At 42.6% G+C, this 68297-nt stretch overlaps 1 long non-coding RNA gene and 1 pseudogene across 1 annotated transcript; both read left to right on the top strand.

Moving 5' to 3' along the window:
* The first annotated feature begins 24883 nt into the window (after positions 1-24883).
* LOC116042207 lies at positions 24884-25830 on the top strand (annotated as a pseudogene).
* A 15923-nt stretch (positions 25831-41753) lies between these two features.
* LOC116042194 lies at positions 41754-42697 on the top strand. The gene is made up of 2 exons (XR_004103145.1): positions 41754-41855; positions 42610-42697. It is a non-coding gene; the product is annotated as an uncharacterized LOC116042194 (long non-coding RNA).
* The last annotated feature ends 25600 nt before the right edge of the window (positions 42698-68297 follow it).

Genomic DNA, 68297 nt, shown 5'->3' with positions numbered 1-68297 from the left:
CATGTTCCTATTGTGCCTCACCACAGGTTTCTTCGTTTTGCCTTCCAGGGCCGTCATTATCAGTTCAGGTCCTCCCGTTTGGGCTCTCCCTCTCTCCACGGGTATTCACCAGGTGTGTTGCGACAGCCCTCTCACCCCTACAGTCGCAGGGCATGAAGATCCTGCCGCATCTAGACGCCTTCTTTCAAATGTGGCCTGGCTGGCTCTCACGGTAAACCTCAAAAAGAGGGGGCAGGATGTTACCCTACAGGCAGTTTCTTCACCTCATGGGCAAGTTGACAGCTGCCTCAGCTGTTGTTCCCTTGGGCTTACTGTCACTGCGCCCCCTGCAGAGATGGTTGAATGGTTTTCACTTGGAGCCAAGTGGCAAAGGCACAGGAAGATCACGGTGTCGCAGCAGTGCCTGCTGGCTCTGTCCCGATGGGGGGAGAGATCGTATGTCAGAAGGGGTGCCCTTTCAACGAGCGACTGTCACGACAGACGCCTGCCTCTCAGGATCGGGCACAGTGTGGCAAAACAGGACAGCTCAGGGCCTGTGGTCTGCTCACGAGACCCTCGAGCACATCAATGTGCTGGAGCTACGGGCTGTGCACCTGGCCAGGACTTGGTTCTCCCTGCTTCACAGACTCTGTTACAAGGCGCCCTGGGGCCTCCCCGGCAGGAAGGACCTCCTGTCTCAGCTGGGGGGTCGGATTTGGCATCTCGACCCCTGCCGCCTTCAGCTGTGGGTTTGGCTGCTGAAGGGTCCGACCCGCCATTGACAGATTGCATAGAGCCTGTCAGGAATACTATCCTGAATACCAGAGCACTATCTACCCATCTGCAGTACGTGAACAGGTGGAAACTTTTTTTCCGAGCTACATGCCTTGTCTGTGAGTAATTCCTGTTTGAGGTAGAACTTGGATGGCTCAGGTGTCACTGTGGCCTAATACGGCGTTCCTCCCTAAAGTGCTGGCATGCTCACACCTCAATCAGCCTATCCACCTGGCACGATTTGACCCCCTTTCGGAGAAGGGGGGGGACAATCAATCAATCAATCAAACTTTATTTATATAGCACTTTACAGCAAACAGCAGGTATCCAAAGTGCTTAACATCGAAACCAAGAATAAAAACACATATCATACAATATAAAGAAAGAACATGTGAAATCAGAAATAGTTACAGAGAAACAGAAGAATGAAATTGTCACACCACTGCTACGTATTAAAAGCCTGACTAAACAGATGCGTTTTAAGTTTGGACCTAAAAAGAGCTACATCTGTAATAGTGCGGATATCAGGGGGTAACTTGTTCCAGAGTCTCGGAGCAGCAACTGCAAAAGCCTGGTCACCCCACCGTTTATATCTAGACCTTGGCACTTCTAAAAGTCGCTGGTTTGAAGACCGCAATGACCGGTTGTGCTCCCGCAAAGTTAAAATTTCGGACAAATACTCCGGGGCCAGACCATTTAAGGCCTTGAAAGCAAACAATAAAATCTTAAAATCGATTCTAAAATGCACAGGGAGCCAATGAAGGGTGTAGAGAACAGGAGTGATATGTGCACGTCTAGATGTGTTTGTTAAAAAGCGAGCAGCTGCATTTTGCACAAGTTGAAGACTTGCGATGGAGGTCTGATTCAGACCAACGTAAAGAGCATTACAATAATCCAACCTAGAACTAATAAAGGCATGAATTGCCTTTTCTAGATCGTGCCTGTTGAGGAAAGGCTTAACTTTAGCCAGGAGACGAAGCTGGAAAAAGCTCATTCTAACAACATCACTGATCTGCTTGTCAAATTTCATGCTGCAATCAAAAGTAACCCCCAAATTTTTGACAGCTGACCTAGTGTAAGATGCTAGAGCTCCCAAACTCAAAGCTGGACCATTTTGCGTGCCTGAAGTACTGAAAATAATACACTCCGTTTTATCTTCATTCAAATAGAGAAAGTTTTCTGAAAGCCACAGCTTAATATCAGTGATGCAACTAAGCAGGGAGTTTAGTGCGACACTGTCATTTGCTTTAATAGGCAAATAGATTTGCAAATCATCTGCGTAACAATGAAATGACAGTTTATGCTTTCCTATAATAGCCCCTAAAGGCAGCATATATAAAGAGAACAGAATGGGGCCAAGAATTGAGCCCTGGGGAACCCCACAAGAGAGAGGAGCAGCTGACGAGAAGAGGTCACCAATCATGATAGAAAAGCTCCTATTAGCCAAATAGGAGCTAAACCATTCAAGTGCCGTGCCTCTGATGCCTACACAATGCTCAAGGCGAGAGAGGAGGACTGCATGGTCCACAGTGTCAAAAGCTGCTGTGAGGTCCAAGAGCACTAAAACAGTAGGATTCCCGGCATCTACAGACAAGGCAATGTCATTATGTACTCTCAACAGTGCAGACTCAGTACTGTGGCGTGATCTGAAACCAGATTAAAAATTTTCAAACACAGAGTTCTGCTGTAGAAAGGCTTGTAACTGTATGAAAACAACTTTTTCCAAAACCTTAGAAAGAAAAGGCAGATGAGAGACTGGTCTAAAATTTGACAACACTGTGGGGTCAAGATTAGGCTTCTTAAGTAGGGGCCTGACCACAGCATGTTTGAAGGCAGCTGGGACAGAACCTAAACTAAGACAAGAATTAAAAAAAAGTAAGAAGACTCGACCCAATGGTGCTATTAAAAACCTCCTTCACCATTCTGGCGGGAACAATGTCTAGGGGACCATTAGTGGGTTTCATTTGTTGTACAACCTCACTAAGTAACGTCAGTGAAAGTGGTTTAAATTCCTCAAACACAGCTAAGTGTGCAGGAGAAGCAGGTACAAACACTTTAAAATTAGCACTGGCATGTTTCCTGACAGATGCTACTTTGTTGATAAAATAACAGAGAAATTTCTCACATGTACTGATTGAAACATCTGTCGGAGCAGAGGTGCATGGATTTACAACAGAGTTAATAGTATTAAATAACACTCTACGTTCATGGCAGCTGCTAGCTATGACGGAAGAGAGATGGTGCATCTTTGCCACCTTCACAGCCTTCTGATATGCTGCTAGACTGTCCCTTAGTAAACCCAGTGATACATGTAAATTGTCCTTCCATCTTCGTTCAGCTTTTCTGCAGTGTTGCCTAAGGGCCCTTGTGGTATCATTTAGCCAGGGGTCCGCCTTAGGTTTAATAGATTTAATCCGATGAGGGGCAATAGAGTCTAGGATTTCAGTGCATGTGGAATTGAACACAGAGAGAATGTTATCTGGGGAAGAGGGAGATACCAGACCATTCTTTACATAAAACTGTGAGCCCACAAAAGCAGAAGCAAACTCTCCAGCTGAAGAGGAGGTGATGCAGCGGCGCCTAGAAGCTGGGGAGACAGGCTTAATAGCGGGTGGTGGAACACTGATCTCAAACCTGATGGGGAAGTGATCTGAGATACCAGTTTCTGTTATTTCTCCCAGAGAAACTGAAAACCCGTAGGAAATGATGAGATCCAAGGTGTGGCCTAGATGGTGTGTCGGCCCTTCCACACATTGATTAAGGCCAAAAGAGTTCAAAAGTGTTTTAAAATCATGAGCAAGTGGGTTTGAGGGACAACACACATGGATATTGAAATCCCCACAAACCAGAAGCTTGTCATATTTAGGAACCAAATCAGCTAAAAACTCAGAAAACTCACATATAAAATCCTTGTTGAGTTTTGGTGGGCGATAAACAACTGCACACAACACAGGAGAATCCAGGTCAGCCACAAACAGCTGAAGCTCGAAGCTATTATAAATGAGTGCAGGTAACAACCTGCATCTGTACTCATCTTTGAAGAGAGTGGCCAGCCCACCACCTCGACCTGACACTCTGGGCGAGTTGAGGAAAGAACAGCTGGGGGGGAGGAGCTCCGAGAAGGCGCTGTCATCACCTGGTTTCAGCCAGGTTTCCGTCAACAACAGAAAGTCCAGCACATTTGTCGTAAAAAAGTCATTCAATATAAAAGTCTTATTTGTGAGTGATCTAGTGTTGATCAGCGCCATGCGAATCGGGCGCCTTTCAGTCTGTTGGGAAGCACGACTGAGCGGGCGGAGATTCCCATGCACGCAGCCTCGCTTGGAGCGCTTCCTGTTCCAGCAGCGGGAAGACGGGCACTCGGAGTCCGGTACAGTCGGCCGGAGCCACCGGTAACTGTGGACCGGAGAAAGCCGCAGATTGCAACCGATGAACTCCGCGGGAAACCGGACACATGGATGGCCCAGATCGCAGGTGGATGATGATGCCAGGTACGCTCTGAGTCTGACACGTACTCCTCCTCTCTTGCCGCGTCTCCTGCGGCGATTGTTGCGGAGCGGCAGACAGGGCTGACGCCGTAGAAAGGCAGGAATGGACGCCAGGAAGGGCGGCGGCGGCGTACGTGACTGACCGTCAGAGCCGTAGATTGGAACTTTCTCCGCAGACTTACATATCGTTAAAAGAGTCAGGCGGTCATACACCTGCAGCAGTGATACATTTCGAGTGACAAGCAATAGAAACAGGCAAATCAACAATAATCCCAGCAGAGGTAAGCGGCGAGACACACACAGCGGCGCCATCTTCAAAACCATAGTTAGGAGGATTACAAAGAATGGGTGTAATGGTAGCCAAAAGTTTGGGGAAGACAAGTCGAGACTGTTGTGCCCAGTGCGGGCTCTTAGGGCTTATGTGGACACTACCGCCTGCATACGTCAGCCTGAGCAACTTTTCGTCTGTTATGGTGGTTGTATGAAAGGTTGTGCTCTCTCGAAGCAGCGCCTGTCCCACTGGATTGTGGAGGCCATTGCCTTTGCATAAAGAGCGAGTGGACAGTCTCTACCATCCGGAGTGAAATGCCACTCTACCAGGAGTGTCTCCACGTCGTGGGCGACTTGAGAGGTGTGCGCTTTGAGAAAATATGTGCCATGGCCTCAATGGCGTTGCCGAGCATGTTCTCACTATTACAGGGTGAATGTTGCCAGCCCCCATCAATTGGGCATGGTTCTCCAGCCGAGGTCCACTGCTGCATCCTTGTGAGGTGGGTACTCAGGCTTCCTTGTGTTGATATGAGTCATCCAGTGTTAAGTACTGCCTCTGGCCGTCAGTAAGGATGAAGGATGAAAGAACGAAAGTTACGAATGTAACTACGGTTCTATGAATCCTGGATAACCGCCAGAGTTCTTGGTCACTTGGAATCTTGCGTACCCGCGAGAACATTCTGTAGGAATGAGATCGGGGATGACACCGGTTAATTCCTTGGCCAGGGTCACCCCAAGGTCAAAGGTGACTTTGTTATAAATACTTGACCTGTGCAAGCGCGATACGGAATATATTCAGTGCTAAGCACTGCCTCTGCCGGTCATCCAAGATTCATAGAACCGTAGTTACATCTGTAACTTTCGTTTTAATCAATAGTCTGGCACAACAGTAGGAATGATTTCAGTATTACATTCATTAAGGTAAAATGACCAAAAGCTAGGCTTTATCATTAAATACTTGCATCCAATTGAATCACAAGTGCGCACTGAAAAGACAGTTTTGTATTTGGATAAAAGGACATAATTTTTATATACTGATATTGATACATTTTCCCTTTCGTCGTCGTAAGATTTGTTCAAAAGCAAAAAAGTTACTTTCTGCTTACATAACTTACATTAGAAGCTGAAAGTGCACATGCAGGGATCCATGAAAAGGATTAGAACACTGAAACAAATAAATGATAGTATTAATTTTCCACACAGAAAATGTCAGATATATTTATAAATACATTCTCAATTAATTCAGTCCATCATGAGTTGGTAATACTTATCAGCATTTGCCTGGATCTTCATCCATCTTTGCAGAGTCGTTTTCTCCAAATCACTTTCTCACCTGTCCACTTATGTGTCCCACTGATCAAAGCTGCCTCTGCAGCCACTGCTATATAGATATACATATGTAGTACTAGGCCACTACTATTAGTAGAGCACAGATATTTGTACTAATTATCATACACCTTATCCACTATATCAAGTAAATGACAGGACATGAGATCCATAAATTAGATTTTATTTTAAACTACAATTTTGTACTTCTCCTCCTTTCCTCTTCCATCTTAAACAAAGAAAAAAATTGCAAGATTGTTATTAGTGCTTCATCAAAAATAATTTTAAGAGAGCAGTTATGGTGAAATCATTAATGACACTTTAATTGTCTGTGTGGTGCAAATTTCAGCACCTGGCCAATGGCATCTTCCACCTCATCTGCCTTCACTTTATGCAATTTCTGGCATGCTCCATAATAGAGGTTAGAGTTGTCAAACAGCTCCAAGTGTTAACATTGTACATAGGGTTCGGCACCGAAAACCCAAACAATTCCCAACCCTAATTGTAATAAGTAATAAAGTCTTTATTGCAATAACAGCTTACCAATCATTGCTTCACACAGCTAAAAGGGCGCTTGCCCAGTCTCCCTTTAAAACAAAAATTTGACCAGAGGTCATTTTTGCCCACCCGGTGGAGCATTCAGATTTGCTCCGCCGAGTGAGCGCAGGTACATAGTCTGAAAGACATGAAGAGATCATTGTTAGCTGCGGTGGCCCTGTTGTCATTAGCCCAGTTGTGGGCACAATGATGAAGATGATATATAAACTTAGCACAAAAAGTAAGGAACTTTGTGTTTGGTAGATTATTTCTCTGTGGTAACAATGCTTTATGGCAATAAATCTTATACCGTTGGAAAACCTGTTTAGTTCCCTTTCAAATGGTGCCCCATGCAACCCACATACTCAGCAGTGCATACAAAGTGTCTTCGCTTAAAAAGCTTTGCAGTCATTTCCTAACAGAATCTCTTATAATGATGTTTCTAGTCAGAATCATATGAATTTAATCCTAAAAACGCTTCTTGTGGCCTGAAAACATTGTTTCCTTCACTTAAAAAGCTTTGCAGTAATTTCCTACCACAATCTCTTATAAGGATGTTTTATTGTCAGAAGCATGTGAATTGAGCCCTAAAGAGCTTAATGTGGCCTAAAAACGTTGTTCCCATCACTAAAAACAGCTTTGCAGTCATTTCCTACCAGAATCTCTTATAAGGATGTTTTATTGTCAGAATCATATGAATTTAGCCCCAAACCGCTTCTTGTGGCCTGAAAACATTGTTTCCTTCAATTAAAAAGCTTTGCAGTCATCTCCTACCAGAATCTCTTATAAAGGTGTTTCTGTGTCAGAATCATATGAATTTAGCCCCAAAAGAGCTTATTGTGGCCTGAAAACATTGTTTCCTTCACTTAAAAAGCTTTGCCGTCATTTCCTACCAGAATCTCTTATAACAATGTTTTGTCAGAATCATGTAAATTGAACCCTAAAGAGCTTAATGTGGCCTAAAAACGTTGTTGCCATCACTAAAAACAGCGTTGCAGTCATTTCCTACCAGAATCTCTTATAAGGATGTTTTATCGTCAGAATCATATGAATTGAGCCCCAAACAGCTTCTCGTATTGGTAAACTTGGTTTACATCATTAAACAGCTTTGCAGCCATTTTCTAAAGGAATCTCTTATAAAGATGTTTCTATGTCAGAATCATATGAATTTAGCCCCAAACAGCTTATTGTGGCCTGAAAACATTGTTTCCTTCACTTAGAAAGCTTTGCCGTCATTTCCTACCAGAATCTCTTATAAAGAAGTTTATATGTCAAAATCATGTGAATTGAGCCCCAAACAGCTTCTCGTATTGGTAAACCTGGTATACATCATTAAACAGCTTTGCAGTCATTTCCTACCAGAATCTCTCATAATGGTGTTTCTATGTCAGAATCATATGAATTTAACCCCAAACAGCTTCTTGTGGCCTGAGAACACTGTTTCCTTCACTTAAAAAGCTTCCTTCACTTAAAACGCTTTGCAGTAATTTCCTACCAGAATCTCTTATAATGATGTTTTATTGTCAGAAGCATGTGAATTTAGCCCCAAACAGCTTATTGTGGCTTGAAAACATTGTTTACTTCACTTAAAAAGCTTTGCAGTCATTTCCTACCAGAATCTCTTATAAAGATGTTTCTATGTCAGAATCATATGCATTTAGCCCCAACCAGCTTCTTGTGGCCTGAAAACATTGTTTCCTTCACTTAAAAAGCTTTTCCTACCAGAATCTCTTATAACAATGTTTGTCAGAATCATGTAAATTGAGCCCTAAAGAGCTTAATGTGGCATGAAAACATTTTTTCCTTCACTTAAAAAGCTTTGCAACGTGCACTCAAGTTACAACTTCTGGCTGCCACACCCACACCGTCTGAGGAAAAGTTTTTCTTTTAATAACTTTACATCTTGGTGTTGAGAAGATACAGACCAAGTTTGAAGTCCATTGGATGAAATCTCTAGGAGGAGTTCGTTAAAGTATAGCACCTTGACTTTTAGGCCTACTTCCTGTTGCCACTAGGGGGCGCTATGACTTTAACCCTCAGAACCCGACCTCGTCGTCGGCGATGAACAACGGCACCTCTGATTAATATTTAGATAATTTGATATATAAGATAAGATAAATAGAATAGCGCTTTTTGCTGCTAAAAGCTAACGAGTTAGCCATCACGGGGGTGTCTTTGGTGTCTTTGTAGCCTTTACAGAAGGTTTTCTGTCTAGCCTGGAAGTTGTGCCTCTTTTCGGAGTTGTTCAGCAATAAATCCAAACGCGTAGATCCAAGATTTATCCACTTGATGTCCATAATTTATCAATTTTCCGTCATTTTTGCCGCTAGCTCGATGCTAGCTGCCATTTTGAATATCCCATGATGCTTTGCAAGATTGGGTTGACGTCTTTCAACCAATGGGAAGGCAAAGAGTATATCGAGTGGAATGATAGATCGCTCCAGCGAATCCAAGCGAGAACAAAGGCTATACAGTGTAAAGATGGATCACTCCAGTCTATTACCGCTCTACAAAGAAGAATGTTTTGAGATTTGGCATAAATTTGGGCCTTTTTTGAAGAAATGTAAATAGTTTGTCATTTTACATGAGTTATAATGTTCATTATGTTAACAACTTATATACATATATTATAACAACTTCCAGTTGGGTTTAGGGTATGGCTCAATGACGTTTTTTGTACAGCTTGACATGTTACATATGTGTACCAAGTTTCGTGAGTCTACGTTAAACACACTGCAGGAGTTCAATTTTTTTAACTTTGTAGGGGGCGCACCAATTAATAAGGAACTATCTGCTGAGTTCAAAGATACCTCACACAAAGGTCTACCATAACGGTTAAAACGTTATGAAAGGGGCGTGGCTTAAGCATAGGGGGCGGGCCAAACCATCACCAATCAAAAACAAACTCTCTGCTGAGTTCAACGATACCTCACACAAGACACAGTTCATTAGCTGTGAAAAGGGGCGTGGCTAAATTATAGGGGGCGGGTCAAACCATCACCAATTAAAAAGTAACTGCTGAGTTCACTGATATCTCAAGGGTTTACATAAAACGGGTCATTAGTTATAAAAGGGGGCGCGGCTTAAGCATAGGGGGCGGGCCAAACCATCACCAATGAAGAAGCAACTCTCTGCTGAGTTCAATGACACCTCACACAAGACTCTACCTTAAACGGTTCAAATGTTATGAAAGGGGGCGTGGCTTAAGCATAGGGGGCGGAGCAAACCATCACCAATGAAGAAGGAACTCTCTCCGGAGTTCATTGATACCTCACACAAGACTCTATCTTAGATGGGTCAGCATTCATGAAAGGGGCGTGGCTTAAACATAGGGGGCGGGCCAAATCATCACCAATGAAGAAGGAAGTCTCTGCTGAGTTTAATGATATCTCACACAAGGGTCAACCTTAAACGGTTCAAATGTTATGAAAGAGGGCGTGGCTTAAGCATAGGGGGCGAAGCAAACCACCACCAATGAAGAAGGAACTCTCTGCTGAGTTCAATGACACCTCACTCAAGACTCTACCTTAAACGGTGCGTGGCCTGAGTAAGTGGGCGTGGGTATATTATAGGGTGCGGCTCAGTATCACATGTAGACCACACATTCTAAGTTTCATTTAAATAGGATGATGTTTGTCATATAAGGCAGATGTCCTGTTGCCAGTGGGAGGCGCTATGACCAAAAGTCAATATTGGCCTGTATATGTCCTCAGGCCTGACTGTTGTTGATTGTGTGAAATTTCAAGCAGATATGACAATGTACACTGTAGTTACAGCCACTTTCTCGTTCATCACTAAACACTCAAAATGGCCGCCATGCCACGCCCACACCGTTTGACGAAAAGTTTTTCTTTTAATAACTTTTCATCTTTAAGGTGTTGGGATGGTACAGACAAAGTTTGAAGTCCACCGGATGAAATCTCTAAGAGGAGTTCGTTAAAGTATAGCACCTTGACTTTTAGGCCTACTTCCTGTTGCCACTAGGGGGCGCTATGACTTTAATTAAATATTGGCCTTTATTTGTCCTCAGGGTTGGACTCTTATGAATCCTGAAAAGTTTCGAGCCAGTTGGACAATGTACACTCAAGTTACAGCCACTTCCTGTTTTGATGGCGAAACGCACAAAATGGCCGCCCCGCCACGGCCACGCCCTATGACGAAAAGTTTTTCTTTTAACAACTTTTCATCTTTAACATCTTCAGATGGCAAAGACCGAATTTGAAGTTGATCGGATGAAATCTCTAGGAGGAGTTCGTTAAAGTACGACATGTGGAAATGGCCAAAATCGCACTAAGCGACAGCGGCGAAGGCCCTTTTGAAACTGAAGGAATTATTAGGGCCCGAGCGCCGACAGCGGCGAAGGCCCTTTTGAAACTGAAGGAATTATTATTATTAGGGCCCGAGCGCCGACAGCGGCAAAGGCCCTTTTGAAACTGAAGGAATTATTAGGGCCCAAGCGCCGACAGCGGCGAAGGCCCTTTTGAAACTTAAGGAATATATTCCCAATTGTCCCTGATTTTGCATTGCAAGGTATTGCCATTGGCCAAAACGTACCCCAATGGAAATGTGGTTGGCGTTTTGGGACATTTGCCATACACGCGTTGATTTTTTTGGGCACATTTTGGCCATTTGGGTTGCCGATTTGGGCACACTTCTGCAATTTGGGAACGCATGTACCGACCACCATTTGGGCCGTAGGAGGCGCTGTTTTTGCATCTGACGATTTGGAACGATATTGACAATTGGGTATACGTGGTAAGGGGGTGCAGGAGTGATGGCCAGTAGGGGGCAGATGTCCTTGGGACAATTGGGTACACTTTTGACACTTGGGTATAAAATTGGTATAAAATTGGTGGGAATAACTGAGTGGGGGTTGCATTGGCCTGGGGGGGGGGGTCTTGGGGGTCTTGGGGGGGTGGTGGGAGAGGGGGGTGCATAGGACAGTCGGGAACACTTTTGCCAATCGGGAACACTTTTGTCATTTGAAGGGGGGGGTGCATAGGATGATTGGGAACACTTATGCCATTTGGGAAGGACAATTGATAGCACTAAAACCCCCCTATGAAAAACAGGCCAAGTGTCCCGGGCTTTCAAAAGTGTTGTCTGACCCCTTCTGGGGGAGCCAGTAGGGACCCTTCCCACGGGTCCAGGACCACCAAAATTTGGTCATTTATTCTCCACAGCGCCCTCGGTAACATTGAACAGGTTCCAGGCCGTTATTTTACTGTTAAGTGTGGGAAACAGCATATTAGCATCGAAAATTGCTTCGTGACCTTTGACAATGGCTTCTTTGACCTTTACGTTTTACATTGTGGGACACTTGGGAACACTTCTTCCATTTGGGAAGGACACTTGGGAACACTTCTTCCATTTGGGAAGGACAATTGGGAACACTCAACCACCCTATTAAAAACAGGCCAAATGTCCTGGGTCGGGTGTTGAATCCTTTTTTTTTTTGTGCCCCTGGTATACTAACTTACTTCCAGGGAGAGGAAGGGAGGCCAGACCGGGGCTTAGCCTGCAATCAGGCCTCGCGGTCGGACACCCTGCCCAGCTCGCACACCCCCTGATGGATGTGTGGACTCTGGCATTTTTAGGTAGGACATTTGGGAACACTTCTTCCATTTGGGAAGGACATTTGGGGGGAGCCAACCCCCTATTAAAAACAGGCCAAATGTCCTGGATCGGTGGGGCTTTCAATACTTTGTTAAATTTTTTTTGACTTTTTTTCGTGCCCCTGGTATACTAACTGACTTCCAGTCAGGGGAAGGAAGGCCAGACCGGGGCTTAGCCTGCAATCAGGCCTCGCGGTCGGACACCCTGCCCGGCTCGCACACCCTCTGATGGATGTGTGGACTCTGGCATTTTTAGGTAGGACATTTGGGAACACTTTTGCCATTTGGGAAGGACATTTGGGAACACTCAAGCAGCCTATTAAAAACAGGCCAAATTTCCTGGGTCGGGCGTTGAACCCTTTTTTTTTTGTGCCCCTGGTATACTAACTGACTTCCAGGGACAGGAGGGGAGGCCAGACCGGAGCTGAGCCCACTCGCAGGCTTCACAGTCGGCCAGCGCTTAGCATGGCTGCTCAGGAGGATAGGACATTTGGGAACACTTCCATTTGGGCAGGACACAAATTTACATAAACCGGTAATTTCAGCACATGTGCTGAAGTTGGCCGACCTTCCTGTGCAGCCATGCTAAGTGCTAGCATGTCCAAACCAACTTCATTTTACTCCATAAAGTGCTGGCAACAACATACTCAAAAACCAGGGCTGTAGCAGAAAGTTGAAAAATTGCCATTTTTCTGGTTCAGGTCTGAGGCCAAAAATGCATCCAAAAGTCCTCCAGTTGGGAAATGACATTTGGGAACACTTTTGCCATTTGGGAAGGACACTTGGGAACAGTCAGCCCCCCTATCAAAAACAGGCCAAATGTCCCATTTTTGAAATAAGGGCAGTACAGTGTTAGGGAAGACCAACCCAGGACATTTGGCATGTTTTTAATAGGGTGGGTGAGTGTTCCCAATTGTCCTTCCCAAATGGCAAAAGTGTTCCCAAATGGCCGACCTTCCTGTGCAGCCATGCTAACTGCTAGCATGTCCAAACCAACTTCATTTTACTCCATAAAGAGCTGGCAACAACATACTCAAAAACCAGGGCTGTAGCAGAAAGTTGAAAAATTGCCATTTTTTTGTTTCAGGTTTGAGGCCAAAAAATGCATCCAAAAGTCCTCCAGTTGGGAAATGACATTTGGGAACACATTTGCCATTTGGGAAGGACACTTGGGAACAGTCAGTCCCCCTATCAAAAACAGGCCAAATGCCCATTTTTGAAATAAGGGAAGTACTGTGTTAGGGAAGACCAACCCGGGACATTTGGCATGTTTTTAATAGGGTGGGTGAGTGTTCCCAATTGTCCTTCCCAAATGGCAAAAGTGTTCCCAAATGGCCGACCTTCCTGTACAGCCATGTTAAGTGCTAGAATGTCCAAACCAACTTCATTTTATTCCATAAAGAGCTGGCGACAACATACTCAAAAACCAGGGCTGTAGCACAAAGTTGAAAAATTGCCATTTTTCTGGTTCAGGTCTGAGGCCAAAAATGCAACAAAAGTCCTCCAGTTGGGAAATGACATTTGGGAACACTTTTGCCATTTGGGAAGGACACTTGGGAACAGTCAGTCCCCCTATCAAAAACAGGCCAAATGTCCCATTTTTGAAATAAGGGAAGTACAGTGTTAGGGAAGACCAACCCAGGACATTTGGCATGTTTTTAATAGGGGAAGTGAGTGTTCCCAAATGTCCTTCCCAAATGGAAGAAGTGTTCCCAAATGGCTGACCTTCCTGTGCAGCCATGCTAACTGCTAGCATGTCCAAACCAACACAGTTTTACTCTATAAAGAGCTGGCAACAACATACTCAAAAACCAGGGCTCTAGAAGAAAGAAAAAAAATTGCCATTTTTCAGTTTCAGGTTGGAAGCCAAAAATGCATCCAAAAGTTCTCCAGTTGGGAAATGACATTTGGGAAGGACACTTGGGAACAGCCAGTCCCCCTATTAAAAACAGGCCAAATGTCCCATTTTAAATATGGGAAGAGCACTGAAAGGGAAGCCCAACCAACGCAGGACATTTGGCCTGTTTTTAATAGGGGTCTTCTGTGTTCCCAATTGTCCTTCCCAAATGGCAAAAGTGTTCCCAATTGTCCTTCCCAAATGACAAAATTGTTCCCAATTGTCCTTCCCAAATGGCAAAATTGTTCCCAATTGTCCTTCCCAAATGGCAAAAGTGTTCCCAATTGTCCTTCCCAAGTTGCAAAAGTGTTCCCAAATGTCCAACGACAGTTTGTCTAAAAATTGACTTAGTATCTACAAATAATGACTTAGTTTTTCTAAATAATGACTTAGTTTCTCTAAATAATGACTTAGTAACCCTAAATAATGACTTAATTACTCTGAATAAAGTGTTGAAAGCCAAAAGCAGCACATTTGGCCTGTTTTTAATAGGGTGGTTCCCAAATGGCAAAATTGTTCCCAATTATCCTTCCCAAATGGCAAAAGTGGTCCCAATTGTCCTTCCCAAAAGGCAAAAGTGTTCCCAATTGTCCTTCCCAAATGGTAAAAGTGTTCCCAATTGTCCTTCCCAAGTTGCAAAAGTGTTCCCAAATGTCCAACGACAGTTTGTCTAAAAATTGACTTAGTATCTACAAATAATGACTTAGTTTTTCCAAATAATGACTTAGTTTCTCTAAATAATGACTTAGTAACCCTAAATAATGACTTAGTTACTCTGAATAAAGTGTTGAAAGCCCAAAGCAGCACATTTGGCCTGTTTTTAATAGGGTGGTTCCCAAATGGCAAAATTGTTCCCAATTGTCCTTCCCAAATGGCAAAAGTGTTCCCAAATGGCAAAAGTGTTCCCAATTGTCCTTCCCAAATGGCAAGATTGTTCCCAATTGTCCTTCCCAAGTTGCAAAAGTGTTCCCAAATGTCCAACGACAGTTTGTTTAAAAGTTGACTTAGTATCTACAAAAAATGACTTAGTATCTACAAAAAATGACTTAGTTTCTCTAAATAATGACTTAGTTTCTGTAAATAATGAGTTAGTTACCCTAAATAATGACTTAGTTTCTCTAAATAAAGTGTTGAAAGCCCAAAGCAGGACATTTGGCCTGTTTTTAATAGGGTGGTTGAGTGATTGCAATTGCCATTCCGAAATGGCAAAAGTGTTCCCAATTGTCCTTCCCAAATGGCAAAATTGTTCCCTTTTGTCCTTCCCAAGTTGTAAAAATGTCCCCAAATGTCCTAAATTCCTATCAGTTTCCCTAATTAATTAATTGATTCCCTTACGTTTACCAATTAACGACAGTTTGTCTAAAAATTGACTTAGTATCTACAAATAATGACTTCTTCTTAGACTTTCTCTAAATAATGAGTTAGTTACCCTAAATAATGACTTAGTTTCTCTAAATAAAGTGTTGAAAGCAGGACATTTGGCCTGTTTTTAATAGGGTAGTTGAGTGTTTGCAATTGCCATTCCCAAATGGCAAAAGTGTTCCCAAATGGCAAAAGTGTTCTTCCATTTGTCCTTCCCAAATGGCAAAAGTGTTCCCAATTGTCCTTCCCAAATGGCATAATTGTTCCCAGTTGTCCTTCCCAAATGGAAGATTTGTTCCCAAGTGTCCCAAATTAGAAATACCCAAAGGTCAGAGGACATTTGGGAACACTTTTGCCATGTTTTGGCAAAAGTGGCATGTTTTTAATAGGGGGTTGACTGTTCCTAAGTGTCCTTCCCAAATGGATAAAGTGTTCCCAGTTGTCCTTCCCAAATGGAAGATTTGTTCCCAAGTGTCACAAATTAGAAATACCCAAAGGTCAGAGGACATTTGGGAACACTTTTGCCATTTGGGGGGGACACTTGGGAAAAGTCAAGTCCACTGTTGAAAACAGGCCAAGCGTCCCACGTCCCGTACGGCCTAGCTTCCTCAGCAGACGCGCCGAGTGCCGCCGCGTCCGAACCGACGCGGTTCTACGCGTGTTCTCGAGCGGCGGAAAGACCTCCTGATGCTTCGCCGGCAGTCCAGGGGGCAGGGGTGAAGTCTCCGGGAAAGGAGACCTCGGCACCCCTGCCCTGTGGCTCCCTCCCTGGTGGGCGGCACGATTTTGGGAACGCTTTTACCGTTTGGGACGTTTTTCGCCTCCCTCGGGGCTCTGCGGACATTTGGCACGCGACTCAATGGGGCGATGGTCCTGGCGTTTGTCTTTCCCGAATGGCTGAAAGTGTTCCCGATCGTCCTTCCCGAATGTCATAAGTGTTCCCGTTTGTCCTTCAGCACTTCTAAAAGTGTTCCCGTTTGTCCCGAAAGTATTCCCGTTCGTCCGAGGGACAATTGGGAACATTTCGGGACATTTCGGATGAGCCCGTGTTCCCTTTTGTCCAAAGTGTTCCCGATTGTCCCGCGGGGAGATAAAAAGAGCGCCACCTCGTGGCCGAAGTCGGAACAGGTCCCGAAACGGGAGAAACGGGAACGTTTTGAAAAAAACGATAGGTCTGGTGCCGCCCGGCCGGAGGCGGGCCGAGGGCCGCGGACCCGGTCCTGGATCGAGGGCAATCCCTCTGGCGGCCTGCGGCGGAGGCAGAAACCTTCTGGCCACCGGCGACGAAGGCGGAATCCCTCTGGCCACCGGCGACGAAGGCAGAATCCCTCTGGCGGCCTGCGACGGAGGCAGAAACCTTCTGGCCACCGGCGATGAAGGCAGAATCTTTCAGGTGGCCGTACTGGACGTCGAGGGCACTCAGGCGGCCAGGCAGGACGTCGAGGGCAGCGCCCCTCCGGGGGCCTTGCAGGTCGGCCGAGGCGGAGCCCCTTGGGAGGCTGCGCAGGTGAAGGGGCAGCTGGGCCGGAGTCAGGCGGCGGGTCAGCTGGACTGGAGTCTGGCGGCGGGTCAGCTGGACTGGAGTCTGGCGGCGGGTCAGCTGGACTGGAGTCTGGCGGCGGGTCAGCTGGACTGGAGTCTGGCGGCGAGTCAGCTGGACTGGAGTCTGGTGGCCAGGCAACCGGGGCAGAGGTTGACTGGGGTGCCAACAGGGCACGAGGGGCAGGAGTGGGCCTGACCGCCGACAGGGCACGAGGGGCAGGAGTGGGCCTGACCGCCGACAGGACACAAGGGGCAGGAGTGGGCCTGACCGCCGACAGGACACGAGGGGCAGGAGTGGGCCTGACCGCCGACAGGACACGAGGGGCAGGAGTGGGTCTGACCGCCGACAGGACACGAGCGGCAGGAGTGGGCCTGACCACCACGGGCAAAGTCTCAGGGGGGCAGAACGAAGGCAAAGTCCTAGGGGTGGTCTCAAGGGCGGTCTCAGGGAAGGTCACAGGGGTGCCGGGGACCGGCAAAGTCTCAGGGGCGGTCTCAGAGGCGGCTATAGCCAGTTCAGAGGGGCTGGACACCAGCCAGGATTCAGGGGGCTGGCTAGCCAGCCGGGGATCCCGGATAAAAGACCGCCTTGGGACACTAGGGAACTCGGGGACTCTAGGAAGGCTGCTAGCCATCCTAAATTCAGGGGGGCTGCTAGCTAGTCTGGGATCCGGGAGAGTGCTAGCTAGCCTGGACTCAGGGGGGTTGCTAACTAGCCTGGGCTCAGGAAGGCTACTAGCTAGCCGGGGTTCAGAGAGGCTGCTAGCCAGCCGGGGCTCAGGAAGGCTGCTAGCTAGCTGGGGCTCAGGAAGGCTACTAGCTAGCCGGGGATCAGGGAAGTTGCTAGCTAGCCAGGAATCAGGAAAGTTGCTAGCTAGCCCAGAGTCAGGAGAGATGCTAGCTAGCAGGGAATGAGGGGAGTTGCTAGCTAGCCGGGGTTCAGGGAAGTTGCTAGCTAGCCAGGAATCAGGAAAGTTGCTAGCTAGCCCAGAGTCAGGAGAGCTGCACGTCAGCCCAGGGTCAGGAGAGCTGCACGTCAGCCCAGGGTCAGGAGAGCTGCACGTCAGCCCAGGGTCAGGAGAGCTGCACGTCAGCCCAGGGTCAGGAGAGCTGCACGTCAGCCCAGGGTCAGGAGAGCTGCACGTCAGCCCAGGGTCAGGAGAGCTGCACGTCAACCCAGGGTCAGGAGAGCTGCACGTCAACCCGGGAACAGAAGGGTTGCACGTCAGCTTGGGAACAGAAGGGTTGCACGTCAGCTCGGGAACAGAAGGGTTGCACGTCAGCTCGGGAACACCGGTCAGCTCAGGCTCAGATACACAGGTCAGCTTAAGCTCAGATACACCGGTTTGCTCAGGCTCAGGTACACAGGTCAGCTCAGGCTCAGGAACACAGGTTAGCTCAGGCTCAGGTACACAGGTTAGCTCAGGCTCGACAAGAGGTTGATGCAGGGCATGGCGCTGGGAGCCATGTCTTCCCCTCCCCCGTCTTCGGCCTCCACGAGTCCCAGAAAACACAGCCAGGCGGGTTCCTTTATAGGACTGTTGGCGGGCGGGGGCGCACGCTGGCCGGGCTGCATCCGAGGAGCTGCTAGTCCGCCCGGGATCAGGAGAGCTGCACGTCCGCCCGGGATCAGGACAAAACACAGGCATGGAGACGGGGAAGCGAAACTCCTGGGCTGTGGCCTGCCAACGCACCTCCATAAGGTGCCTGGCGAAGGCAGGGTCCTCCTCGTGCATGGAGCGGAGAAACTCCGTCAAAAGTTCTCCATCCGAATCCAGTGGATGGAAAACTGGCTTGAATTCTGCTGGGTCCATATTTGGTCGGATCATTCTGTCACGTGCAGAGAGAGACTGGTGGACCCAAATGCAGAGAGCAGGCAAGGAGTAATGAGCACGAGGATTTATTAAACACAAAAAGCAGAAAAAAACCAAAGGCGGTCCAAAAATGGAGCAGGCAGAGAAAACTGAACAGGCTAAGACGTGCTGACAGAAACAAAACCAGACACAAAACACGCAACATAAAACAATGATCCGACACCAGACAAAGAACAGCACAGGAACTAAATACACCAGGTAATGAACACTAACAACGGACAGGTGATACAAACAGGTGGAACACATCAGGGCGGGGCAGAACAATCAAACAGGCGGGAAAACAGAAAACAGGAAGTAAATTAGACAAGACAAGACAGACAAGACAGACTACAAAATAAAACAGGAAACCAAATACCAAAACCCTGACAAGGCCTCCATCCGTACTAATAAAATAATCTCCAACTATTTTCCTATATGTAGGGGGACAAGACAGGACTGTCCATTGAGCCCACTTCTGTTTGACCTCGCCATTGAACCACTAGCGCTTGCACTTAGGAGTGCCGAGGAGCTCATGGGTGTTGTTAGGGGTCAAACTCACAAACTCTCTCTATATGGGGACAACCTGGTACTTTACCTGTCCGATCCTTGCACCTCTATTCCTAAGGCATTAGAAATTATCTCTAGCTTTGGAGAGATTTCAGGCTACAGAATCAACCTTACTAAGAGTTTGCTCTTCCCTATTAACGACCAGGCTCGACAGATGTCTTTTGAGGCATATCAACTAAAAGAAACTTGTGACACTTTTACCTATCTTGGTGTTTTAGTAACCAGCGAATACAGTGATTTATTCAAGCATAACTTTAAACCAGTTCTGGAAAGGGCCAAACAGGACCTTATCCGTTGGTCAGCGCTGCCTATATTGCTTGCTGGCAGGGTTAATTCCGTCAATGATAATTATGCCCAGGTTCTTATTCTTGTTTCGTACAATACCTGTTTTAATCCCAAAGTCTTTTTTCAGAGAGCTAGATAAATCTATATCTACCTTTATCTGGAATAAGACCATCCCACGAATAAGGAGGGCACATCTTGAGAAACAGAAAGAGGCGGGAGGCTTAGCACTGCCACATTTTTTACAATATTACTGGGCAGCTAATATTTATAAACTAATATACTATGTCTCTGCGTCTTAATCAAGGGGGTGGACCTGTATGGGTTGAAATGGAACAACATTCCGCTCATCCGGTGTCCCTACCTTCTTTAGTATGTGCGCCATTGCCACTCAGTAAACAGCACCTCACAAATAATCTTATTGTGAGTGGCTCACTTTGAATATGGTCCCAATTCAGGACCCACTTCAAACATAGACAGGCTATGCCCTCTTTCCCAATCTCGGCCAGCGCACTCTTTCCACCCTCACTCATGGATACAGCATTTAAGTTATGGTTCAGGAATGGTCTGAAATGGGTGAAGGATCTTTTTAAGGATGGTGTGTTCATGTCATTCGAGCGGCTGGTAAATGAGTATGATATCCCCAGTTTGCATTATTTCAGGTATCAGCAGGTACGTGTCTTTGTTCGGAAACATTTCCCTTCCTTTCCGTTACTCTTGCCAAATGACTGGATAGATGAGTGGTTGGAGGGGGATCTAAATCAAAGAGGAGTGAGCAGATTATATGAGGATATTCAGATGATCGCCTCGCCGTCACTTAGTTATATTAGGGCAGGGTGGGAGGGGGAATTAGGATTTGAAATGTCGGACGTCTCCTAGCAAAGCACAATTAAGAGAATACATTCAACTTCGATTTGTATCAGACATGGTTTACTTCAGTTTAAGGTGCTCCACAGGCTTCATCTATCTAGGAGTAGGCTTGCCAGGGTGTATCCAGATGTCGATCCAACTTGCTCCCGATGCTGTCAGGCTCCGGCTACCCTCTATCATATGTTCTTCAAAGTTGACACAGTTTTGGTCTTTAATTTTTGATACTTTTTCTTACATCTGTGACAGAGAGATAAGCCCTGCTCCTGAAATCGCAATATTTGGTGTGACCCCTGCTGGGATGGCAATATCTGGTGCACAATCAGACGCCATTGCGTTTTCATCTCTATTGACCAGACGTCTTATTTTGTGTAATTGGAAGTCAGATATGCCTCCCACACACAGGCGCTGGGTTGAGGATGTAATGGCACACTTGAAACTTGAGAAGTTGAAACACACGATCAGGGGTTCAACCCAGAGATTTTATAAGGTCTGGCAGCCATTTCTGGATTATTTTAATTTACAATTTCCTGCTGGAAACACTGGGACATAATTGATTCACAGGCTCTGTAACTCTGTAACATGTCAGTTTTTATTTTTCCTTAAAGTACGTTTTTTTTGTGTTATTGTCATTTTATTATTGTATATGTTGGGGTTGCTGTTTGGGGACTTGTTAATTGTTTTATAAGTGTTTACAATTCAAAACCCAATACAAATATTTGAATAATAACTGTTTGTCTCCTACTGTCGTTGTGGTTGTTAGTATGTCATCAGGAATTGATGCCTTTTGCAGTGAGATACTATACCTTACCAGTTGGTCCTCACACAATGGTGTGTTCGGTGGGTGTCCTCTTCGCCCAAGTCCAATGTGTGGAGGTGCTGTAAACAAAATCTGAAAGGGTGACAGGTTACGTCGCTTGCGCATGCACTTTCTCATATGCCTCAGTACAATAGGCAGAGCTTTTGTCAAATGTAGGCATGTTGCATTTTGAATGCAAACCACTATACTTGAGATTTTGGTTGGAATCCTCCATTTTTGGAATTATTTCAGTGAGTAGGGCTTTGGCTACTACACTGGCTGTCTGTTTTTACATGACACATGCCTGGCAGTATTCTTGATCAAAAATAAAACATTTTTTTGTGAACCAATGTTGTTTCATCATTGTGAAACAATCGTATTTCCCTCATACTAATCATTCTCCCTTTTACACATGGTCTAACCCATGTGTCAACTTTGCAAAATGAGGAAAGAAATGGCTGGACAGCCTTCTTTTAGGGAAATGAGCTCTACTGCTTGTACTGAGAGATGAGATGGTCCAGATCAGATAGCATCAGAATCAAGTACAACAGAGAAGCCCACACGGTTCAGGCCAGTGCTAGAGTCTCTGGAAGCAGAACTGTCAACATAAAAAAATGAAATCAGGGTTAGTGAGAGGTGTGTCAGAGAGGTCAGGTCGTGGTATTCAGACCACCTGTAGCTCTGCAACACAATTGTTCCTCTCTGTCATCTGGTGTGTGGAGAAGAAAAGCAGGGTTAAGAACAGTGCATCTGTTAGAGTGACATTTGGCATATCTAACAGATTAGTAATATCTAAGGTACCTGGCCACAGGTAAATAAGTTTTTAATTTTGTTCCCACAAAATGTGTGACACAGAATGTGGAACAGGACATATTTAATGCTTCCTCAGCGACAGAATCGAGTTTAGCAGAGAAATTCGCAACCGGACGGAGTTTGTAGCCGTGGTATTGTAGCAACACAGAGGTCATGCAGCTCTTGTGCTTGTCAACGGTCTGCATAAATTGTTTTTAGGGATCTGGCAGTCCCAGCGTCGGGGAAGACTGCAGAGCCAGTTTCATATTCACGAACGCTTCATCAGCTTTGGGTATCCAAGAGATTGTTTGATGTGAACTGAGACCCTTACCATGAATCAGGGAGCTCAATGGAGCTTCCATAATTGCATAAATAGAAATACATGTATGTAATAGAAGCATATTTCCAGAAGGACAATACAATGTGACTAAAGGGGGAAATGCACAAAAATTAAGTATATCTCCTTGGCCTTAGCAGTCTGGGCTCAGCTATAGCAACACACACACACACACACACACACACACACACACACACACACAGGAGTAGTCAGTGTGTGACACACCGTAGCTCCCTTTGGACCCTGTGTGTACAGGTTGCTGAACTCAGTGTGACAGCAAAACAGGATAAAAGTTCAGCAGTTGCCACAGTCTGCTGTAGGTCAGGGGAGGGTGCTGTGTATCATTCTAAAAGTTTACATACACTGATGCAAAGACTGTTTTCTGAATATCTTAATGAATGTATCAACTGAAAAGACCACATGCATAATATAAACACTATATACAGTGCCTGACAAAAGTCTTGTCGCTTATGTAAGTTGTAGGAACAACAAATAATAACTAGACTTGTAGTTGATCAATTGGAATCAGAAATGGTTTATATGAAAGGCAAAGGCTTCTGGATTATGCTTATTATACCAAAATAAAGTTTTGTATCATTAATTGAGTTTTATCATTGAATTAGGACAGAAAGGTCAGATTTGGCTTGGACAAAAGTCTTGTCGTGTCTTTATATGATTCAACCAATCACAGATTAGAGTTTCACCTGTGACAAATACTGTAATTAACACATTCCTGGGTGTGTATAAAAAGAACTCCAGCACACCAGACCTTCATGTGAAGTGCAACCTGACCTCTCACAACATGCCAAAGATTCAACCACAGACCAAAGTGCTGATCATCAAGAGCCTGAAGACCAAGTCTGCTGCTGAGGTGGCAGACATCTTCAATGTATCCAAACGTCAAGTGGAAAGAATAAGAAAAAGATTTGAAGAAACTGGTGAAGTTCATGACAAGTCCAGGTCAGGCAGACCCCGTAAGACAACTGTTCGAGAGGACCGTTTGTTGCTTCGACAGTCCAGGGCCAGCCCTTTTCCTGGGCTGGCCACCAGAAACCCCTGTATCTATAACAACAGTTTGTCGAATTCTCTCACGCAGTGGTCTCCATGGCCGAATTAGTGCTCACAAACCAGCATTACACAGAAGACAACTAAAAAAGTGTGTTGCATTTGCAAAGGCCCACAGCTTGGTGAAAAGATGGACAGTGGAAAAGTGGCAGAAGGTTGATTTTTCTGATGAATCATCCATTGAACTGCATCCCAATTGCTGTAAATACTGCAGAAGACCTGTTGGAACCCGCATGGACCCAAGATTCACTCAGAAAACAGTCAAGTTTGGTGGAGGAAAAATCATGGTTTGGGGTTACATGCAGTATGGGGGTGTGCGAGAGATCTGCAGAGTGGATGGCAATATCAACAGCCTGAAGTATCAACAAATTATTGCTGCCCATTACATTCCAAACCACAAGAGAGGGCAAATTCTTCAGCAGGATGGTGCTCCTTGTCATACTTCAGCCTCCACATCAAAGTTCCTAAAAGCGAAGAAGGTCAAGGTGCTCCAGGATTGGTCAGCCCAGTCACCAGACATGAACATTATTGAGCATGTCTGGGGTAAGATAAAGGAGGAGGCTTGGAAGATGAAACCAACGAATCTTGATGAACTCTGGGAGTCCTGCAAGACTGCTTTCTTTGCTATTCCAGATGACTTCATCAATACGTTATTTGAGTCATTGCCGAGACGTATGGATGTAGTCCTCCAAGCTCATTTTCTTTTTCCCAAGGCACCATGACTTTACGTATGCTCTGATGTTATTGTAGCATGTTTGTGTATTCACAATAAAGTATAATTTCTACCGTACATTACTGTATTTTTGTATGCGACAAGACTTTTGTCCAAGCCAAATCTGACCTTTCTGTCCTAATTCAATGATAAAACTCAATGAATGATACAAAACTTTATTTTGGTATAATAAGCATAATCCAGAAGCCTTTGCCTTTCATATAAATCATTTCTGATTCCAATTGATCAACTACAAGTCAAGTTATTATTTATTGTTCCTACAACTTAGATAAGCGACAAGACTTTTGTCAGGCACTGTACAGTATATTGTATTGGCTAATAACTACCGATTTCTCACTATTAGAGGACACAAAACCTCCATTAACTGTTAAAGTTTTTTAGATTGCAATTCACTTGTGGAAAATTATGTTTTGAATCTGTCATCTGTGAGCCTCGATAACCTGGATACACCTCTTCTTCATTGAACTGAAATATTCTTCATTGACAAATGTTAAGTTGTTTTGCATTTAGTTCACGTAACACTGACCTTTTTCCATCCATGTGTACTTTTGAACGTCTTTTTTTAACTATTTGAAATTAATTAATTATGCTGAATATTATCAGGCACAATTGTTAGAAATGTGCAGTTTATGCAACTTACATGCATGCAGGCTTATTATATGTTTTGTGTCTAGTGTTAAAATAGGACATTTTGATGCACACATTTTAATATCATTCATTGTACCTCAATCTGTTTTTTACCCTCCTTTTTCTCCATCACTCTCACTTCTCTTCTTCCAGCTCTGCCATTGTGCAGACATGAAGAGCAACAACAGCCTGAATCCTTTGTATTTTCAGTTCACTCTGTTTGCAGACTTTGGGCCCCTCAGATATCTGTTCTTCAGCCTGTGTCTGTTGCTCTACATGACTATTGTCTCTGCTAACATTGTCATTATTCTGACAGTCTGCCTGGAGAAGTCTCTGCATCAGCCCATGTATATTTTTATCTGCTGTCTGTCTTTTAACTCTCTGTACGGCTCAGCCGGCTTCTTCCCCAGGTTTCTGATGGACATTCTGTCTGACACTCATTTAATCTCACGTCCATTATGTTTCAACAGATGTATGTTATTTACACCTATGCATCATTTGAGCTGACTCTCCTCGCATCATGGCCTATGATAGATTTGCCAGATAATAGATAGCTATTTGCCAGCCTTTACACTATCACAGTAAAATGACATTTAAGATGGTAACACATCTTGTGATTTTTGCCGTGCTCTACCCTGCATTTACTATAGGCTTCTGTCTCTTCCTTACTGTTCAATTACCGTTGTGTGACAATAAACTGCACAGGCTTTTCTGTTCCAACTGGCCTGTGGTTCAGCTCTCCTGTGTGGACACAACTATGAATAACATAGTAGGTCAGTTTATTACGATGACAACCATCATCATCCCCCTGTTCTTTGTCCTGTACACCTATCTACGTATTCTGCTTGTTTGCAGGAGAAGCTCGTCTGAATTCAGAGGAAAGGCGTTACAGACCTGCCTGCCTCACATCGTGACATTTGTAAACTATTGCATCTCAGTGCTCTGTGAGATTTTGCTAAGTCAATATAACATTGATGAAATGAATCTGTTTGTTTTTGTTGTTTTATCGCTGGAGTTTTTGATAATTCCCCCCCATTAATAACCCTCTAGTTTATGGCCTGAATCTGCCTCAAATCAGACGAGTGATTTTTAGCTTTTTTAGAAGATACGGAAAATGATTCCTGCTTCATTATTTTACACACAACAAGCACAGAGAGAAACTAATGAAGCTTTAATTCTGTTATTCACATAATGGGCTTCTAGAATATAGTACCGCCTTTTAAACTGTAGAGATATTTTGTTTGTTCACATTTATTTTAAACAAATCTGAATACAGGTAAAGAAAAGATTACTATCCCCCCTTACCACATTAAATATATTAATATGTTTTACATGCATGATCCAAATCAATAACACATCTCTCATGAGAAATAAAGCATACGATGTGCTGCTAAATAACAATACATGTTTGGCTTAATGATTGTTTTCTTTTGGAACAAACAGTTATTTTCTATTATATTATATCAACTTTGTTTTTAACTTAGTTTATTGTGTATCTGAATGGTTCTAATTGCCCATGGGTATAATATGAAACTGAACTGGACTGTAGTGAGCCATTTGAACTTTTAAATACTGAAGCTGTGTCAAAAGATTTAAAGTTATGTGGAAGTTTCAACAACAACAAAATCCACCGGATGTCATTAACCTCTCCAAAGGAAAAAGCTGCTAACACGTAAACAACTTGACCAATCTCTAGAGGCCTCACCTCCCAGATGTTGTTAGACTTTGTTTTGCTCAAGTCATGTGACTCTGTCATAATCAGAACGCCACCCGGAGAGGAAAGATCTCCACCAAGGCCAGCGGTGCATTCACCTGCTCCTCTGATGGCCAGGGGCGGGGCTAGATGGAGGGGCACAGGGTGGCACCAGCCCCCCCTTGGCCTCCTGGTGCCCCCCCCCCCCAATCCATTGGGCGAGAGTGCTGTCAATCTGACAACTGTGATTCCCATTTGATCAGAGTGCTGTCACTCGGCTGCAGTGTTGGGCAAGTTACTTTTAAAAAGTAATTAGATACAGTTACTAGTTACTTCTTCCAAAAAGTAACTAAATTAGTTACTCAGTTACAAATTCTAAAAGTAACTAGTTACTTCAGAGAGTAACTATTGCGTTACTTTCAAATACATTTTAAATGCTCAAATGTGACCCCACCTCCACCCCTCTTTAATGGAACTTAAAATACATGTGCATGTTCAATTATTTATGATAAATCTGAATATTATAATGAAATGGACACTTAATACAATACATTATTAACAGAAACAATGTACACAAATCTAAATTATTTTAATGTTGCTGTGGGACGAAGTGAGAAGATCCTCCAATCAAATGCCATGTTTATAGATAATATGTTTATTTAGTGGATCAATACAAATAACACAATAGATGTTTTGGAACTTTTGATATTTATTGCCCCTCAACAGGCCACAACTGGGCAGAAATGTTTTTTTAATACTGGCCGACTGAGCCTATAGAAAATGTGTATTGTATTTGGATATTCATTTTGTTTAAAATGAAATTAAGTGAAACTAATTATGAATGTGAGGTTTTGTTTAGTTGAATAACATTGTGTTGTTCTATCCTATCCAATATTTCCTATCTTTCTAAGCAGATTTTCCAGGCTGTATTCTGAAAAACTAGTCCATGCATACATGTTATTATTGTAGCTGGAATCTCTCTTACGACTCTCCATTTGCCAAAACACTGACGTGATTATTTATCAAGTGCGGATTTTTGTTCACTTGATAAAACATTTTTTTTGTGTGCTTACTTGAATACTTTATTGCCATACAATATGGTTGTTGGCAGAACAACAGACAATCACAGCATACCAATTTAGACACATAATAAGAAATTAACACTTAACAAATAATACATAACCCCCACACCATAAAACATTACATACATCCATTGATAAAGATATTATCAGTCAATACTTCATACTTCAACATGGCACTACAGCTCTTCTGATAGAGGTGTGTTGTGGTATATTTTAGTTTCAGCACTGTGTTGCCGTTGTATGGAGAAGGAACTTCGTAGACACTGCTCTTGGTATAAAAAGATTTATTACATCAGAGTTTTCAGCATCAATTTACAGACCCATGGATATCTGGAGAGACGACCGACCCAATCTTCAAAATTTGTCGCTCTGCCTTTTCTTTGTGTGGACAAAACTTATATCTCAATGCATTGTATCAACATAGGACGTAATTTTGTAAGTATATGATTGGATCAGATAACTAGCCAATCAATGCCTGTTATCTGGCACAACTCCAAAAAAGGTATCTTCTTTCTTGGGGGGACCTCTACTCATGTTAACAATTTCCAGATGTTCTTAGTGAATGTAGAGTAAAGTTCATGCATCCTCCTTATACCAAAAACTTAGATCACAATGGTAAATAGTCAGATACCACAGATTTCCCCCCTACGAGACTTAATAAAGTCTCGGAAAACAAAAAGAATAGGATTACAACAGAATAACACTTCTCATTATATCAGGTTCCTTATAATATACCCTTTGGGGTGTAAACAAACTTATAGAGTGTAACAAAATGAAATTGTTGGAGTGTGAGAGCAAAAAACCCATCTGGCAGCTGTCTTTTCAAGTAACCATCAATCAATCAAGATAGGAAAACTCTCTCACGGTCCCTCTGCCCTAGGCGACCACCTCAGTACTCCAGATCAATTAGAAACTAAATCTTTATCAAATTATAGTTATAGTTCAAGCAAATACAAGGGAAAACCTCAGAAAATGAAATAAAATCAAAACAATGTCCAAATTCAGGCTAGTCGACCCATAGGACCATCCATTGGACCTTTCCCTGCCTGGACCCCATTTCCCTAAGTGTCAAGGAAAAAAAGAAAAGCATCTGAGGTCTCCATATATTCACTTCATGACAAAAACTTCATTATTCAAGCAATTAATACAAAAATATGATACAAAGTATGTTTTACTTATGCAAACATGTATATATCAGACAGACACAAGAATGTAGTCCACCACATTGCAGCTTCTCAGCAATGTTGAATATCAATGCAATGTTGGTGTAGTGAAATCTGAACAGATCCACACCATCCTGGTTCAGAGTTCTCCTAGTTCCTTCATATTGTCCATGTTTGTATCTGTATCCCCTCTGCACATTCTCCCATATTCTCTGGAAGAAAAGAAAACACCAACCAGTATCTTTTTGAAAAACAACACATAGAAATTAAAATATCAAAATAAGAATAAAAAGGAATAAGAAAATAATAATATCAAAAATAATATGAACCAAATATCAAAAGTAGTATAATATATCAAAAGTAGTATAATATGAATCACATCACATTCACATTCCATTTCCCCCCTATGAGTAAGAAGGAGGCACTAAACAACACAATAACACTCGAGAATGTGAAATCATAACACAATTAGATATTCAAAAGGGATACGCTTCCATCAATACCCCACCTAACATTGCTCCATCTCTGTCCAAATCAGTCACATCTAACAAAGGCATCTGAGTGCTATCCCCAGGCATTACCACTCCAACCCATCTCAATATCATAGCCTTCGCAAAAGTCAACAGCAAAGTACAAAAGCAAAACATCACACATAGCGCTAAAAGAGCCGCCACCAAAATCTGAACCACTACTGCTCCCACTGGTCCTAATTGATCTTGCAGCCAAACGTTTGCAGACCATCCAGCTCCTTCAGATCGACCAAATGCATCCCTTATACTTTTCAATGCATCTATAACACTTGTGATATTATCAGTACTATCAGGAATCAAAGTATAACAATCATCTCCCGTCAAGTTCAGAGCTACACACAAACCACCCTGTTTGGCTAAAATATAGTCAAGAGCCATGTCATGTTTCAACAGCGTCAATCTGTGACTTCTTTGAGTATTTGACAAAATGTTAAAACCTCTTATCGTCTCATTTGCAAAACCTTGCAAAGTATAGGTAATATTATCAATGTGATCTGCAAAAAATGTTACCCCATACCAAGGAAAAAGTCCTAATCCCCATTTCTCTCCCAAACTGATTTTCCAGTGATAAGCTTCTAGGTTGTGAAATTGTGCCATCTCTCTCTTCACCCTACTTCCAGAACTAGCATCAGTTTGAGCTGTCTCAGGCGCTTCCCCTTTTTTAATGGTATAAACCTCATACGGAAGCTTCAACGTCGCCATATAACAACATCCTATCCATCCATAGGGTAAGAATAAATAGGCTTTGTTATCACAAACCCACCAGATATCTTGAAAATTCCCTATAGTCACGTTACCAGGCAAAAGCTGATCTCTAACCATCACTGTTCTACCCTTCTTACTAGATGGTATAGAAAAAGTTACTTTATACATATCTTCACTAACCTTGCGTTCATGCTTATCCAAAGTCATCATATAATCATCACAATCTGATATTCCCATAAACATTCCTGGTCCATCACACGTCTTACTTGAACAAAAACATCCTTTTGCCCTTGCAGGTGTCACTTCCATTGCTTCTGGAACTGCTGTTAGCTTATTCTACTCCTGATCTAACAAGTTCACATAGGGTAATCCATTCAACCAAGAACAATCATATTTAGGTCTAAACAACTGTGTTGACAAAGACATCACTACATCTACTGCAGATTGTTGATGATACAACAACCATGATAGAGCGTAAGATTGACATTTAGTAGACAGAGGTTGAGCCACTGTCTCTAAAATTGAGTCCCACGTACCAGGTGGAGGTACTTTCAACAGACATGGACCATTCAATTTCTTAACTGACCTCACAGAATGAGTTAACTGCTGGAACCATAGATTCCTACTTGCCCATCTGTGATTCTCAAAACAGAAGAATCAAATCCATATGCTTTCCATGTACTTTCTCTCTTCCTTAATGAACGGTATTGATCAATCATATCTACTAGTGTTTCACCAAAATTAGAGAACTCATTTTGTTCATCCGGGATACCATTCTGAACTGTTTCAGATGAATCTACATCCTTCTCTTCTACCATCTGTTCACTAACGTCAAAAATATCCTTACTACTATTTGCACCTAACTCCGTCTGTAACACAAACTTCTGGGTTACATTTACTACATTCTTCTCTATTTTCTGAAAAATCGTACTCGGTGTTGGCGTCACATTTACAAGGGATGTTACTACTGCCGTAGCATTCATTTCTTTCGAAGTTACCACCAAATTCACTGCTTTAGTTGAGGTATTAACACTTTCAATTGTTTCCAAAAGCAAATTAACAAACGTCCTCTGTGTATTATTCACTCTTGGAGTAATTACTGTAGTATATGGTTCCTGTACTCCTTTAGTGACTGTAGAAATTTCAACAGACTTTAAATCTTCCGTCACAAGCGTCACTTTATGAGACACACGACCTGCTATCCAATAATTTTGAAATGGAACTGTTTTAAACTCTGGCTCTAAATAAGTACACACATATTCCCCTAGATCTTCCCATGTGGTATTAAACAAAACAAGTGAACAATCGCCCGAAACTTTCCACCATTTCATATCATTGAACGAAGAATACTTCCTTTGACTATAAGATATACCATCTACTTCTGGTCCTCGTAATAATACAACCTCACCACGATTATTTCTCCACTCGGGAAGATTATTACCACCACTGTTCCATCTCCCACATTTACAAGGAAGAACAGTTGTTGTTCCCAACTTGACTTTCATCACAGTCTTCAATACAGTTGGCATTGGCGAAGTCATCCGAGGCGCCACTGTAGTCAACTTTGATACATTTATACCTTTAGCAACTACCAATGCTAAAAGAGTTGAATTACCACTCATTGTTCTAATGTTAGGCTGAAGTGTTGATATCAGTGTTGTTGATTCTTTTGTTTCTTCAACAGCTTGGACCCCCATGCTTTTGTTCCCATCTTTTACTACCAGCGTCACCACATTAACTCTGAGTCCCGACTCTATTCCCTCGCTTTCAAACTGTGGATCATAAAAAATACACTTATAATCACCTTGATCCTCCCGTTGGGAATTATACACATAAAGACTACAATCCCCTTCGATTTTCAATCTTCTCTTATCATTTAATAACGCATACTTTCTTGATGTCAATGTTCCTAGCAGGTCTAAAACTCCACCATGACTGTCTTCCCACCGAACTCTAAATTTTCCTTCACCACTATTCTCTCTCATACACCAGCATGGAAGCTGAGCTGGCTTTCCTAGAGACACTTCGACTCTAATCTTCGTAGCGTCTTGGTTTGACTTTTTTCCTGACTGGCCTTGGGCTATTTCGTCTAACTGAATCACCGGCTTCTCCTGTAACGAGTTACAGCCCTCGGCAACCTCTGTGGTTTCACCTTCCACTGGGATAGTCCCTGCTGTTTCTGGGACGTATTGAAACTCAATGTCTCCAAATCTCCTTTCCTGTCCATCAATTGCTGTGTCATGTCTGGCATCCTCAGAAGTATACACATGATCATCAGCATTGTCCACATGATGGACAATCTCTCCTTCTGCTGGCTGTTCTTCCCTACTTTCTTCTGGCTCTTTTGAGCCCTCAACATCTTGATTCCCTAGCTGTGGTGTTTCTTCCCTGGGAGCTTTAACACAATTCGATAAATGATACCACGTTGGAGACCCTTTAACCTGAACGGCTGTTCCCGTACTGCAAACAACCTCAAATGGTCCTTCACGGCGTTCGTTATACCATTTCCTTCTAAATACCTTCACGAACACCTTGTCCCCAGGTTGCGCTGTACTCCTTTTTTGCTCATCGAGCTTCTCCTGCACCTCTTCTTTTCTTTGCCTGTCAGAAACATATGTGGATATTCTTTTATGGAAATTAGCCATATATGTAACATATGCTCTCATTTCATCTTCCAAAAAAGCCAAACTTGGACCTTTTCCGCTTGTTCGCAAACAAGGCGTAGGCATCCGTCTTCATGTGACCAATTCATGGGGTGTCATACGTAAATCATGCAACTCACTTGAGCGACACACCATCAAGGCTAAAGGTAATGCGGCTATCCAGTTCAGCCCTGTATGTTGGCAAATCTTGACAATACGATTTTTCAAAACACCATTCATTTTTTTCGCAAATCCCTTGGCTTTGTGGATGATAAACTGCTCCAAGACGTTTAATTCCCAATTTTTGAAAAATCAATTTCACTGTCTTATCCACGAACTCTTTCCCATTATCTGAGGATATTCGATCAGGAAGTCCCCACCTGCTTATCACCTCTCTACACAAAAACTTGGCAACCGACTGAGCATCTTTCCGCTTGGTTGAACAGGCCTCCGGCCATCGTGAAAATCTATCCACAACCACTAGCATGTATCTTTTACCTTCAACTGGTTTGATCATATCGACATAGTCAATAACCAGCTCACGCATAGGACGTCTTGGGGTTGGAATGTAACCTGGAAGAACAGTCACACCTCGGCGAACATTATTTTTCAAACAAATTGTACATCTGCCTATGATGTGATCAATCTGTTCTAGCAAATATGGTGCCCAAAAACCATATTCCTTTGTGATCTTTCTCCTAACTTCCCCCCTTGCAACATGCGCTAAACCATGTGCCTCCTGGATCATCAGACCCAGCAGGTCTAGCGGTGCTACTATCAACCCTTCATGATTTCTCCAAAGACCAGTAGAATCTTTGACTGCACCTCGGTCTAGCCATAACTGTTTATCAACTGTTGGTGCAGCTTCCTGCATCAAAATCACATCCTTAAGCGTAATGTTGTCTTCTAAGTCTACTCCATGAGTGACCAGAAAAACCTTACCCAATTTGTCAGCTCCTGTAATTGCTTTTGCAGCTTCATCAGCAGCTTTATTCCCTTTTGTAACTTTTGACACATCTGTTTTATGAGCTGCACACTTAGCTATTGCTATTTCTTTAGGTTTCATCATGGCATGCAACAGTTTCATTATTTGCACATGATGCAGTATCGGAGAACCATCCGTTTTCTTGAATCCTCGCCCTTTCCACACTGATCCAAACAAATGACATACGTTATGGGTCTCTCGGTCCTGTTCTTTCTGTTCATGTTCCTTTTTCCTATATAACTCCACCTGATGGGCTATTTGATCTGTATACACACCTATTGTCATACTTCCAAGTCTCACTACTTCCGCCAATTTGCTTCTTACCGGAACAGGCAATCCCTTCTGTATTTTGGTTCGCAAAACTGACTTTTCCAGTTGACTCACCTCTGGATCATTTCCTGTAATATTTCTCCACACTTGGTGGGCTCTCGACACATACGCTCTTGGATTTTCTTCTTGTCCCAATGGCTCAATCAAGATGTTGTCTGGATTCACATTTGTTGGATACTCATCTCTCAGCGCTCTCCACAGACGACCTCTACTTGCGGCAAACAACTCAGGATCATATACAGAAGTCCCCACATATCGATTAAGTCCTGCTCTCTGGAAGATTTCTCCCATAGCTGGAATCCCAACAAGATTAGCCAAAAGTCTCTTGATATCTCCTATGGCAAACTGTGTTCCTGTCGACATTTCTTCCAACTTTGCAATCCAAGGATGTGCTCCCTCTTGAAGAGTAGGCAACTTATCAAGAATATCTGACATATCAGTGTTCTGCAAGGGCTTGTACTCCAAATTCTGTCCTCGAATGAACACCGGCAGCATCTTCTCACTTACCTTTCCCTTTCTTGAGCGCAATGTATATTTCTTCTCCACTTTTCGGGATCCTTTCTTCCGCAATTCTTCCCTCCTTATGTTCAGCTTCTCAAATTGCCCTTCCAGTTCTCTTATGTCTTCTAGTTTAGTAGACCTCTCCAAGTACACCGATCCATGTCTCTTTCAACTTCTTCTAACTCAGCTGTAGTAGAACATGATCCCGTAGCTCCTGTGATCTCCTCTTCTCCATCACTCTCGTCTCCATTTTCACTTTCGTCAGAGGTCTGATCTCTTATATCTTGTTGTTTCTTCCATTTTTCTTCTCCTCTCCTTTCCGCTCTAGCCAGCACCCTTCTGATTGCAGGGGCATATCCTCCCATGAGCTCCTCTTCTTCACTCTGATCACTATCGTCATCATCCTTTGTCTTGCTAAACCTCACTCTGCCCTTGGTTTCCGGATGTTTCAATTTCTTCTTACTTTTGGAGTTTGGATTCATTTTTATAGTCGTTTCTGCTTGTCCTATCTCTATTATTAGTTCATCTTTATCTCTGATGCAGTAGTCACCCTTCTGACTGATCACTGGAAGCTGGGGATAGATGTCCTTAAACTCCGCTTCCTCCTCATAAGGTGGAGGTCTTTTCACTGATTCTGTATGCGAGAAAGGTGTATTAACTTCTGCCATTAATTTTTCTGTTATTTTCTCCTTTTTTGCCATTTCCTTTACACTTTTGTCTCTTTTATCTTTTGTAGCCTTTATCAGTTTCTGTCCCTCATTCTCAAACAACTTAAACGTACCCAACTCTTTTTGTCTCTTTATTCTACGTTTTTCGCCTTTTTTCCCCTTCTTTTGATCTGCCTTGTACGTTGACACAAGTACCTGGATTATTTTAATAACATCCGGGTTAAGAGTCCCCTCTACTGGCCATGGCTGTTCAATATCCGGCCAACGTTTGTGCCATATGTGAATATTCCTTAGTCCAGTACTTTTTCCTTTTCTCTATGTCTTTAACTTCCTTAAGCCTTTGCTTCATTTTCTCCTCTTATTCCTTTTATTTCTCTGTCTTCCCTCATTATGCCCACATTAAGGCCTTTCTCACTCCCCCCTTTTTTTTTTCTTTAGTACACCACAACACAAAGAAATTTACAACAAAGTTCCAGCCCACACAACAACACACACAGCACAGCAGCTGCACACACAGGTTTCACACAGTACAATGCGGCCCATCACACACACACACACACGCACGCGGCTCCCATGAACGACTGCCACCCCAGAATTTGTGGTATATTTTAGTTGCAGCACTGTGTTGCCGCTGTATGGAGAAGGAACTTCGTAGACACTGCTCTTGGTATAAAAAGATTTATTACATCAGAGTTTTCAGCATCAATTTACAGACCCATGGATATCTGGAGAGACGACCGACCCAATCTTCAAAATTTGTCGCTCTGCCTTTTCTTTGTGTGGACAAAACTTATATCTCAATGCATTGTATCAACATAGGACGTAATTTTGTAAGTATATGATTGGATCAGATAACTAGCCAATCAATGCCTGTTATCTGGCACAACTCCAAAAAAGGTATCTTCTGTCTTGGGAGGACCTCTACTCATGTTAACAATTTCCAGATGTTCTTAGTGAATGTAGAGTAAAGTTCATGCATCCTCTTTATACCAAAAACTTAGATCACAATGGTAAATAGTCAGATACCACAGTGTTTACAGAGAAACTACATTCTCTAACAACTGCTTGCTTGTTCTGCCATCTAGTGCTCCCTGCATGTTTCTGCTATTTGTGACAGACTTAGGGAACAAACCCCATAGAGTTTAGTGCAGCAGTGATTTTTCCCCATATAGGATTACATGCACATACTGTAATCCAGTGGTTCTCAAGCTTTTTTCAATAATGTTCCCCCTTTGAACAGTTTTTTAAGCCACGTACCCCCTGACCAGCGGGAATAATTTTTGGTAGAAAAAAAAAGTCCCTATAAAGAGGAACAATACAACGATGTCAGAATCAGAATCAGAAAAGCTTTATTGCCAAGTACGTTTTTTACGCATACAAGGAATGCGTAAAAAACATTGACTGACATCTCTTCTTGGATGTCTACACACCATCTGAAACTCAACCTTGACAAGACTGAGCTCCTTTTCCTTCCATTGAAGGGCTCTCCTACCCAAGACCTGACTATAAGAATTGACAACTCTGTGGTAGTCCCCACCCAGACTGCTAGAAACCTGGGTGTGACACTTGACGACCAACTCTCCTTCACTGCTAACATTGCTGCAACCACCCGATCGTGTAGATACATGCTGCATAACAACATAACAACCCTTCTTCTTCACTGGTTACCAGTTGCGTCCCGCATCCGCTTCAAGACACTAGTACTTACATACAGGGCCACGAACGGATCAGCCCCAGCATACATCCAGGACATGGTCAAACCATATACCCCAACCCGCCCACTTCGCTCTGCATCAGCCAAACTGCTTGCTGCCCCCTCACAGCGAGGGAGAACTAATCACTCAACGAAATCCCGAGTGTTCACTGCCCTGGCTCCCAAATGGTGGAACAAGCTCCCCATCGACATCAGGATGGCCGAAAGCCTACACATCTTCCGCCAAAGGCTAAAAACACATCTCTTCTGACTACACCTCGGATAAAAAAAAAAAATAAAAAATTCTTGAACCTGCACTTTCACATGTCTCTTTGTAGCTTTGCTTATTTAAAGCTAATGTACTTGCACTTACTACTTGTTGTCTGGAGTTTGAACCTTCACAGTTGAAAGCACTTAATTGTAAGTCGCTTTGGATAAAAGCGTCAGCTAAATGACATGTAATGTAATGTAATGAATTTGTTTTGATGCTGTAGGTGCTCATCACACAATCTCTAAATACAAGATGGCTAAGAGAATCAAGCACCATTATATAACACTATAAGTATAAACATATATACACAATATGTATTAATTAAAAATTAAAATAAATATAAAATAAAATAAAAAGAGCAGCACAGCAGAGTAAGTACGGTGGCATGTAGAGCCAGAGGTGGAGGTGGGGTGTGGAGAGTGTCAGGATGGGTTCCAGGCCTTGTTGGTAAGGCTAGTGGCGGATGGGAAAAAACTGTTCTTGTGACGTGAGGTTTTGGTACTGATGGACTTCAGCCTCCTGTGGCACAAAGAGTTTGTGTCCGGGGTGGGAGGAATCAGCCACAATCTTTCCAGCACGCTTCAGAGTCCTGGTGGCGTACAGGTCCTGCTGATGTTCAGCTCCCACTTGAGATCCTGGGAGATGATAGTTCCCATGAATCGGAAAGACTCCACGATATCAATTGTGGATTCACAGAGGGTGAGGGTGGGGCTGAGTTCTTCCTGAAGTCCATAACCATCTCCACTGTCTTTAGGGCGTTGAGCTCTAGATTGTTTTGATTGCACCAGGTCACCAGGTGGTCAGCCTCCCACCTGTAGGCGGACTCGTCACAATCAGAGATGAGTCCGATGAGGGAGGTGTCGTCCGCAAACTACAGAAGTTTGATGGACTGGTGACTTGAGGTGCAGCTGTTAGTGTACCAGCCAGCTTCTGATATCCACACGTGTTCAGTTTTCACTGAGTTATGACTCAGTGAAGGTGTGCGAATTCTGTCACAAACTGCAGCAATCGCTCTCTAAATGTTTTAAAGCATCTTAATTCAGCCTTCTTAAACTATGGGCTGCGGACCAGCACCGGGCCGCAGAGGGATGCCTGCTGGGCCGCAGGAGGTCCCCCAAAATGAAAAAACAAAACTGTAGGCTATTTTCAGTGAAATGTGTGTTGCAGCCATATACTACTAGCGTACATAAAATATGCTTCAGCAGGTCCGCTGTAGCTGTTAAAAAAACTCCAATACCCAGAAGACTGTGCAAGTTGCAGTTGCAAAAAACAGTAACAATATTCAAAATTGTAGCTGTCACTTAATCACTCTGAGAAATACAAGAGAAGCTCAGATACCGCTCTTTCACCAGCCCGCTAAAATTCTATCCAGCTATTAGACATGGCCTGCTCTAAGCAAAAACACTTGGACGCTTACTTCAACACATCAACACATGAATCGGATAACACAAACAAAGAACCCAAGACAAAAAAATATCTGCCATTCAACCGCAACTATGATCCTCCATACATTTGATTTGGTTTCATATCCAATGACAGTTGCCCACCAAAGCCTGTCTGTGTAATCTGCCAAATGGTTCTCAGCAATGAAGCTATGAAACCATCAAAAATGTGCAGACATTTGGAGACAAAGTACCCACAGCTCAAAGCTAAATCCAAGGATTTTTTTAAAAGAAAGAACGATGAAATGGCCAAACAAAGTGCTGCAAAGCAATCTGACAGACAATGAAAGTCTACTGAAATCGTCTTACCTTCTCTCCCATCACATCTCCAAATCCAATGCTCCTTTCACTATTGGCGATAAACTAGTTATGCCCTCAGTTGTGGATGCTTGACGTGAGGTTTTAGACCCAGTTGCTGCTACGAAGATCAGTGAAATCCCTCTGTCTAATGACACTGTTTCACGTAGAATCCAGGATATGACCGCTGATATTGAGTGTCAAGTGTTGGACATAGCGTGTGCTTCAGATTGGTTTGCCATCCAGGTAGATGAGACAACTGACATCACAAACGCAACTATGCTCATCGTGTATATCCGCTACATGCATGATAGTAGTTTTAATTAGTTTTAACAAGGACTTTCTCTCTTGTAAAATGCTGCCCCAGAACACAACAGCTTATTAAATATTTAGAGTCCATAGAGTACATAACGGGGTATGGGCTTCTGTGGGACCGCTGTATTAGTTAGTTAAGTATATTGTGTGAGCCCATCTAAAGTGAGCACTTTCTATGCTTTACAAATCATGTTTAAATGAGTTGCAAAGGCTAACAGAACCTGGACACACGTATTGTTTTATTTGGACATGCCTTCAGAAATATGCCTGCGGATAGTTAGTGTGTTAATGCATCTTTAACAAGCACTTACCAACACATCAATTCATGATTAACTCATGAGTTACTACTCATTAGTTGACTACATAGTGTGAGCCCATCTAAAGTGAGGACTTGCTATGCTTTACAAAGCATTTAAAAATGAGTTGCAAAGGCTAGAAGATACAAAGAGACACAAGTAAAACAAGTATTTGTAACCCTTATTACAATGTAGTAAGAATGTACATTTAGGAAATAGCTCGTAGTAGTTTTATGTAGTTGATATCAGTGTGAATTTGGAACCAGAAGAAAACTAGATTGTTAAGAGCCAGAGAATTGAACATCAATAAAGAGACTAGGAAACCAGGATACAGTTTGAGAAGTACTGAACTGAAATAGTTAGTAAATGGTTGGTCCATAGTAAGTAAGCCCATGTAAAACGTTTATGAGTTGATTTATTAAATTCATAAATGATGCATTAACCATTTGTAAATGAAGTCACACATTCATACATTCCTGAGTAGCTAGTTAATAATGGTAAAACCATTATTAACTAGCTACTCAGGAATATATAAGGTCGGTTAAAACTAGGAAGTTAATGATTAACATTTGTTCATGCCTTAAATAAAATGTTATGATTTAGAAATCCTAAAACTGTAATAAACTAATAGCTGGGGTGTTAAAACATCTGTTACAAATACTTACCAATAATTTAATCCATGACTAATTCAGGAGTTACTGCTGGTTAGTTAAGTATATTGTGTGAGCCCATCTAAAGTGAGCACTTTATATGCTTTACAAAGCATTTATAAATGAGTTGCAAAGGCTAACAGAACCTGGACACACATGTATTGTTCTATTGGACATGCCTTCAGAAATATGCCTACGGATAGTTAGTGTGTTAATGCATCTTTACCAAGCACTTACCAACACATCAATTCATGATTAACTCATGAGTTACTACTCATTAGTTGACTACATGGCATGAGCCCATCTAAAGTGAGGACTTGCTATGCTTTACAAAGCATTTCAAAATGAGTTGCAAAGGCTAGCAGATACAAAGAGACACAAGTAAAAAAAAGTATTTGTAACCCTTATTACAATGTAGTAAGAATGTACATTTATGAAATAGCTCATAGTAGTGTTATGTAGTTGATATCAGTGTGAATTTGGACCAGAACCAGAAGAAAACTAGATTGTTAAGAGCCAGAGAATTGAACATCAATAAAGAGACTAGGAAACCAGGATGCAGTTTGAGAAGTGTATTAATATACACAGAAACATGGCATACATAGAGATAAACACAGGTATGAAAAATAACAACTAAAATAATAAAGTGTGCACATAACAGAAACCCTTTTCAGTTCTATGAGCTCAATTGTTCTTTGATGACAAGAGTTCAGAGATGTTCAACATTGGGGCCCATATGAGTTTGGTTTCTGTTTGTCCTACCACCATGAAGAAGGAATCCAGGGCAATCCGTCTAAGTTCAGAGTCTCCATCCTGTAGCTCGCCACCCAGCCAACTGCACTGGGAATCTCTCAATCTTTATTCAGTTGTAAAACCGTTATTAAATGTCTTCTCTTATGTATCAAAAGTATATAAACCCCTTTCAGGTATCAAAAGTACATTTATATTAATAGGCAACCTTTATACAAAAAATACATTTCTAATTCAAGTTTTATGGAACGTACCTTAGTAACATTAACACTATCCTAAATAAAATTGCATAAATTGCATGTAAAAATCTCTCAAATTGTATTATTTTCCCATAACTTAAGCTACAGTGTTGTAATTTAAAGGCATTAAGACATGCATGCTTATTTATCCCTCCCTGTACTGGTAACAGTAGAAAGAATGCACTAAAAATGTGCCTCTTTGAGTTAGCTACTTCACCATAAACTCCAGTTAAACAATTCATTTCACAATTTGTACTAACATTCATTCAACAAAATACCCAGAGCTAGCAATAGTGTTGTAAAGCAACATTACTTTCCATAACCAATAGATAGTCTCATTAGCATTTTCACAGGCATAGGGGGGACATAAACATAGGACGTAAATCTAGAGATCTAACGTAGCCTAGTTGATAGCTGATTGGTCAGCCATTCACCCATTGGCTTATTTATAAGCCAATCAAAGCTAACAATAATGACACCCCTACATTATTTTATTTTATTTTGAGACATTCCTTTTGTTTTCCAAGTTATTAAAATGTGGTCAAAATAGAGAAAATAGTGGGAAATGATTTAGCTTTCACTTGGCTTTGATGGGCTTGTAAATAAGCCAATGGGTGAACTTGGGTCCGTGAGCTGACCAATCAGCTATTAACTAGGCTACGTTAGATCGCTAGATTTACGTCTGTCTCCTCATGTCCCTTTTGGCGCCTGCATCGGAACGTAAGAGGGTGTCGTTATTCACTTGGTTAGAGAAAAAGAGCGACATTTAGTGAATAAAATCAATTTTAAATACTCAGTACTATCTATTACTGGCTATGCTTTTTTGTAAATAGAGCAAAAGAGAGCTGTGCCTGAATCCACTGTCGTCACGGAGTTAAAGGCAGCAAAATGGTGAGTCACTCCTTTAGCACTAGCTAGGCCTTGAGTTCGCTAGCATCCATGCTAATCGGTGCTAATAGTGCAAAGCTAACGGATTAGCTAAGGTGCTGTATTCATATGCTAATAGGGTAATTAGCCACAAAACTGGACTGCGGACTACTGCATATTGCCTGTGAAAAGGCTAGTGAGACTATCTATTGGTTATGGAAAGTAATGTTGCTTTTCACACTAGCTGTGGGTATTTTGTTGAATGAATGTTAGAACAAATTGTGAGTTTAATTGTTTAACTGGAGTTTATGGTGAAGTAGCTAACATAAAGAGGCTAATTTTCAGTGCATTCTTTCTACTGTTACCAGTACAGGGAGGGATAAATAAGCACGCATGTCTTAATGCCTCTAGATTACATACTGTAGCTTAAGTTATGGAAAACTAATACAATTTGAGAGATTTGTACATGCAATTTATGCAATTTTATTTAGGATGGTGTTAATGTTACTAAGGTAGGTTCCATAAAACTTGAATTCGAAATGCATTTTTTTGTATGAAGGTTGCCTGTTAATTATTAATGTACTTTTGATACCTGAAAGGGATTTATATACTTTTGATAAGAGAAGACATTTAAGAACAGTTTTACAACTGAATAAAGATTTAGATATTTCAATATGGATTAACTGAAATATTACCTGATTTTATTTTCATTGTAGCCTAAGCAATTGATTTTATTACTGAATGGTAATTGAGAGAAATGATTTGGCCTTATCTACAGGTGGCGGAGGTGGAGATTTGAGAAACGCTACACAGGGGAGGTCCGGTCCACAGAGGGATATTGGATCACATCGACTCTTCAGATCCCAGAGACTTCCAGGGTTTAGAGATTCCCAGTTCAGTTGGCTGGGTGGCGAGCTACAGGATCGAGACTCTGAACTTAGACGGATTGCCCTGGATTCCTTCTTCATGGTGGTAGGACAAACAGAAACCAAACTCAAATGGGCCCCAACGTTGAACATCTCTGTACTCTTGTCATCAAGGAACAATTGAGCTCATAGAACTGAAAAGGGTTTCTGTTATGTGCACACTTTATTATTTTAGTTGTTATTTTTCATACCTGTGTTTATCTGTATGTATGCCATGTTTCTGTGTATATTAATACACTTCTCAAACTGTATCCTGGTTTCCTAGTCTCTTTATTGATGTTCAATTCTCTGGCTCTTAACAATCTAGTTTTCTTCTGGTTCCAAATTCACACTGATATCAACTACATAACACTACTACGAGCTATTTCTTAAATGTACATTCTTACTACATTGTAATAAGGGTTACAAATACTTGTTTTACTTGTGTCTCTTTGTATCTGCTAGCCTTTGCAACTCATTTTGAAATGCTTTGTAAAGCATAGCAAGTCCTCACTTTAGATGGGCTCATGCCATGTAGTCAACTAATGAGTAGTAACTCATGAGTTAATCATGAATTGATGTGTTGGTAAGTGCTTGGTAAAGATGCATTAACACACTAACTATCCGTAGGCATATTTCTGAAGGCATGTCCAATAGAACAATACATGTGTGTCCAGGTTCTGTTAGCCTTTGCAACTCATTTATAAATGCTTTGTAAAGCATAGAAAGTGCTCACTTTAGATGGGCTCACACAATATACTTAACTAACCAGCAGTAACTCCTGAATTAGTCATGGATTAAATTATTGGTAAGTATTTGTAACAGATGTTTTAACACCCCAGCTATTAGTTTATTACAGTTTTAGGATTTCTAAATCATAACATTTTATTTAAGGCATGAACAAATGTTAATCATTAACTTCCTAGTTTTAACCGACCTTATATATTTCTGAGTAGCTAGTTAATAATGGTTTTACCATTATTAACTAGCTACTCAGGAATGTATGAATGTGTGACTTCATTTACAAATGGTTAATGCATCATTTATGAATTATTAAAAACATCAACTCATAAACGTTTTACATGGGCTTACTTACTATGGACCAACCATTTACTAACTATATTTACAAATGCTTTACTGATTAGAATGAATGTAGTATGCTTTACAAATGATAAACAATGAAATTACTAATAGTTTGTAAATAGTTTATAAAGGGAAAATTATTAAATTTACCAATGGTTTTCACAATACTTAAGTGTCAAACTTCTATTTATAAACATAATTTCCGAGAGCCTTATTTACTATGAACAAACCATTTATGAGTATGTATACAAATGCTTTATTTATGAGAATTAACATAGGAGCAATGCTTTACAAATGATGAACAAAGCATTTAGTAATAGTTTGCAACTGGTTTATAATGGGAAAATGATTTCATTTATAAATGGTTGTTTCATTACCTATTAAGTACAAATCATGTACTTACAAACATATTTTTCTAGATAGGCTTATTTACTATGAACAAACCATTTATAACTGTGTGAGCAAATGCTTTACTGATGATGAATTATGTATGAACAAAAAAATAATGATGAACAAACCATTAACTAATAGGTATCTAATGCTTAATAAATGATGAATTATGTGTAGTTATTATAAAGTGCTACTGAGTATTTTTACACTGGTACTTTTTATTAAAGTAAAAGTTCTGAATACTTCTTCCACCTCTACTTTTGTGTGAAGTAGTTTAGCAGTTTATTATTAAAGTCAGCAAAATGACTCAGTAATGTCACTTTAATTGCTCATAAATTAAACTTTTCATTTGTAGGAGAAAAAGTATGTGTGTTTATGATAATTGTTGTTTCTCAGTTGTCCCCTGAGGCCAGCACGCTGTGACCACTGGGTGATAATTATCTGGCTGAAGTCAGGCCGCCCCCCCGAGGTCTGGCATTTTGTTCATCCGCGCTAATGACACTCATTACAGTCATTACATCAGCAGCGGGCTTCTGTGGATTGATGTTATCAAAATAGATTGCATCATACTACACACACACACACACACACACACACACACAAAGCCAACATTACTTTGAAGATTCACTTTCTGAGGACTTTGTTACCATACTTTAACCTCTTTGACCTCCTATAACATTACGAAGGTTTTTAAGACCATTGTAAATTAAAAAGAAATTACAAAAAAGGTGGAAGGGGGTAAAATTTGGAGAAAACCCCCGAACTTTCCGAGATTAAAGTCTTACATTTTCAAGTTTAAGTTTTCAATACTCTTTCTGAACTACTAAAGGAGCCAATTGATCCATCCCCTCTCACTGCTGTGTTTAGTGTTATATCACAGGATTTGCATCTAAGAGCGCCTTCACACCTATAGTTCAGTGGACTCGGTTCATTTCGCTTGCATTTTTTATTTGGTTCGGTTTGCGTTCACACTGAAGTTTGTCAAACGCACCAAACACTGTAAACACACGTCACACAATCATAATGGTTGCTTGTTTATTGGACAGAATATCTGAAACTCGCCGAAACTTCTGGTCTCAGAAAATAATGGAACACCACATTTATAACGTCTTGGGTTTTCTGGTTCTGATTTAGTGTTTTTAATATTTTAGAAGGCGAACAATGAGCGGCTGACAGACAGCGACAGTAGGAGAGAGAGATGATGATGTCACACAGACAACCAGCGATGTGTGCTCAGAACAGCTTATGGATCTAAAAGTTATCATCCATTAAATCATATATAGGTCTGTAAATTGTGTGGAAGTGTGGCGGAGAGTGGAATATTTAAATATAAATACTGGAGGGGGAAACTAAAGATAACTAAGGGGAGGAACTAACTTAGGGACCGACAACGCCACCTGGGGACTTGCACCCCAAGATATGAAAACCAAATTCTATAAGGGCACAGGGTCGAAACTGATGAGGCAGAGACAGTAGGTAAAACAGAACAAATGTTTTTATTAACAAAAATGATCTAAAAGAAGACAACTATAACAATACTAAAAAATCTAGTGAAAATACATATAACAAACTCAAATCAGTGGGCTGGGGCTTCAGTGGGGGCAGACTACTGGAAAAAATACCCCGTGTCCCTATTCTGGGGGGGGGGCAACACTACACAAAACATGCACTAAAAGAGTCCCAGTGCCTACTTGCATGCGATGAGAGCAAGGTTCCAGCACGGTTTCTAGCCGCACACCTGAGGACACCCAGGCCACACCACAAAAAGCAAGGGAACAAAAGCACTCAGATACTCCTGAAACAAAGAATCAAAAATTAACAAAAACCAACAACCCCGTTAAAACTAATTTGTACGCTAAACAATCTCAGAACATGCACTCAAGCAAAATAACAGAAATATTTTCAAAGTAAACAAACTTAATACATAAATTAAAGAAAAGGCAAACCTAACAAAAAAAAAACTAAGTAAAGCAGAACTGCAGCAGGTGAACCTAAAACACAAAAAGGCACATGTTAGTTGGGGGGACAATCACCAGGAAAGACTAAAAATGGGGACCCTACTCACCACCTTCAGCAGGCAACCACCACCAGGGACCAGCAAAAGGCTAAACTGAGGCAGCTGAAGCCTTTTATAATGCACCTGGGCAGGGGGAGGAGCTAAGGGGGAAGTTTTGCTGGACTACCGGAGTTGCGTTCACAACACCTCACTGTGGTTCACTACACAAGGGTGAAACTGCAGGCTAGTAAATGCTCTGTTGTTGGTTCACTTCCTGTATTTGGGTCAGATCGTGTTCTCACCTGAAGTGAACCAAACTCTAGTTCATTTGGAAGAGAACTGAGGGCGTTTTCCCACCTGTAGTTCGTTTGCTTTGGTCCGAATCAGTTGGTGAGTTAGTAAACTTGGAGCGATTTGCCCTCGGTCGGTTTGGTTTGGTTTGGTTTCACACCTGGAAAAATCCAAGCGTACCAAAATGCGTCATTACAAATCAGGCAAGAGCCCTCTTATTGGTCGGATATGTCTGGGGGCAAGAAAGTAAATACAGGGGGAGGTCCTGTGTTCTGGTCTAGTGGTCAAACCAGCTCATTTCATTAAAATGATCAGACATTGTTTCGCAAGAGACGTTACTACATCTGCTCTGGTCACCGAGACTTCGCTCTGCTCTGCCGGCGTCTGTCTCCAATTTTAGTAGCAGCTGGTTTGACCACGGAGATACGAGTGACGGACAGCAAGCTTGACCGCAGTGTATTTCTGTGATAGAAACACTGCAAGCTGCTACAGTTTGCTGCTCTGCTGCATCGCAGATTGCTAAACACACCTGACTACAGGAGACATTAGCTAAGACTTGCGGAGTACATATAATTGGTGTGGTTCGAGTATGGATCGCGTTCTCTTGGTTTCACACCTGGAAAAATCCAAGCGTACCAATTACAAATCAGGCAAGAACATCCAGCCCTCTTATTGGTCGGATGTGTCTGGGGGCGGGAGCAAGAAAGTAAATACAGGAAGATGGTCTAGTGGTCAAACAAAGCCCCCAGGAAGAGCGCCATGATCAACCATGGGCTTAGCGGATAACGGTGGAACTGCACCCCTCTGGCCCAGAAAGAATTTTCCCAGAGACTTTGCATGGTGAAAAAAACTTATTATTAACTCACCTGCCCAAATGAACCACATCAGCGGGGCGAACAAACTCTAGTTCGATTCAACTGAACTAAAGACTGTCAGTGTGAAAACGTCCTAAGTAATATGAAGTGTAACATGCTGACCTTTTGCACTCTGATGTCCAGGTGACTCGTTCTCTTCAGATGGAAAGACCTTCTAGCCCCTTTGTATCCTAAGTGAATCAAATAAGTTATGCAATATCTTAAACTAGACAACATAAGATCTCTCTCTCTAAAAGTCTTTTTTGAAGTTTCTTTCTATTTGGCATCCTTTCTTGACATTTGTAGGAAAAATAGAAGCAAAGAATGTATGAAACACAATATTGTATTTTAATGTGTTGTAATTGATTTCTCTTTTCTCCTTTCAGGTAAATATATAAAGGGACCAGCTTTGATTTAGAGGTATAGGGTCAGGGCCCTAAAGTATAATCCGTTTTTCGTTTTAAACCAAAAACGAAAAAACGAAACAATGAGCGCCGTTTTCCCGTTTTTCCAATGTCCATACAAATTAAAAATTAACTGGAAAACTGCTAGTTTTTAAACTGTTCATGTTTCCTTTTTAACCCAACAGCGAGAATACGGGCTTATTTTTATAATGTGCATAATCATTGAAAATCCGATGGAACACAGGTCTCGTTTATAATGTTATTTCAGTTTTACGTGTTAAGATCAAAGTTGACTAAAACCAATGCGCTCTGGACAGGAAGTAACATTAACGTGTCAAAATAAAAGTATGAGAGCTAACTGCCAGAAGAACAAGGCACGTTATGAATACATTGTTTGCCTGTAGCTTGTCAGATTAGGATAAAGTTAGCTATTTAGGGTTATATAAAGTATTTAATTATTTAATAATAATTTTAAAATCACATGAAATCTACATTCATCTATTATTAGCCTATGTGTGGCAGTTATTGACTAGTTACTCTAATCTTACACCAGCCAGTAAAAAGGCATCTAACACTTGTGTTGTCTTCGGGTTAAATGTGTCATGTTTTCAAGGTTTCTTATAAGAAATATGGGTTTCTTTCAACCATATTAACCAAAAATAACATGCATTGTTCCCTTCCATGTTCTTCGCAAGTAAATTAATATTCACAATTTTCATAACATTTTGGGTGTTTTATTTAATTTTATAGCTAATTAATGTAATATCAATTTGAATATTGCACTGCGTTATTTTAGTTATTAAAACTCTACATAATGAATTAAAACAATATTCATAACACATAAAGGATTTTATAATTACTTAAGTTTTAATATCTAAGTCATTACCAGCATACATAATTGTACCTTATACCACTAATTAAACAACAGATAACAACCATCATGATGAGAAAAAAAAAATGCTTTTCCTCAATCCAAAATTAGGAAGAATTGTATGTAGGCTAATATTTGCAATAGCCACTTTTTACAGCAAAGCCATGCAGGGCCGTCACATACCGCATAATCATAAATGTTTACACTCGTACATTATCACTAATACACTTATTTTTTTAAGGCTCCTGCATCGGCTCCTGCATCGGCTCCTGGTCTTGAGAGGACATCTGATGTGACCGTTGCAGATGTAACACTTACGCCATGTCAGGCGATGCTACCTGAGGTAATGCATATAACTTAATGCAAGAACACTATTCAGTTCTGAGTACAGAGTGGTTGTTAGATATGGTTTTGTCTTTGTTATACTACCTACACATTTGAGGGCTGGCACAAAATGTGGGAGTCTGCTGCACATGGGCTGCCACAAGCAGACTTTAAGTGGCTCAAAGAGGACGATGTCAGGGGACTGTTCCAGAGGGCAACATCGTACCAGGACAAACACAGAGTACGAAGTGGAGGAAAATCCTCAAGGATGACCGGATGTGGTTTAATCCCCCGGAATTCCCTGGAGTGGTGGGACCGAGAGTCCCCTCGGCAGACTCCTTTTTTCACAGTAATGTTTTTTTTTTGGAGACCAGTAGGGGTGTGGCGGTACAGTCTTCGCTCTCCCAGGCTTGAGTGCCCAACAAGTGGCAATAAGACCGCTTTTCTGTACCGTTGTGGGTACTCCCACACGGTCAGACAGATCTGCGGCATGTCTGGCTGGTACTGCATGCTTACGGAGGTGCTGGCCTGCAACGCATGCAGGAAAGCTGCCAAGGAGTCAGAGGAGCATGCCATTGGCCGTTTCCTGTCATGGGAGGCAGGCATCATGGATCAGCTCAGCCCAGCTCACAAGGCTATGTTCCCTGCTGTGCTAACATTACTGTGAGTGTCTGCATCATTTCACAGCTATTTTAATTCTAAATCATTGCAATATATGAAGATTCACGGGAATTAAATGATTGTGCTCTAATTTCAGGCGTGGTGTGGACAAGCAGGTGATCCGCCTGATGAGGGACTGCACCGAGGGCAACACCATGTCCAAGGTGTGGAGACAGGTGCTGGAGAGCCACTGCGAGGAGTACCTGCAGAGGAAAGACCTCTACACCCCCTCCTCAGCCAGTACAATGAACCTGGAAAGATCACAAGTAAGTCAGATTTTTTTTTCCTTCAGTGTTGAGGCAAAGACTAAAATAGTGAGATAGTGCAGCAAACACAACAGAAAGCCTTCATTGTAATAGAGTACATACGCTCTAATGCTACTGTTAATTCTCAAATTGAGTTTTTCCATCACTAATGATGTCTGTATGGAGGCAGGGAATTTGAGCATCTCCTTCCAGTTACCTCCACCAAGGGCAGAGCTGCCATCGCCCAAACTGCTGCGGAAGGCCTTCCTCATTGCTGAGGCGGATAACATAGAGGACTACCGCACTCAAATAATGTCCACGTTTGGTACTAAAAGTACTAAAGTACGACTCCACTAAAAAGGTAAATTTGTCTAAAGTCTTATGAAGGCAAATATGTTTGTATGTTTGCTCTATTCAACGTTAACATTTTTGCCATTAGAACCAAGCGTCAGCATTAATAACAATGATGATGATGATAATAATAATAATGATAATAATAACAACAACTCACTAAAACACAAAGGTGTACCAAAAAAGATCTAAATGTTTGTCAGTGTTAATCTGTTATCAGATCTGCAAGAAACTGTCTGGGGATGGGAAAGGCACTGCAGAATGGTGCACCAACGTGGCCAATGAACAGGGGCAGATCCTCATGTCTGTCTTCACGTGTGAGGAGTCACTGGAGAAGCTGCAGCCAATGGCTGAAGGACTCATGGACAGGTACACAAGAGCGGGAGCGTGGCTGCTGTCGTGTCCATGGGGTCTCGTCATTGGAGCAGCTGTTCAGCAACTGGGCAGAGGCTGGCATGCTGATACGGCTGGACATTTTTCATTGGATACACCGATTTGATGCCGCCGTCAGAACAGATCACCATCCAAAATATGCCCTGTTCAAGTCTGCACTCTCTGCTGCCGTCTTCTCCTACAACAAAGACGACATGGCACTACTCTTGCAGGCCATATGTGCAGGACACACATCCCACTATGACTCCCTGACTGATGGTCAGCTGATCAACACCTACGTCACCAAGTACGATCTCAGCCATTACGTCAGGAGGATCACAGTGGGAGCCCAGGAGACTTTTGTGCAAGTCCAAAGTGCTATTGATGTCCTGAAGGGAGCAGCAGGGATGGATGAGAACCAGGTGCATCTATTCAAGGACCCAGCAACAGTGGATCATGTCTGGCAGAACCAGCAGAAACACCTAGAGTGCCTCCAGGACCCACCAGGGAGGAGTATGTACACCATTACAAAGTACATCACACGTAACGGTGTGCGCCTTCCATGGTACACGGCGGTAAGAGGCAGCAATAGCCTTGAAGGCTTTCACTCCTTTCTGCCCATCATGATTCCTGGGTCCCACTGTGCCGCTGTCCCCTTCCAGGTGTATCTGCTGGTTGGGATAGCACGCTGGAACAGCGATCGGGAGTCAGCAGCGGTTAAAGGCCAAAAGGGGAGGCAGTACCATGTCTACGTGTCACCTCTTGTCCATCGGCTCAACCAGAGGTGCAAGGAGCTTTTTGGGAGTGTGGAGGAGGTTAATTACAGGCCGCCTGTTCCCCCTGGTAATGAGCGTATAGGACTTGAGTATCTGTTTGCCCAGTCATCAGACTCTTTTAGTGCTCCTGACCATTATACTCACACTAGAGAGACGCTGCGTGTGGATGAGGATGAAGAGGAGGACAACGTGGGCTACACCTCTGACAGTGAGAGTGACAGTTTGACTCCACTCAGGAGAAATCTGTGCCTCACTGACCAGGTTGTGGCTGCAGAGCTAGATCCCTGTGTGGAGGATGTGTGTGGCCCAAATCACCTCCCTGGGTACCAACACGTTGAAGAGCTGAGTAACATTCTTGTTGAAATTGCATTGGAGGAGGGAAAGCTTGCTCTCAGTGACCCTACAAGGCAGAGGGTCATCAGCGCCTGGAGCAAGCTTGACCTCCACGACCGTAACATCCAGCAATTTGACAGTCTCTACTCGGCACGCTGGGGCAATGCGCTCTTCAGTCGCACAAATGGAGATCTTCCATAGTGCAAAAGCTGAAGTTCAGCAAAAGATACTCAGCTGCCCACCTGCTGGACTGAAGGAAGAACCGCCTGATGTACTGCCTCATTAAACAGCTGTGGCTTCACCCCAACTGTGGAGCGAAGACTCGTGGGTCGCCGAAAAAGCAGGAGGTCACCAGGCTGTACCAGCGTGTCCAGCAAAGGGTGACTGTTGATGACCCTGAACTCAGCATGCTCGGGATTCCCATCCTGAAAATTAACACCAAAAGTGTTGCTGAGTTCATCAGGAGACAGGAGGCCTTGTCGGCCAGAAATGTCACCGATCAAGGCCTATCCATCCTACGCCATCAGCAGTCTCTTTCTGGCACCAGCCAACCCCCAGCACCGGAGATCCAGATGGCTATCTCCCACACCAGATTGTGGACCTTTGGAGACAGAGCCTTCTGTGCTGAAAAAAAGCACATCTAAGCACATCTATGCACTGAGGCCTTTGGCCGGCCCCTAACCTTCCTTTTTGTTTTTTTGTAAGGTCAAAATGGGTATCTTGATATAAATCTAAGTTTTTTTTTATTATCATCACCACCAAAAGGGGAAGGGAGAAATGGACTTCAGCATGAGCCTGTCTCTCTCAGCCCCTACCATTATATCACTTTGTCTGCTGTACACCTGACTGTCTTATAGGCTATATCAGCCCGCCTACACAATCTGGACTCTGGTCATAACATCTACATCTTATTCCCTGTTATATATTGTTCTTAATGTATATTATTTCTTTTATTTGTCAAGAAATCCTAATTCTATTATGTTTACCTTTTTGTCTTTTCATAGTCCTAGTTAATATTTAATAATAGGATATTGCACTGTTATCTTTTGCACTACCACCATTGCTACCATAGCACCTTTAACTCTTTAAATGAGTGATTTTTATAAATCTTTAAATTTCTGTGAGTGTTTTTTATGTATGTGAGATATATGTGTGTTTGTTGTGTTATGGTTGTCTAAGCTACTGGATTCCTAAAGTTATAAATAAAGTATCTATCAATCTACTACATGTTGTATATATATTACTATTCTATTCCATGTTCCATTGGAACCCCCTCCATTGTCATGTTCTACAACTGTTGTGTTATTTGACACATTTTGTTCTCTACACTTTGCTCCTCCCATTTCATCCACTTTATATTTTAAATAAAGTGGTCAATGCTACAATGAGTTGTGGAGTGTCTATTAATGAATGCAATAATGAGAGTGTACATTTACCAGAAATAGGGGACACAAGTGCAGGAATTGCAGGTAAGGACATATACCAAGGTACCTTTAGTAAGTCCTATAGTACAGTATATACCTATAGTACCCTTTTAAATTGGTCTCCCACTAGTCATAAGGCCCCTTACAGAAATACTCAGGTGCCATAATGAATAAATGGCTTCTAGGGGAAAAATGCAAAGTGTTCTCACATGTTTGAATAAACACAATTACTTTATTGCAAGCCATACTTGGAAAACAAAACAGTAGAGGGACAGAATGGCATATGAAAGCTTGCAAAAGCATGCATTAAATACAACCATTTTAAATATTGCCCCCTTGAAAGATTGAAGAATGAAGTGGGCGTTACTCAAATGCAAATATGTTGACATCAAATAGCATCCTTCCATACATCCATACAAAAGACTAATTTAATGAGAATCAGAATCAGCTTAATTGGCCAGGTTTGCGTAAACAAACAAGGAATTTGACTTTGGTTAATCTTTGCTCTCAAAGTACAACACTCACTCACTTAACATAAAAAATAAAAACAGAAAGGACAATAAGAAATATAAAAAAATACTGTCAAGTATACAGTCACAATACAACAGAATTTATGAAAAAATATACAATAACAATTGAAGAGAGGAAAGGAATAGTGCATTATCAGTATCAAAGATGTAAGATCTGAGATTAAAATATAAATACAGTGCAAGGCATTTCAGTGCAATAACAATAATAACAATATTGTAATATTGTAAGGTGTGTAATATCTCCAAATATGAACTATATGTCAACAATCTCCTTGAAATATGAAATACCATTTTAAATATTATATTTATTTTATTACATTTAAATTTTAATACATAAGTATTACAATGTTACATTTAAAGCCCGCCCCCTTGAAAGATTGGCATGAATGAAGTGGGCATTACTCAAATGCAAATATGTTGTCATCAAACAGCATCCTTCCATGTATCCATACAAAAGACTAATTTAATCAAGTGTATAATATCTCCAAATATGAGCTATATGTCCAAATAAAGTCAACAATCTCCTTGAAATATGTGTGTTGATATCACATCATGCACATCTGCTTGGTCTGCTGGTAGAAGCTTGAGAACCTATCAGAGAGGAGACACAAGATTGTTTAGTATTTTTTCCACTTGTTGACTCTCACCCAATCAAACATTGAGTTTGTATTACTGTCCACAATCCTGATTTGCACGTCGTACGGTCCGAGGACCATTCGCAGACGTTCTCTCTACCAGAGTGCAAAAGTCTACGTTGACTGTAGACAGTTCGGCTCTCTGATTGGCCCAGAGTCTACGTTCGCTGTAGACTCTGGGCCAATCAGAGAGCCGAACTGTCTACGGTCGGCCGGCGAACGTAGACTACCAATCACACGCCGACATTCAAACCTGAACCTGCCCCTGAACCTGGAGCTGCGGACGACGGGAGTTCTCCGGCCATTATCGTAGCCGACAGGATTTCTGGTAAGTCTGAATGAAATAATTCTTTATAACACTCACTGCTTATATTTTTTACTAAGCCTGAAATAATTAATTCTTACTGTTTGTATTGCCCAGTTGTTGTTTTTTTTTTCTTCATCGTTTTGGAAAGCTAGCTAATGGTATCAACTAAAGCTAGCCTATATAAGCTATGAATTCGGATGTCGGTAGGGGTACCGACAGCAGTAAGAGTACCAATAGGGACTCCATAACATTTTATAATGGTTTCGACTTTGTATATATACCACTCTGTTTGCACATACCCTTCTGTGACGGTGCAAAATTTTAACCATAATGTTTTTTTAGCATAGTCTGATAGAGGACATGATGACGAACACGGGAATGTATAATACTTTGCATTTTTAATGTTTTATTGCTGAGATATGGGCAATTTTGTCCCAAAATTTGCAAGCGCAAAGCATTATGGGAAATGGTTTACCTTTTGTGCTGTATCTTTAGAACAGAAGGTGCTAGAGCGATGAAACTTTGACCTACCCCCCCATTTTCAATGATGGGCTTTCCCGTGGTACCACCCGCTTGTCTCTACGACCTTTCGTTTCCGAGCTACGTTACGTTTTTTAGTCAAAACGTCTGTATCTCCTGAACGGAAGGCCGTAGAGACTCGGGGACAAGTTCTGTGTGTTCGGGGTGGTCAAATTATGTCAGACGGAGTCCGTTTCCAAGTGTGTAGGACGTACCGTTCTGGAGTTATAAGCGAAAATGTTCGCGCCATAGACTTTAATTGTAGGATTTTGTGAAAATTTGACCAAGTGTTTTTCCCGGAAAATGTTCCTCCAGGATATTTTTAGGAAGTGTGCGTTTCAGGTCATTTGGAGTCGATTGGTAGCTATTTGTCGTGTAACTTTTTGTTTACATATTTCTGATCAAGACACGTTTCTGGAGTCCTTCAGCACATATGCTGATCTTCCCAGAAAATGTAAATAGGGGATAAATGACACTATTGAGAGTGTGTCTGTCTGTGTGTGTGTATGTGTGCGTGTCTGTGTGTGTGTGTGTGTGTGTGTGCGTTTCTGCGTTTCTGCATACCTGCCGTTACATTTTGCCACGCTCCCGACTGTCGTCGAAGTAGCTTCGATCCACAAGTGGGGTCTCTTCGACGGCGCGCGACCAGCATGTGAAAAAAGGGGGAAAAAAAACAAACAACATGAAGCAGCAAGCGTGCACTCTGTGTGTGCAGTAGAATGAGCATCAGACTTATGTCAGCCTCACACTTTTTTGCAGAAAACACATTGATTCTGGCGCATCTGTAAAGGATTTGAAGAAGCGCAGATTAGGCCTGCCGTGAGTGGACGGAAGCAGGAATACACTCCTTAGCGTTGTGCAGAGATATACCCTTTGCGGCGGCCCAGAGCCGACCGCATCCGTACACTCACTTTCGGCTGCCCTTCGCGTCTCTCAAGGGAGACTCAATTGGCCGCACGTCTAAGGTTGATTTAAGGAATTGTTTTTTTCAGCCTGCCACGAAGCACGGGAGAAGCAGAAATGTCTCTTCGCAGCAGCCGCGCTGACTGCGTCTCCACGTGCGTTTTGGGCTGCATTCGTCAGCTTTGTTTATGTTGAGATTTTGTTGTTCTGCACATTTGACCACTGAGCTAGCAATACTCTGACTCATTAGGTCGCGTTTTGTGTGAGCGGTGTGTCTGTGTGTGTGTGTGTGTGTGTGTGTGTCTGTCTGTGCGACAGGGTGTCTGCGTGTGTGTGTCTGTCTGTCTCTCTGTGTGTGCATGCGTCTCTGTGTGTTCTGTGTGGTGTCTAGGCAAAACACAGAAAAGTGGCATAATTTGTCCCATGCAGCATATGCGCTGTTCTGAGCAGAAAATGTCAGAGGATGATGAGGGATGAATGAGGGATCAAGGGTGGGTGGTGTGTGTGTGTGTGGTGTGTGTGTGTGTGTGTGTGTGTGTGTGTGTGGGCTTGTATTAAGCAAGAAGCCTTTCGACCTCAAGAAGTCCTAAAACTTCAACAAGTCTGTCTAGGGGTGTGCAGAGTAAAAATACCAGCCTTGCCATGAGGAGACAGAGAAACAGAATGAAAGTCCCTGGTGCGGAAACAAATTCATCTTCGTAGCAGCTAGGCTGACCACGTCCCCATCTTCATTTTGGGCTGTTTGAGGGTTGTAAATAGGAAGAAAATTATGCTAAATGTGAATGGGAAACGCAAAGAGTATTGGGAAGACGGGAGAGCCAGGGTGCACGCCCAAAGAGCGAGGAAGCGGTGTAAAACGAGTAGCGTATGTAAAATGTGAAAGAAAAATAGACGGAGAGATATTCACTTTGGGTTAGGGTTAGTGCATGTGTGTGTGTCTGTGTGTGTGTGTGTGTGTGTGTCTGTGTGTTGTGTGTAGGCAAATGGCAGACCTCCCGTTTGCTCCCATGAGTGGTCTTTCGTCAGGCAGGCAGGCAGGCAGGCAGGCAGGCAGGCAGGGCTGTTGAAATGAGGCAAAGGTACCAGTCATTTTTTCATAACCTTAAGCCATTTGGAAACACAGTTCAACACCTTACATTACCTGACAATTCAGTCTGTCTGTCTGTCTTGTCTGTCTGTGTCTGTGTGTCTGTGTGTCTGTGTGTGTGTGTGTGCGTGTGTGTGCGTGTGTGTGCGTGTGTGTGTGTCTGTGTGCGTGTGTGTCTGTGTGTGTGTGTCTCTGTGTGTTGTGTGTCTGTCTGTCTGTCTGTGTGTCTGTGTGTGTGTGTGTGTCTCTGTGTGTTGTGTGTGTGTGTGTGTGTGTGTGTGTCTCTGTCTTGTCTGTCTGTGTCTGTTTCTCTGTGTGTTGTGTCTGTGTGTGTGTGTGTCTGTGTCTCTGTGTGTTGTGTGTGTGTGTGTGTGTGTGTGTGTGTGTGTGTGTGTGTGTGTGTGTGTCTCTGTGTGTTGTGTGTCTGTGTCTCTGTGTGTTGTCTCTGTGTGTTGTGTGTGTGTGTCTGTCTGTGTGCGTGTGTGTCTGTGTGCGTGTGTGTCTGTGTGTGTCTCAGTGTGTGTGTGTGTGTGTGTGTGTCTGTGTGTGTGTGTGTGTGTGTGTGTGTGTGTGTGTGTGTGTGTCTGTGTGTGTCTGTGTGTGTCTGTGTGTGTGTGTGTGTGTGTGTGTGTGTGTGTGTGTGTGTGTTGTGTGTGTGTGCAGGCACATCAGAGACCCCCAGTGGTTCCAAGTGGTACCACTCTACATTTCCTGGTAACATCAGCACATGTGCTGATGTTACCGGGAAATGTAAGAGGGAGTCAAGAGCCCACACAAGCAGACAGACAGGCAGGCAGGAAGTGGGTCCCCCTTCGCAATAAAGCTTCCTGTTCTTTCAGCATAAAAGAGCAAAAGTGTAGTCTTTTCATTTCAGAGAAATGTTTAGTTTGAGAAAGTAAAAACAGTATGAGATGCCAAAAGTTAGTCCAAAGTTAAAAGAAATATTGTAATTAATTCTGTTAAATGTTGCAACTTTGCTAACCAATTTGGAAGTTCAGGGAATTTGTATTTTTATTCATTTCATGTAACAGCCCCGAGTGGTTAATTCATTTAAAGTGTTCAGTTTAATAATCTTAAAAAAACAATTTGCTCTATGCTTTAAATTACAAGGTTATTATGTATAATATTAGTTATTAACGCTTATAACCAAAGTCCTTTGGATTTTGTCGTTCTGCACAATTGACCCCATTCTGACTCATTGTGTCACGTTTTATGGTGTCCCTGGGAGCGCGCGTCTGCATACCTGCCGTCACATTTCGCCCCGCCTCCCGACGGTCGTCTCGGCAGCTTCGATCCACAAGTGGGGTCCCGTCGACGGCGTGCGGCCGGCATGTGAAAAAAGGGAGGAAAAAAAACAAACAACCTGAAGCAGCAAGCGTGCACTCTGTGTGTGCAGTAGAATGAGCATCAGACTTATGTCAGCCTCACACTTTTTTGCAGAAAACACATTGATTCTGGCGCATCTGTAAAGGATTTGAAGAAGCGCAGATTAGGCCTGCCGTGAGTGGACGGAAGCAGGAATACACTCCTTAGCGTTGTGCAGAGATGTACCCTTTGCGGCGGCCCAGAGCCGACCGCATCCGTACACTCACTTTCGGCTGCCCTTCGCGTCTCTCAAGGGAGACTCAATTGGCCGCACGTCTAAGGTTGATTTAAGGAATTGTTTTTTTCAGCCTGCCACGAAGCACGGGAGAAGCAGAAATGTCTCTTCGCAGCAGCCGCGCTGACTGCGTCTCCACGTGCGTTTTGGGCTGCATTCGTCAGCTTTGTTTATGTTGAGATTTTGCTGTTCCGCACATTTGACCACTGAGCTAGCAATACTCTGACTCATTAGGTCGCGTTTTGTGTGAGGGGTGTGTCTGTATGTGTGTGTGTGTGTGTGTCTGTCTGTGCGACAGGTGTGTCTGCGTGTGTGTGTGTCTGTCTGTCTGTCTCTCTGTGTGTGTGCATGCGTCTCTGTGTGTTCTGTGTGGTGTCTAGGCAAAACACAGAAAAGTGGCATAAGTTGTCCCACGCAGCATATGCGCTGTTCTGAGCAGAAAACGTCAGAGGATGATGAGGGATGAATGAGGGATCAAAGGGTGTGTGTGTGTATGTGTGTGTGTGTGTGGGCTTGTATTAAGCAAGAAGACTTTCGACCTCAAGAAGTCCTAAAACTTCAACAAGTCTGTCTAGGGGTGTGCAGAGTAAAAATATCAGCCTTGCCATGAGGAGACAGAGAAACAGAATGAAAGTCCCTGGTGCGGAAACAAATTCATCTTCGTAGCAGCTAGGCTGACCACGTCCCCATCTTCATTTTGGGCTGTTTGAGGGTTGTAAATAGGAAGAAAATTATGCTAAATGTGAATGGGAAACGCAAAGAGTATCGGGAAGACGGGAGAGCCAGGGTGCACGCCCAAAGAGCGAGGAAGCGGTGTAAAACGAGTAGCGTATGTAAAATGTGAAAGAAAAATAGACGGAGAGATATTCACTTTGGGTTAGGGTTAGTGCATGTGTGTGTGTCTGTGTGTGTGTGTGTGTGTGTGTGTGTGTGTCTGTGTGTTGTGTGTAGGCAAATGGCAGACCTCCCGTTTGCTCCCATGAGTGGTCTTTCGTCAGGCAGGCAGGCAGGCAGGCAGGCAGGCAGGCAGGGCTGTTGAAATGAGGCAAAGGTACCAGTCATTTTTTCATAACCTTAAGCCATTTGGAAACACAGTTCAACACCTTACATTACCTGACAATTCAGTCTGTCTGTCTGTCTGTCTGTGTCTGTGTGTGTGTGTGTGTGTCTCTGTGCGTTGTGTGTGTGTGTGTGTGTGTGTGTGTGTGTGTGTGTGTGTGTGTCTGTGTGTTGTGTCTGTGTGTGTGTGTGTCTGTGTGTGTGTGTGTGTGTCTGTGTCTCTGTGTGTTGTGTGTGTGTGTGTGTGTGTGTGTGTGTGTGTGTGTGTGTGTCTGTGTCTCTGTGTGTTGTGTGTGTGTGTCTGTGTGTGTGTGTGTGTGTGTGTGTGTGTGTGTCTCTGTGTGTTGTGTGTGTGTGTGTGTGTGTGTGTGTGTCTCTGTGTGTTGTGTCTGTGTGTGTGTGTGTGTGTGTGTCTGTGTCTGTGTGTGTGTGTCTCTGTGTGTTGTGTGTGTGTGTGTGTGTGTGTGTGTGTGTGTGTGTCTGTGTCTGTGTGTGTGTGTGTGTGTGTCTGTGTCTCTGTGTGTGTGTGTGTGTCTGTGTCTCTGTGTGTGTGTGTGTGTGTGTGTGTGTGTGTGTCTGTGTCTGTGTCTCTGTGTGTTGTGTGTGTGTGTCTGTGTCTGTGTGTGTTGTGTGTGTGTGTGTCTGTGTGTTGTGTGTGTGTGTGTGTGTCTGTGTCTCTGTGTGTTGTGTGTGTGTGTGTGTGTGTGTGTGTGTCTGTGTCTCTGTGTGTTGTGTGTGTGTGTCTGTGTCTCTGTGTGTTGTGTGTGTGTGTGTGTGTGTGTCTGTGTCTCTGTGTGTTGTGTGTGTGTGTGTGTCTGTGTCTCTGTGTGTGTCTGTGTCTGTGTGTTGTGTGTGTGTGTGTGTGTCTGTGTGTTGTGTGTGTTGTGTGTGTGTGTGTGCGTGTGTGTCTCTGTGTGTGTGTGTGTGTGTGTGTCTGTTTGTGTGTCTGTTTGTGTGTGTGTGTGTGTGTGTGTGTGTGTGTGTGTGTGTGTGTGTGTCTCTGTCTGTCTGTCTGTCTGTCTGTGTCTCTGTGTGTTGTGTCTGTGTGTTGTGTGTGTGTGTGTGTCTGTGTCTCTGTGTGTTGTGTGTGTTGTGTGTGTGTGTCTCTGTGTGTTGTGTGTGTGTGTGTGTGTGTGTGTGTGTGTGTGTGTGTGTGTGTGTGTGTGTGTGTGTGTGTGTCTCTGTCTGTCTGAGTGTCTGTGTCTCTGTGTGTTGTGTTGTGTGTGTGTGTGTGTGTGTGTGTGTGTGTGTGTGTGTGTGTGTGTGTCTGTCTGAGTGTCTGTGTCTGTGTCTCTGTGTGTTGTGTCTGTGTGTGTCTCTGTGTGTGTGTGTCTGTGTGTGTGTGTGTGTGTGTGTGTGTGTGTGTGTGTGTGTGTGTGTGTGTGTGTGCGTGCGTGTGTGTCTGTGTGTGTGTGTGTGTGTGTGTGTGTGTCTGTGTGTGTCTGTGTGCGTGTGTGTCTGTCTGTCTGTCTGTCTGTCTGTCTGTCTGTCTGTCTGTCTGTCTGTGTGTGCAGGCACATCAGAGACCCCCAGTGGTTCCAAGTGGTACCACTTTACATATCCCGGTAACCATCAGCACATTTGCTGATGGTTACCGGGATATGTAACAGGTAGTCAAGAGCCCACACAAGCAGACAGGCAGGCAGGAAGTGGGTCACCCTTCGCAATAAAGCTTCCTGTCCTTTCAGCATAAAAGAGCAAATGTGTAGTCTTTTCATTTCAGAGAAATGTTTAGTTTGAGAAAGTAAAAACTGTATGAGATGCCAAAAGTTAGTCCAAAGTTAAAAGAAATATTGTAATTAATTCTGTTAAATGTTGCAACTTTGCTAACCAATTTGGAAGTTCAGGGAATTTGTATTTTTCTTCATTTCATGTAACAGCCTCGAGTGGTTAATTCATTTAAAGTGTTCAGTTTAATAATCTTAAAAAAACAATTTGCTCTATGCTTTAAATTACAAGGTTATTATGTATAATATTAGTTATTAACGCTTATAACCAAAGTCCTTTGGATTTTGTCGTTCTGCACAATTGACCCCATTCTGACTCATTGTGTCGCGTTTTATGGTGTCCCTGGGAGCGCGCGTCTGCATACCTGCCGTCACATTTCGCCCCGCCTCCCGACGGTCGTCTCGGCAGCTTCGATCCACAAGTGGGGTCCCGTCGACGGCGTGCGGCCGGCATGTGAAAAAAGGGGGAAAAAAACAAACAACCTGAAGCAGCAAGCGTGCACTCTGTGTGTGCAGTAGAATGAGCATCAGACTTATGTCAGCCTCACACTTTTTTGCAGAAAACACATTGATTCTGGCGCATCTGTAAAGGATTTGAAGAAGCGCAGATTAGGCCTGCCGTGAGTGGACGGAAGCAGGAATACACTCCTTAGCGTTGTGCAGAGATATACCCTTTGCGGCGGCCCAGAGCCGACCGCATCCGTACACTCACTTTCGGCTGCCCTTCGCGTCTCTCAAGGGAGACTCAATTGGCCGCACGTCTAAGGTTGATTTAAGGAATTGTTTTTTTCAGCCTGCCACGAAGCACGGGAGAAGCAGAAATGTCTCTTCGCAGCAGCCGCGCTGACTGCGTCTCCACGTGCGTTTTGGGCTGCATTCGTCAGCTTTGTTTATGTTGAGATTTTGCTGTTCCGCACATTTGACCACTGAGCTAGCAATACTCTGACTCATTAGGTCGCGTTTTGTGTGAGGGGTGTGTCTGTATGTGTGTGTGTGTGTGTGTCTGTCTGTGCGACAGGTGTGTCTGCGTGTGTGTCTGTCTGTCTGTCTGTCTGTGTGTGTGCATGCGTCTCTGTGTGTTCTGTGTAGTGTCTAGGCAAAACACAGAAAAGTGGCATAAGTTTGTCCCACGCAGCATATGCGCTGTTCTGAGCAGAAAACGTCAGAGGATGATGAGGGATGAATGAGGGATCAAAGGGTGTGTGTGTGTATGTGTGTGTGTGTGTGTGTGGGCTTGTATTAAGCAAGAAGCCTTTCGACCTCAAGAAGTCCTAAAACTTCAACAAGTCTGTCTAGGGGTGTGCAGAGTAAAAATACCAGCCTTGCCATGAGGAGACAGAGAAACAGAATGAAAGTCCCTGGTGCGGAAACAAATTCATCTTCGTAGCAGCTAGGCTGACCACGTCCCCATCTTCATTTTGGGCTGTTTGAGGGTTGTAAATAGGAAAAAAAATTATGCTAAATGTGAATGTGTATATGTGTGTGTGTGGGCTTGTATTAAGCAAGAAGCCTTTCGACCTCAAGAAGTCCTAAAACTTCAACAAGTCTGTCTAGGGGTGTGCAGAGTAAAAATATCAGCCTTGCCATGAGGAGACAGAGAAACAGAATGAAAGTCCCTGGTGCGGAAACAAATTCATCTTCGTAGCAGCTAGGCTGACCACGTCCCCATCTTCATTTTGGGCTGTTTGAGGGTTGTAAATAGGAAGAAAATTATGCTAAATGTGAATGGGAAACGCAAAGAGTATCGGGAAGACGGGAGAGCCAGGGTGCACGCCCAAAGAGCGAGGAAGCGGTGTAAAACGAGTAGCGTATGTAAAATGTGAAAGAAAAATAGACGGAGAGATATTCACTTTGGGTTAGGGTTAGTGCATGTGTGTGTGTGTCTGTCTGTGTGTGTGTGTGTGTGTGTGTCTGTGTGTTGTGTGTAGGCAAATGGCAGACCAGCATGTGAAAAAAAAACAAAACAAACAACCTTGAAGACGCTAAACACGTTGCACTCTGTGTGCGCAAAGTGTATCTGTAAATGATTTAAAGAAGGGCAGCTTAGGCCTGCCGTGAGCGGAGAGAAACAGGAATACACTCTTTAGCGATAGGCAGAGATGTAACCTTCGCGCCGGCCCCTGGCCGTGCACGTCCCCACGCTCACTTTCGGCGGTCCTTCACGCGTCTCAAGGGAGACTGAGTTGGCCGCGTCTACGGGTGATTTTAAGGGATTTTTTTTTCTTTTCAGCCTGCCATGAAGCGTGGGGGAAGCCGAAACCAATCGTCGCAGGAGCCGTGCTGACTGCGCCTCCACGCTCATTTCGGGCTGCATTCGTCAGCTTTGTTTGTATGTTGGGATTTTATCGTTGTGCACATTTGACCCCGGAGCTAGCAATACTCTGACCCATTGTGTGAGTGCTGTGTCTGTGCGTTTATGCGTACCTGCTGCCAAACGCTCCCGACTCTGGCCTTCGCGGTATCAGTCCAGAAGCCGGGTGGCGTCAACCCCGGAGCGACGAGCCCTGAAAGTAAAAACACAACATTGCCGGTCATTTTTTCATAACCTTAACCCATTTGGAAACACAGTTCAACACCTTACATTACCTGACAATTCAGTGTGTGTGTGTCTGTCTGTGTGTGTTCTTGTTTAACTGTATTTGTGGGGTCCCAAAACTGGGAGTTCAGTATAGTTGTGGGGTCCGGACAGCTTTGTGGGGCCAAAATGCTGGACCCCACAAGGTTAAAGGGCTGTTTGAGGGTGTTTGTAGCATTACAGCGACGCTGCGTAATCTTTTCCCACTTTCCGTGTCTGTCTGTTTAATCCGAAGTGCATCCACCACGGACCACGCTGCTGACATGCAAGGGATTTTCTTACATAGACTGATGACACGCGTGGGGCAGTAAGTTGCTTGGGAAACGGTTCCGTATTGCGGCACTTTTGACTCCTTTGGATTTTGTCGTTCTAACCTGTAGTAGTTCAATGTTGACAACAGGGCAGTCACCAAGTTTAAGTTTAGTCAACAGGTTTGTGTCATTATGCAGTTTGCAGTAAAAAGTCTTTGTTCTTTAAATTCCTTTACATTTTAGTTAGATAAATATTAGCCTGTACACAATGCCATTTGTTTATTTATTTATTATTTATAATATGTTCACGTTGTGGCAAAAAGGTTTCCCTTTTTCTGTTAATATTTAAAGTTGGGATTGATACCCATCCTGAGTATGTGACTGGCGCACTCCTATCCAAAAACACAACCACAACCAGTGTTATTAATGTTAATCTGAGTTATTATATATAATTGATGCAACTGCTCAGTTACTGTGGTTTATCTACACATATACATACATAATGAAACATGTATCACCTATTTTGTACTATATATGTATGTATGTATGTATGTATACATATACATATACACACACAAACACACATACATATACATACATATATATATATATATATATATATATATATATATATATATATATACATATATATATATATATATATATATATATATATATATATATATATCTCCCATGTGGAGGCCGGGGGAGTAACACCGTCTTTGCTTGTTATATCTTTATGTTTGTTGGTCTAAATGAGTTTTTTAAGTCTGTTGGTTTGTTAGTGTTTTGGAGTGATTCAATTTAAATATACTCAGCCTGCCATGAATTACCAGAGAAGCCCCATTATTATATATACTTGTTTTTTTTAGAAAGACAGCCATTTTCTCATGAAGTCAATCACACTAGTTTCTGGAGTAAAGTAAAAAGAAAAGTAATATAATTACCTTTTCACAGATGCAACAATCACAGGGAGGTCCTCAGCTCGGTGAGAGGATCTTCTCTGGTTTCAGGTCCTTGTGGATAATCCCTTTACTGTGGAGGTACTTGACCGCTCTCAGCATCTGATAGAAATAAAGTTTGGCGACAGACTTGTCGAGCTGCTGCTGAAACTTTACTCTGTGGAACAACTCTTCTCCATCAGCTCCAACACGATTTAATAATTGTCCTCCGTCTGATACAAGTCCTCCGTTTTTCCTCTGCAATTTCTGGAGTTAGAAGTCCGGACTGCAGCCTGTAGAGTCCATGCTAATTGTCTGCAAACTGTCTGCTAGCTTCGTTAGCCGACCTCGTTCCGTCTACCTGCACCGTGTTGCTGGGTATGTTTGTTTCCTTCATGTTGCTGCCTACACAATATAACTATCCTCACCTTTTTCTGTTGAGTTTTCACCCCGGGACAGCCCCCGACATCCAGCAAGCGCTCCCACTGTGGAGCGTCAATATGCTGCGTCTTCTCTCTGAGCAGCCATCTTTAAAATCGTGTTGTCATTGACAACACGTCAACCGTGGCAGGTGTAGCCAATCATATTCCTTTTCCAACGGTATATTGCATGATAGGAACAACCAATGGGTGAGTGAGGCCAGCGTATCCACGAGGTGACAGTGCGCACAGATCCGCTGCGCCACGCATGGATGAAATAATGAAATAGTAAATAGGACTACAGTAACAGAAATATGTGCAGAATTAAGACAGTCGAGACGGCCCAGTGTTTGGTGGACCGGGTACACTTTGTTCACTTAATAGCTTACAAATCATCCACGGGATCAATTACGCATCACATGAGTTCGCCCACCCGACACAGCGTTTGTTCCTGGGGAGATGGATCCGTGCGTCTCCTGTGCGCCATGGATGTCTGAGCCTCAGCAAATTCAGATTCGCAGACACGATTGCATTTTATTACCGATCTTTTTGTTACACAGTGAGTAAGATATTTAATCTATGATAAATACAGAGGATGACTGAAAGTATTTTCTAAGTGGATTTATCATTCATTTCCCGTCCTCGTGTTTAACAGAGGTTAATAGCCTGCAAATTAAACAGTTAATAGTGTGAACGACGTGAAACAAAACAAACTTTTATGGCGTATCAGCGGTTATAATTATGTTTTTTCATAGACAACGTCACAGACGTATGCCCTTAAGTGAAGTGGAAACTTTATTTTGTAATGTTTGGTGATTTTCGGCACTTTTCATTTAGAATTCGCCACGTTACAGTGCCAGACAAGACTTTGCGGACGGTCCGCACATTCTCACGACAAGTTATGTTTGTTATATCAATGCACAGATGCAGGCGGCTCTGTTGGCGGCATATGGACGAAGCTGTGAATCTTCTCCAGGTTGGGCCATGAATAAACAACCCAGCAAGGAGAGTCTTAAGGGCAAGGTGGAGGAGATCTTTGGGCTGGGACACCCGCAGCCACCGAGCAAACAGAGTGAAACCAGACCATCCGAGTTCATCATTACGACTGACATCATCAAGGAGCACAACTGGACTGCGGGTGGGGGGGCTTCAGTTTTCAATTGTGTTGTTTTCAATGTTTGTTCATATATTTTTCTTTTTTTTTTTTTGATTAAAGTTCAACTTTTTTATAATCTATTTGTCTCTATTTTTCTTTCTATTTATATGTTTCTACACAATGCCTGTGCGTTTGCCCTGTTTATATGACTTGAGTCCTTTAGCACCTAAGCTGATGTTGATGGGCCAGGCAGAACCCTACACACTAGGCAGGTATGTCTTACCTTTAAAGCCTTTACCTCCTGACCTCTGCCACTGAACTAAAGTTGCTGCAAAACAACTGAACAGCAAATCCCTCAAAGTCAACCAGAATCATAAAGACATCAGGTAAAACATCTACAGCCAGATGTGGCTGCCTCCAAGTCAATCAACATCCTCTTAACAGCCACCAATGAGATCAGCTCAGTAAGTTTCATGGATTTCTGTAACTTGTTCCACGTAGAGGGAGCATTTTCAAGGTGTAGTGCAGGGAAATATGACCTGCCGTGAGCACGGTGTATTTTATTTTGAAAAGTAACCGGATGTTTTATTTTTTTTCTGTGCTCGACTTCCTGTCCCGCATTGAATTAAGTTTCGGGGCTTTGATTTGAGGTATCTGGTTAACAAATATTTTGAAAATATATTTTCTTATTAAAAACGAGATACCGGACTCATTTATATGATGACATGTTGTGTTTTGACAATGTTTGTATTCAAAAAACAGCCAAAGGAGAAATTAATTAAAAATGAATTGTTTTTTTAAATACAGAGGAATGTAATTATGATGCATCCTCAGCTATTATCACATCACTTTTTTATTTTTTATTTAACCAGTTATGTGTTAAAAAAAATAAAACATCACATCAAAACACACACATTTATAAATGGCATCTCATTTACATGGTGCATTATGTGGTCCTACACTGCCCTCTAGTGACCAAAGATGAGACCAACACCATGTACAGTCAGACAGTTTTTATCATCATATTTAAGTGAGAATAATATATCACAGTTAATAAAATTAACAATTAGAAAAATCCATTTGAAAGAATAAAGTCATATGATTCCATCCAGAATCATACATTTGACTCTAATGAAAATATACTCAAACGTGACAAAAAAAACCCCCAAAAAAACAAGTGAACACAGGAGTTTATAAGATTTCAGCTGTTTCCCAGAATCACATAGTACTAGACAGCAGGGCATTCATTTTTCTGCTTTCATACCTAAAAAAATGACACAGGGGAATACATTAAATGTACATTTTAATTTCACAAAACAACCCCCCGGACTGATTTGTCTTTGTTTATCCTTTTTCCTCAAACAGGAGTACCCTCTCTGTTGCTTAAACGTCTCCATTTTTTTTTAATTAAATGGTTCAAAGTGTAACATTACATTTTGTAATATTATATTGCTCTAGAATATGGCAAACCAAATGTTAACATAGTTAAATTCTCTGCTAAATTTTCCTCAGAGGCTCCAACAGTAAGGCCATTTGGT

This window comes from Sander lucioperca, chromosome 10 (assembly GCF_008315115.2).
Source record: "Sander lucioperca isolate FBNREF2018 chromosome 10, SLUC_FBN_1.2, whole genome shotgun sequence".
NCBI classification, from domain to species: domain Eukaryota; kingdom Metazoa; phylum Chordata; class Actinopteri; order Perciformes; family Percidae; genus Sander; species Sander lucioperca.
This window is presented reverse-complemented; position numbering and strand designations above follow the sequence as displayed.